Source organism: Nicotiana attenuata, chromosome 5 (assembly GCF_001879085.1).
Source record: "Nicotiana attenuata strain UT chromosome 5, NIATTr2, whole genome shotgun sequence".
Lineage (NCBI taxonomy): Eukaryota > Viridiplantae > Streptophyta > Magnoliopsida > Solanales > Solanaceae > Nicotiana > Nicotiana attenuata.
In genome coordinates, this window is record NC_031993.1 from 9,997,854 (window position 1) to 10,057,569 (window position 59,716).

Consider the following 59,716-nt stretch of genomic DNA (forward strand, 5'->3'; position numbering starts at 1 on the left):
GGGGGAGACTGGGGATAAGGGAGCTTCTATATTGTCTGTCTCGCATTTAAAGCCAATATCATGCACGTACTGTCACAATGTAATATTGTAACGTAATGTACTTCTGCACACACCTTATACCTGTTTTTAATATTTGTTTGGAGGGTCATTATTCTATTTGTCTTGAATCACTTGTCACTTTTTATATATGGAGTACCATTTTCAAGAATATTTTATTATTTGAACAAGATTTTTTAACACTACTAGAAATTCGGTCAAAATCGACCGTGGCCAACCGATCGACTTCTGTCGGTCAAAAAACCGACCGAAAAACCAACCGAAGTCGGTCGATTTTCCAAAATATTTTATTTTTTAATTTTTTTACAAAACCGACCTACTTCAGTCAGTTCTTTTTTTGACGCAAAATGCGGGAAACAATTTTAGAATCCAATGAAATTTATTTTTTAAGAAACCGACCGAAATCGGTCGGTTTTTTATATAAAATAAATTAAAACTAATATTCAAAAAACCGACCGATTCCAGTCAGTCATTTTTAGAAACCGCACCGACTTCGGGCAGTAATTTTATATTTTTAATAAAGTCGACCGAAAATCGGTCGGTTATTTCCGCGCGAAAATAAAATTAAGGAGTACAAATAAATTAAAAGAAAGTCTTAAACCAAAATGTACCAATAGTCTAGTGGTAAATAGTATCGTGTCACAGCATACAGACCTTGGTTCGAGTCCCAGACGGTATATTTTTTAATTGTATAATTAATGGATCGGATTTTTCGGCAAACTATTTCTGGACGGTTTTAGGCAATTTTTTAGTTGTGCAAGTACTATCTTTTTGTTGATTTGAAACAAAAAATTTAGATCGGTTTATTTCTCATTCAGCTTCTAGGTAACTAATGTTATATAAAAGTAGTAGTAATAAATTTGTCGATTCTTAATTTCAAATTGACACTCCGAAGAAAAGGTGGCCAAACAATGGAATGAAGACAGTATATTTAGTACTTTTTCCACGCCATGATGTTATATTTTTTATTTGCGAATCAATCTATTTGAAATTATAGTTACATTTTTTATAACTAGTCTTAGAATACGGGCGTTGAGCGTGTAACTCATCTCAATAAGTATAATTTTTTTAAAACTTACATAAATATTATATTGAGTTTATTATAAATACAAGTTAAAAGAAAAGGTATAAGTTCCTAAAAATAATGATTATTGATCATATTTAGCTAACTCAATAAAGGAAGAAAGTTTACCCATAAAAGTCCTCAATCATCTCTATTAATATAATCGACTTTAATTTTGTTCAAGTTTTATAATTTTGTTACTTCAATTTAAAAAGTTATCATACTTCCTTTTTTGTACTCTTTTTTTTTGGTGTTAGCAAAAACACATAACTCTTGAAAATTTAAGAGTTCTGATGTTGGAAAACTAATGTCCGTAAGTTCATCGATGAAAATGCAAACAAGCTAACTGACATAGGGTTTAGAGTTTGACAACAAAAACTCCTATGAAAATCATAAAGTGTTAGAGTTTCATGCTTTTATAATAGTGTAAATAGATAGATTTTTTAAAATATATTTTGCACATGTATCCTTTTTCACTCATTTTTTTAGCAAAGGATAATATATTAATAACTAGTCATCAAGTCTAGACATTGTCCCGACCCAGAATCCCTACCACCGGGATCGTAATGGCGCCTAACATCACACTTGCTAGGCAAGTCAACGTTAGAGATTTATTAGCCAATTCCTTTACGTTTCAGTGATTAACAATAAGCAAGCTAAAACAAGTCGAAATGAACACGAAAGTAAATAAATAACAACTTTGATTATATACTATTACTACCCAAAATTCGGAGTCACAATTCACAAACATTCTAAGATTTTACTACAAGTAATTGTCCGAAAGAAAATACAATTGTTTGCGAAATAAAGAAAACAGTAAAGTATGAGGTATAGAAGGAGATGCCAGGGCCTGCAGATGCCGACAGGTCTACCTTGGGTCTCCTAGCTGATAAATCCTATAGCCAACCTCTCGATCAGCTCGAACCAGCTCCAAAATCTGCACAGGAAGTGCAGAGTGCAGTATCGGTACAACCGACCCCATGTACCGGTAAGTGCTGAGCCTAACCTCCACGTAGGAGTGACGAGGCTATGACAGGGCAATCACAATATAACCTGCATACAGTGTATAATAAAAGCAGAAAGAAAGACAAGAAAAAATAGAGTAGTAACTTGCAAGAAGTGAATACAGTTCTTGAAACATATCATCAGTGTTCAGCTACTACCAATCCTTAAGTGCAATTTAAGAGTACCGTACAGCTAACACAGTCAAGGAAAAGTATAAACATATAGGTTGTTGCGGCGTGCAACCCGATCCCACCGTACATCTCATATTCCTCCCTTATTTCCTCTTATTAACATAAACAACAGAATATAAATAAAAATATTGCGGCGTGCAACCCGATCCCACCATATCACAATAATCACATCATAGTTCACCCTTAAACACCACAATTCACCCTTATTATACCTCAATTCACCCTTATTACACCTGTTGCGGCGCATAACTCGATCCCACCATATTAGTATAAGTTATTCAGTACATACAATAATTTCACAATTCAAAACACATAACGCTTCACAAGGCTTCACTTCCAACCAAGCAATTAGGAAGCTTGTACACTACGAAACTTTACATAACTAATACTACTCAGCGAGACCAATCCAGAATATATAATGAAAGTACCGATAACCAGCCTAAGCAAAGAATAGGAGATAAAGAAGCTACGAAATAACTAATACCTTCAACAAAGAGAAGCAATGTCTATATTGGCGGGAAAGAGACAATATGAGAAGAACGGGAAAGAAAAAGGCGAAAACAGATAAATTGGCGGTGTATAAGTACTCGTCACCTCACATATACGCCGCTCACATGGATTTCACCTAGCAAATAAGTCAAGAGTTCCTAATCCCTCGAGTCAAAGTTAGACTCGACACTTACCTGGCTCCACATGCCTCTCAATGCTCAATTACCGCTTTTCCTCTAGTATCCACCTCCAAACCACTCATATCTAGCTACAATTAACTCAATAACATTAATTATTGCTAAAGGAATCAACTACAATGCATAAATTTAGATTTCCCAAACTTTCCCCCCAAAAGTCAAAAACCGATCGAGTACCGCTTGGACAAAATTCGAGGTTCGGACCAAAATCCGTTTACACATTCACCCCGAGCCCGAATATGTAATTGGTTTTAGAATCCGACTTCAATTCGAGGTTTAAATCCCCAATTTTCTAAATCCCTAGTTTCTACCCAAAACCCCCCAATTCTACCATGAACACTCTAGATTTTAGGTTGAAAATTCATGAAATGCAATGGGTAATTGAGAGAAAGTGGTTTAGAATCACTTACCAATACTTTGGGGAAAAAAGTAGCTTTGGAGAATCGCCTCTAGGCCGTCTAGCTTTTGTAAATTTGAAAGAATGGCTTAAGTCCCATAACGAGGCTGTTTAATAGCTGGGCGACAGTGTTCATCGCGTTCGCGAGGACACTGTCGCGTTCGCGAAGAGCAGAGCTTGCCAAGCTTATGAGATTGCAAGTCCCACGTCGCGTTCACGAAGGCTACTCCCCCCTGGCCTTCGCGTTCGCGAGCCCTTGCTCGCGTTCGCGATGAAGGAGTGACTGACCTCTCCCCTAGGTCCCAAATGCTTCGCGTTCGCGTTGAGCTGGTCGCGTTCGTGAAGGGTAAGGCACCCATCACGCGTTCACGACCTAGCCTTCGCGTTCGCGAAGAAGAAAAACCCAACCATCCTAGTTTCTACTTCGCGTTCGCGAGAGTACCTTCGCGAACGCGAAGAAGGAAACCAGAAGGCACCTGAAACTGCAGAAAACCATATTTTCTAAGTCTAAAACATCCCGTAGCCTATCCAAAACTCACCCGAGTCCCCCGGGGCTCCAAACCAAACATGCACACAAGTCCTAAAATATCATACGAACTTGCTCGCACGATCAAATCGCCAAAATAACACCTAGAACTACGAATTGAACACCAAATCGAATGGAATTTTCAAGAAAGCTTTAAAACTTTTATTTTCTCAACCGGATGTCCGAATCACGTCAAACCAATTTCGTTTCTCACCAAATTTCACAGATAAGTTATAAATATTATATTGGACCTGTACCAGGCTCCATAACCAGAATACGGACCCAGTATCAATAAGGCCAAACATCAATCAATTCTTCAAAACCATTAGATTTTCAAATTTTTAATTTTCAACAAAAATTCATAACTCGAGCTAGGGACCTCGTAATTCGATTTCGGGAATAAACCTAGGTCCCATATTTCAATACGGACCCACCGGGACCGTCAAAAATACGGGTCCGGGTCTATTTACTCAAAACATTGACCGAAGTAAACTAAAATTAACTTTTAAGGCAAAAAAATGTTTTTTTTATCAACTTTCAACATAAAAACTTTCCGGAAACACGCCCAGAGTTTGCATGCAAATCGAGGAGGGTAAAAATATGATTTTTAAGGCTTAAGAGCGTAGAATCGAGTTTTAAAACATGAGATGACCTTTTGGGTCATCACATTCTCCACCTCTAAAACAGTCGTTCATCCTCGAACGAATATAGAAAAGTACTTAAGCTGGTGAAAAGGTAGGGATATCTACTCCACATATCGGACTCGGACTCCCAGGATGCTGCCTCAATAGGCTGACCCCTCCACTACACTCAAATTGAAGGATAACTCTTCTATCTCAACTGATGAACTTGCCGGTCTAGAATAGCTACCGGCTCCTCCTCGTAGGTCAAATCTTTGTTCAGCTGGACAGTGCTGAAGTATAATACGTGGGATGGGTCGCCGTGATACTTCCGAAGCATAAAACATGGAACACTGGATGAACCGCTGATAACCCAGGTGGCAACGCAAGTCTGTAAGCCGCCTCTCCCACTCGCTCAAGAATCTCAAAAGGCTCGATGTATCTAGGGCTCAAATTGCCCTTCATTCCAGACCTCATCACACTCTTCATGGGTGACACACGGAGAAACACTCTCTCCCCGACCATGAATGCAACATCACGGACCTTACGGTCGGCGTAACTCTTCTGCCTGGACTGAGCTGTGTGAAGTCTATCCTCAATGATCTTAACCTTATCCAAGGCATCCTGTACCAAATCTGTACCCAATAACCAAGCCTCTCCCGGCTCAAACCATCCAATCGGTGATTGCCACCGTCTACTATATAATGCCTCAAAGGGAGCCATCTAGATGCTCGACTGATAGCTGCTGTTGTAGGCAAACTCTGCTAGCATCAAGAACTGATCCCACGAACCTCTGAAGTCAATAACACATGCGCGGAGCATATCCTCCAATATCTGAATAGTACGCTCGGACTGCCCGTCTGTTTGAGGATGAAATGGTGTGCTCAGCTCAACCTGCGTGCCCAACTCACGCTGCATTGCCCTCCAGAAATGCGAGGTAAACTGCGTACCTCAATCAGAAATGATAGACACGGGCACACCGTGAAGGCGAACGATCTCACAGATATAAATCTCTGCCAACCGCTCTGAAGAATAGGTAACTGCCACATGCATGACATGCGCTAACTTGGTCAGTCTATCCACAATGACCCAAACTGCATCGAACTTCCTCTGAGTCCGTGGGAATCCAACAACGAAATCCATAGTGATACGCTCCCACTTCCACTCTGGAATCTCTATCTTCTGAAGGAAACCCCCAGGTCTCTGTTTCTCGTACTTTACTTGCTGACAATTTAGACACCGAGCGACATATGCAACTATATCCTTCTTCATCCTGCTCCACTAATAATGCTGCCCCAAGTCCTGATACATCTTGGCGGTGCCCGGATGAATAGAATACCGGGAACTGTGGTCTTCCTCTAGAATCAACTCACGAAGTCCATCCACATTAGGTACACAAACACGACCCTACATCCTCAAGACTCCATCATCTCCAACCGTAACCTGCTTGGCACCACTGTGCCGCACTGTGTCTCTGATGCGCTCAAACAAAAGCAAACACGAAGGCGAAGATGGAAACCAAAAGGCACCTAAAACTGCAAAAAACCAGATTTTCTAAGTCTAAAACATCCCGTAGCCTATTCGAAACTCACCCGAGCCCTCGGGGTTCCGAACCAAACATGCACACTAGTCCTAAAATATCATACGAACTTGCTCGCGCGATCAAATCTCCAAAATATCACCTGGATCTACGAATTGAATACCAAATCAAATGAAATTTTCAAGAAAGCTTTAAAACTTCTATTTTCTCAACCGGACGTCCGAATCACGTCAAACCAATTCCGTTTCTCACCAAATTTCACATATAAGTTATAAATATTATAGTGGACCTGTACTGGGCTCCGGAACCAAAATACGAACCCGATATCAACAAGGCCAAACATCAATCAATTCTTTAAAATCATTAGATTTTTCAGATTTTTAATTTTCAACAAAATTTTATAACTCGAGCTAGGGACCTCGAAATTTGATTCCCAGCATACAGCCAGGTCCCATATTTCATTACGGACTCTCAGGGACCTTCAAAACACGGGTCCGGGTCCTTTTAATCATAACGTTGACCGAAGTCAACTAAAATCAACTTTTAAGGCAAAAATTCTTATTATTATCAACTTTCAACATAAAAGTTTTCCGAAAATACGCCCGAACTGTGCATGTAAATTGAGGTGGGTAAAAATGAGATTTTTAAGGTTTAATAGCGCAGAATTGAGTTCTAAAATATAAAATAAACTTTTGGATCATCACAGACATATTACAAACGAAGCTGCCTTTGTTGGCACCCACATTCGGACTATTGCCTTCTATGGCATCATCATTACCCAGAGCAGCCAACCTAGTGCATAAATAAGGAGAAATATATTTACACAATAAAAACCCTCCAGATCCCTTTGATATTTGTCCATCGCCGGTTGTGGAGGTGTTGCAAACAAACATAGTTTATTTATGTTGGACTGCATTAGTGCTTCCCTAGACCAAATGCGTGCCACTTCATTCCCCTTCCTGAAGCTATGCTTGAGAGTTACTTGTCTCTTCTGTCTTGCTTGGTGCAGCAACCATCTGCAATCATGAACTAAGTTAGTGTAAGTAGGGTGATCATTCTCTAGTATATTTATCACCTCCGATGCATCTATTTCTATTTCCACTAGATTAGGTTGTATTCTAGTATTACATGTAGACCTTGCTGGAGGGCCTGGAACTCCACTTGAGTAGCCTATAGAGTGGGCACCATTTTGTTGAATGCCAATATCCAGGATCCTACATTGTTCCATACTACGCCACCAACCCCTCCTTGGCATCTATTTTTGTTGAAGGCTCCATCTATACAGCTTGACCGAGCCCTTTGGGGGCTTATGCCATGTTATTTTAATAGGTTTGTGGGTGGTGTTTGTCATAGCATTTTCAGTCATAAGCTTGTATTTTAATGCTTGGTTAATAATAGTAGTCCATGCTAGTAGCAAGCAGTATTATTATGATTATTGTGGTTCCTATTTTTCCATATTTTCCATAATACAAAAGGGAAGATATATCTCCACTGGAGGTATTTATCTGAGAACATAGCATTAGTCTTTCTAACATGATCAATCCAGTGGTTATTGGTATTTTGACGGTTATAAGTAATCCCATAAGTCCACCATAAATGGTTAATCGTGTTACACTCATAAAAAATATAGTGCATTGTTTCTTCTCCTTGTTTGCATGTTGGACAAAGTGGGTCAATATTGATACCTATTCTAGATAGGTATGATCTACTGGGAAGTCTATCATGGTAACATTTTCAAATAAATTTCTTTATTTTGTTGGGCATTGTAATTTCCAGATCCAAGTGAAATCCTTTTGATTATTCTCCTCGTTATCAATTATTTGGTAGCAAGAAGTGGTTGAGAATAGGCTATTTGAAGTGAGGCTCCATATATTATTATTGCCAGTATTACGAACATTAAGAATACTAATTGCGTTAATATTGTCGACAATGTGTGTTGGGAGTTCAAAGGATATTTTTGTTAATAACCATTGGTGCCCATTTCTAATGTTATCCACGGTAATCTTGTCTTCGTATTTTTTTAGGGACCTTCAATAGCCCTTCTAAGATTCATCACATTTGGTATCCGGTTAGATTCCCAAATATTTAGGGTGGATTTGTTATTAATATCCTATATGGTACCTATGTTGCAATAATACCATCTTTTTAGGAGGCTTTTCCAGATAAATGAGTTTATAGTATTTCTCCTAGAACTTGCATATTTACTGGATAAAACTTTAGCCCATAGAGAGTTTGTATTATTAAGCATTCTCCATGCTAGGCTTGTTAGTAACGCCATGTTTTTACTTCTGGATTTTCTGATCCCTAATCTCCTCATGCATTTATCTTTTGTGATAGTATTCTAATTAAGAAGATGTAATTTTCTTTTTCTCTGATGAGGAAATTCCATATGAAGTCTCTATAGACTTTATCAATGTCTTTGAGAGTTTGTCTTTGCAGTAGGGAGTATTGCATGATGTGATTTAGGATACTATTAAGTGTAGAGGAGGCTAGTGTGCTTCTCCCAGCAGTATTGAGCCATTTAGATTTCCAACCCCTAATTATGCCCTTGTTTTATCAACCACAAATTGATAGTCTTTTGGTTTGAGGTTGGATTTTACAATGGGAAATCCTATTTGTCACTAAGCTTAACAATGAAGTGGGAGGAGAGTTCAGTTTTTATTGCTTTTGCGCAATTTTGGGACACTAGCAATTTAGACTTGCTCTATTAATGACTTGTCCTGATAGTTGGCAAAAATTAGCAAGGCAGTTCAGGATAGTGAGAGAAATTTTGGTATTTGCTTTGCCCATTACAGTTAGGTCGTCGGCAAAGGATAAATGGGATAAGGGAGGTCTTGTTTGGTTTATATTTATAGTATCCCATTTTCTGATGTCGACTTTGTGATTTATCATTATTGAAAGCATTTTCATGCAAAGTATGAAGATATAGGGGGACATTAGGTCTCCTTGTCTAATTCCTCTCGTTGGTGTGGAGGACTCCGATTTTGAACCATTTACCAGAATAGTATAGCTGGGGGAACTGATGCAAGACATTCTTAATTTTATTATTTTTTTGGAGGAAATTGAAGTAATTGAGTGTCCTGTGGATGAAAGACCATTCTAGTTTGTCAAAGGCTTTTTCAAGATCTATTTTAAGGTTCATATGCCCTTTTTTGGATTTTGAATTACTAATGTATTTCATCACTTCCTGAACTATAATCGCATTGTCACAAACTCTTCTTCCTTTGATAAAGCTAGTTTGGTGTGGTCCAATTAGTTTGGTAAGGTACGGTTTCATCCTATTGGTGATAATTTTTGTAATGACTTTATAAATAGTATTACAAAGGCTAATGGGTCTAAAATTTCTTAAATTTTTAGCATTTTCAAATTTAGGGATTAGGCAAATGTAGGTGCTATTAATATCTCTAGGAATATGGCTTTCCCTAAACACTTTGTGACAAAAGTCATTGACCTTTCCTATAATATTTTTCCAATATTTTTTTAAGAAAAAAGGGTGCAAACCGTCTGGGCCTGGGGCTTTATATGGATTGAAAGAAAAGACTGCCTTAGAAATTTCAGAGTCCATTAATGGATAATCTAGACACGAAAGGTTAATTTTTTTTATCTTTAGGAGTTATACTCGTTTTGGTATGCCAATTTGAGAGAGTGTGTAAAGTTGTAAATATGTCTTGGAAGTATTTAACCGTATGGAGCATGATGGATTTGTGGTCATCTATCCAATTGCACATATCATCTTTGAAGAAATTGATTTTGTTATTTCTTCTTCTATTTGCGGAGGTGATGTGGAAAAACTTTGTGTTTGCGTCGCCATCATTCATCCACATAACCCTAGACCTTAGTTTCCAATAGTCTTCTTCCAACTTGAGTATGTCATTATACTTTTTTTGTAGATTTACCTCTAATTATTGTAGGAACAAACTAGTATTGTATTTAGGGTTGTTTTGTATTCCTACTAGTCTTGCAATGAGTTGTTTTTTTTGTTAGTGGATATTTCCGAAGCCCTCTCTACTCCACACCCTAATTTCTTCCTCAAAGGAGCTAGTGGCTGTTAGGAGGTCGTTATTGTCCCAATTTCTTTTTTACTACGTTAATGAAGTCAAGGTGTGTGCACCAAATTGACTCCAGACGGAAAGGTTTATCAATGTAAGTAGAATTTTTGTTTTTTTAGAAAAATCAGTATAGGATTATGGTCGGAGTGTGTTTTAGGTAAGTTTACTGTTAAAGCTTCCAGGTATTGATCTAACCATTCCATATTGGCATAAACTCTATCTAAACATTCCATAATCAAGTCTTTTCCTTTTCTTCTATGGTCTGACCATGTAAATTTGCAGCCCTTGTAACCTAGGTTTACAATAGTTTAGGCTAGCTAGAAATTTTTTTTTGCTCTATTTTGGTTTACTACCCTTCCCCCAAATTTTTCTTGTGCCATAATAACGTTATTAAAATCCCCTCCCATTAGCCAAGCGCCTTTGTAGTTATTATAGACGTTTTCAATATTATGCCAAAAAATATCTCTATTATTCTTGTCAATGCTAGCATATATCGAACTAAAAGGCCAGTTGTTGTGATTTGGTTTTACCTCGATCATGGCGTGGATTTCCTGGTTCCTTCCGGTGAAGTTGTTCACAACAACTCTTGCATGGTTCCATAGGATCACCATTCCTCCAGATTGACCCTTTGACGGAACCTTTATCATTTTTGTAAAGTTGAACTCCTCCAAGAATGAGATATAGTTTACCATTCTTGTTTCAAGCAGAGTTACCATGCTGGACCTAATGTGTGTCCATTATTTCTCTAAAGTTTCTTCTAAAATTTGCATTATTTGCACATCGGACATTCCAGATTACAAAATTAATTGGTTGATTCATCGTCAATGGGATGGGGTGGAATGGTTGTTCTCTCTCGTTGCTATTGCAGTGTTCCTCTTGTGAGATGGTACTAGAATTATTACATTCTTTCCTACTGTTGGATCGTGTGGAGGCCTTATGTCTATCGAGCACTTGAACAGTGTTAGTGGACAATTGATGTTGCACTTCTTGTCCAATCATTTCTTGAAGATTAGTATTTTTACCTTGCTTAAATTTGAGAATGTCACCCTGCGTTCTCCGTGATGTGGAAGGTGTTCTACCTCCTCCTCCTCATGGTTTTCCTCATGGTTTTGCATGTCCATCTGCTGTTGTGCATGGCCTTCCGTTTGCATTGGGCAGTGCTGTTGAGGAGCATGTTGTGTTGGGGTTTGTTGCACAGCCCATCAGGTGAATATGGGGTTCACTATGAACATTTCCTCTGCTACAAAGAAGGGTAAGTTGAGAGGAATGTTCTGGGGCATTATAGTGTTGGGGTTACGTAGCTTGTAGCTAATAAAGTTATTATTATAACCTGTTAATTAACTGCGTACAAATTTTAAAATGTATTGAGGTTAAAAACAGAACTCTTAGTGTACAGAATAAAATTTGTGATTATATTTTTACTATTATTTTATTAGATACATATTGGTTGAATCTCATGTAATTATCTTTATAAATATTATTATGAATTCATGTATTTAAAATATGAAATCTAATCGCATTTATAACTAAATGTTAAATTAATATTTGTTGCAATTGCAAGTATAAAATTATGGCCTTTCGTTTGTAAATGAACAAAAGGATTAGAAACAATAGAAAAGGTCTTAAACGTTAATGTTTATTTGTGGTTGAGATCTAAGTCACTTTTTTCTTATTAAAACCAGTCTATTATTGCTAAGAAGATTTTTCATCTTCTCGAATTAGCTATTTGTTCAAATATATAAAAGGCAAAATTTAATTAACTTTAAAGTCCTACATAACAGTTTAAATAATATAAGCATAATTTAGTTAATTTAAAAGTCCTAAATATTAGAAAAATAATTAAATTACTATTTTGTCTAGTATGAATTTTATTTTTGAAGAGTAAAAAAGACGGACGACATTTCGTTAAGGGCGTTCGTGCTTTTAGTACATTATAGGTATAGATTTGGAATGAGGATTTTCACCTTGGATCGTAACATTTTACATGCAACTTTTAATTTTTTTTCTCAAAATGAATTAATTTAAATCAAAAGGCCTGGTGATAATTATTACGGCTGTTTTATTGCTGTTCTTCAGACCAATTGCTCTGCTCCCTGGAAGAATTCTTGCTTAACCCTTTTTTATTTTGTTTTTGTTTTTGTTTTACTATTTTTATTCTTTTGATTTTGTTGTCCGTGAAGGGGAACTTTGGAGCAATAAAGTTAACTCGGTGTGATTTGTAGGTCACGGATTCGAATCACAAAATCAGACACTAATGCTTGCGCTATATCACACACCTTGGAGTACGAAGGATAAACAAATACAAGATGTTTTATGCATCGTACTGTCATTTGCCTTCTTGATTTTGCAGTCTGTGAGTATTTGAGAGTGGACCCAAATTTTCATAAATTGGGTATCTGTCACAGCCTTTATTTATGTCATTTTGTAAGTGGGAGAATTAAATATTTGTAAAAATCAGGAAAGGCTCTAATAAAGGCAAAGAAGATAGATAAAACTTGAGCTTTTTTGAGTATTACTATAGACTTTTGTGTAAATATAATTTTGACCTTTGTTTTATGCAAGTCCTTATTTCCTTCAGCAATTCCAGTTGTTTCTTTTTCTACTATGGTTTTTTAGTACAAAGACCACAGAGTAAGTTGCTAAGTAGGGAGTGTTTACAACATTCTTCTTGAGTCCAAATTGTTGGAATAAAAAAATAATATCCTGCCCGGGAATAATATCCATAATAAAAAATAATAACATAAGAGAGTAACAACGATATCAAATATTTTAACGGGATAAAATACAATACCCGAGCAGAGCAATATTATCACAATAATACTACAACTTAGTAGTGTCAAGAGACTACTACAACTTCGAAAGAAATAACACTCTTTATTTTAAACACCTCACAATAATATTACTCTTACTCACTATTTATCTCACAGTGGATTACTCTCTCTATGCTCTATTCGCTCTCTGATTTTGGTGTACTTGAAATGAAACCAAATGACTCTATTTATAAGCAAAGGAGCCGTCCAACTGAGCCAATCAAATTCTTTCGTTGAAATTTGCAGATTTGCAAATTGCCATCTTGTTATCGTCCATATCAACTTGTTGCATTGCAACTTGTTGCCAACTTTTGTTCTGCTTTTCCTTTTATTTATTTTTTGTTTGAATAGGTCCCACAATTCTCTCCCTTAATTTTGATTTTTTCTCTTCATTCCAAGATAGGATCTCAATCTCTCAAAATCTTCAAACTTGAAAGGCTTTGTGAAGATATCTGCAATTTGATCATGAGACTTCACATACTTGAGCTCGAGTTCCTTCTTGGCAATGCATTCTCTAATGAAGTGATACCTTGTGTCGATATGCTTGCTTCGATCATGATATACCGGATTCTTCGCGAGTGCCTGTGCGGATTTGTTGTCAATACAAATCTTTGTAGCTTCAATTTGTGGCAAATTGAGCTCCTTCAACAATCTTCTCAGCCAAATAGCATGACTGTACATGATGTTGCTACTATATATTTAGCTTCACAAGTCGTGAGAGTAACAATTGGTTGTTTCTTTGAACTCCAAGAAATAACAGAATCACCCAAGAAAAATACAAAACCAGTTGTACTTTTTCTATCATCAATATCTCCGGCATAATCACTATCACAAAATCCCATAAGACTAAAATCACTAGAAGAAGAATAAAATAGCCCAAAGTCAATCGTACCTTTTAGGTAGCGAAGAATTCTTCTAGTGACTTTCAAATGAGTGGAGGTAGGAGCTTCCATGAAGCGGCTTACTACTCCAACTGCAAAGAGTATATCTGGCCTGGTACAAGTCAAGTACCTCAAACATCCCACAAGACTTTTGAAAAATGTGGGATCCACTTTTTCTCCTTCATCAAACTTAGACGATTTTGTCCCACTCTCCATCGGTGTGTTCACATGGTTGCAATCGAGCATGTTGAACTTCTTCAATATCTCTTTTGTATAGCTTTCTTGAGAGATAAAAATTCCATCCTCCATCTGCTTCACTTCTAAGCCCAGGTAGTATGACATGAGCCCTACATTTGTCATCTCAAACTCACGGGACATATCTTTCTTAAAAGCTTCAAACAAACTTGAGTTATTGCCGGTGAAAATAAGATCATCAATATAAAGACAAACAAGTAAGATATCTCCATTGGTATGAACTTTAAGGTAAAGAGCATATTCATGGAGACAACGAGTAAACCCATTGTCTTGAAAATATTTGTCTATGCAACTATTCCATGCTCGTGGGGCTTGCTTTAATCCATATAAAGCTTTCTTCAAAAGCAACACTTTATCTTCATGGTTTTTGACCACGAAGCCCAATGTTTGTTCAACATAGACTTCTTCTTCAAGATAGCCATTCAAGAAGGCTGACTTGACATCTAGTTGATAGATCTTCCATTTCATTTGGCCGCCAAAGAGATCAGCAAATGAATCATCACCATGCGGGCAACAGGTGCATAGACTTCTTCATAGTCAATGCCTTGCCTTTGCTTGTAGCCTTTAGCCACAAGTCGTGCCTTGTATTTCTCCACATCTCCATCAGCATTCTTCTTTATTTTGTATACCCATTTCACTCCAATTGCTCGATGACCCTTGGGAAGAGTTGTTAACTCCCAAGTGTTGTTCTTCTCTATTGGCTCAATCTTTTCCTCCATGGCTTGTCTCCACTTTTTGTTTCTAACAGCTTCATCAAAGTTCATTGGTTCACTGTCAGCAAAAAGACAACATAAAAATCAAAATTAGTAAATTCTGTGTCCTCATAGAGCTCTTGAGTACGCCTTGTCCTTTGCGGTTGTTCATTTGAACTTTCTTGAGAAGAGGGAGATGCAACATTGGTTGGAGAAGGATGTGGAGTTGTATCCTGCACAGGTTCCACGGTCTCTGGTTCATCTTCATCCCCAAAATATTGAAGAAAATCATATGAAGTTTCTTCCTGAGCTTCCCAATCCCATGCCAATTCTTCATCAAATTCAACATCGCGACTTACCACCACCTTACCGTTGCTTGGGTTGTATAACTTGTATCCTTTTGAACTCGTATCATAGCCAACAAACACATGCTTCACTTTCGTCAAGCTTCGCTCTCCCTTGTTGTGGCACATGAGCATATGCTATGCTCCCAAAGATTCTCAAGTGTTTGACAATTGGTTTTTTTCCACTCCATGCTTCTTGAGGCGTTTGATCTCTAACATTCCTTGTTGGAGACCTCTTGTTCAAATAAACTGCACAAGAAACAGCTTCGGCCCAAAATTCCTTGGGCATACTTTTAGCTTTCAACATACATCGAGCCATATTAAGAATCGTTCGATTCTTTCTCTCTACAACTCCATTTTGTTGGGGTGAATAAGGTATCGTTAGAGGGCGACGAATTCCATGAGACTGACAAAAGTCATTAAATTCGTTTGAAGTGAGTTCGCCTCCTCTATCGGACCTTAGAGCTTTAATTTCATAGCCACTTTCTTTCTCCACAAGTACTTTGAAATTTTTAAAAGCAGCAAAAGCTTCAGATTTTTGGTTCAAGAAATAAACCCAAGTCTTTCTACTAAAGTCATCAATGAAAAACAGAAAGTGTGTACTTTTACCAAAAGAAGGTGGATTGATTGGTCCACACACATCAATGTGAACAAGCTGGAGCGGCTTGGTTGATCTTGACATGGCCTCCTTTGGAAAACTCCTCCTTGCATGTTTTCCAAGAAGACAAGCTTCACACAGTTGATTTGGATGGTTGATTGATGGTATCCCATGTACCATGTTCTTTTCTCCCATTGATTTGAGCGCTTCAATATTCAAGTGCCCAAATCGCATGTGCCAACACAGTGATTCATCTTGCACATTAGCCTTCAAACACTTTGCATCAATTGTTTTAAGATTCAGAGAAAATAATCTATTCTTTGCCATATGCACTTTAGTAATTAGAGTTCCACTTGAATCTCTAAGCCAAAGATGCATATTTTTCATGTGGATGTCATATTCCTTTTCAAGAGGTTGGCCCAAACTCAAAATATTACCTTTTAATTTTGGCACATAATAAACATCTTGAATTAGCTTGTGACTACCATCTTTACAGGAGATCAGAATCGTACCTATCCCTTCGATTTGAATCTTTGAGGTATCCAAAGGACACATTACCTCTCACCCTTTTATTGATCTCCACAAACTTTTCTTTGCATCCACACATATGATTGCTTGCTCCATTGTCCAAATACCACGAGCTGCAATCATCCCTGTCTTCTTCCTTGAGTGCCAGCAATAACATTGACTCATCTTCTTCTTTTTTGTCGTCAACAAGGTTAGCTTTCTCTTCAACATTGCTACAACATTCCCAAGAGTAATGGCCAAATTTATGACAATTATAACACTCAATGTTTGATTTGTCATACCTTTGTACATTATTTTCTTGGTAGTAACCACGTCCTCTTCCTCTTCTTTGTCCACGGCCACGACCTCTGAATGTTTGGTGGATTTAACTTCATTGTAGAAGTTGTTACTATTAGTTCTTCCTCTTCCATGACCGCCACGGCCTCGTCCTCGTCCATTCCCTCGATAGCTTTTTTCACCTCCATAATCCTTAAGGGATGCCTGAGTTTTAAGAAGTTACTCCAGTGGCACTTCTTGTCTCCTCTTGATCTTTTCTTCATGAGCCTGTAAAGAACCCTCCAATTGCTCCACCATCATAAAGTCTAAATCTTTAGACTCCTCAATAGCACACACCACAAAATTAAATTTAGGTGTTAAAGTGCGAAGGATCTTTTCTACCACACGGACATCTTCTATGTCCTCCCCATATCTTCTTAATTGATTCACAATAGCCTTCACTTTTGAACAATAATCCGAAATGCATTCGGATTCTTTCATTTTTAAAACTTCAAAATCAGCCCTTAGAGTTTGAAGTTTTACCTTCCTACCTTGTCAACTCTTTGGAGAGAATTTTGTAAAATCTCCCAAGCTTCCTTTGAGGTGGTAGCATCTGCCACCTTCTCAAACATGGCATCATCCAAATATTGGTGGATGAGCGTGAGGGCTTGTTGATCCTTCTTCCTTGTCTTTGCCAAGACATCTTTTTTATTTTGAGACAGAGCTTCCTCATTATCGGGTTTTGCATACCCTCTATCTACGATTTCCCACACATCCTGGGAGCCAAGAATGGCTTTCATAGGTAGACACCATTTCTCATAATTATCTTTAGTGAGACGGGGATACTGAAAAGACAGCGGACTATTATTCGACATGGCTCTGATACCACGTTGTTGGGATAAAAAAATAATATCCCGCCCAGGAATAATATCCACAATAAATAACAATAACACAAGAGAGTAACAACGACACCAAATATTTTAACGGGATAAAATACAATACCCGAGCAGAGCAATATTATCACAATAATGTTACAACTTAGTAGTGTCAAGAGACTACTACAACTTCGAAAGAAATAACACTCTTTATTTTAAACACCTCACAATAATATTACTCACACTCACTATTTATCTCACAGACTACAATCTGTGGATTACTCTCTCTATGCTCTATTCGCTCTCTGATTTTGGTGTACTTGAAATGAAACCGAATGACTCTATTTATAAGCAAAGGAGCCGTCCAACTGAGCCAATCAAATTCAGTCGTTGAAATTTGCAGATTTGCAAATTGCCATCTTGTTATCGTCCATATCAACTTGTTGCATTACAACTTGTTGCCAACTTTTGTTCTGCTTTTTCTTTTATTTATTTTTTATTTGAATAGGTCCCACACAAATTACTTTGTCCATCTTATATATGATTTTGTTTGATTATTCCAAAGCCAAAATTCAAGTAGTACTCAGGCTATGGACCTTTCATAAAGCCATTGGTTCAACAAGTTGAGCATTTATAGTAGTCTAGTTCCTTCCTACCTTTTTGGGAATTATCACTTTTATCCTGCGGCATAAATTATTTCGGTAACTGAAAAAGTGTATAAAATTTATATAATTTTTGTATAACATACAGAATATATACACTATTGAGGCAGTCATTTCCCTGCTTTTTTTCCACACACTACTGAGGCAGTCACATGCAACCAAAAGTTTGGAATGAGATGGTGGGATGGCTGGGACCAAGGGCAAACACTCATCGTTTACGGGATGGACTATCGGGATGTCTAATTCTATTCGCTCCCCATGCTTTCGCATATTTCAGGCTTCAACTCTGAAATATAAAATTTCTTGTTAGGGCACTTTTACTCTCCTTTGGTGAACTTATTTGACGAAAATCCAGATTAGTCGGATCAACAGATTTAAGATTAGTTCGGTCAATTGGTTTCTGATTAATCGAGTCAGTAAATTTCGGATGCCTAAAGCAAAAATTTTAAAAAAAAATGAAATATACAACAATATTGAGGTGGTCACATCGTATTAATTAATAATTATGTGACCTTTCCTTGTGTTATGGTCCAAGAAGCAGACAATAAGGGATTTGACAATTCAATGTCAAAGACAAAATGGGCTTGTTTCGTGCGACAAACCTTCTTGGCTTAGACTCATGTAATATAGCTGATTTTTGGGATTCAAGATTTCCAGTTGATGATTTTGATGAATATTATATCCTAAAAAAACCTATACACAAGATTGTGTCAAGTCTTTTCTGGGAAAAATTCTTTCAATTGACTGTATAAAACATGGATGCAGCACAATAAATTATGGCCATTGCACTATTCTAGCTAATAAAAGGTCTTTTACTACTTGTGAAAATAGCACGGACTAGCCAGTTTACGGACTGGTAATTGAAAAATAGCCAATGTTTGTAAAGCTGTTGAAAAATAATCACTATTTTGCTGAAACACGAAAAGTTCTAGCATAATATGCTGGATTATGGAGCTCATGCGTATAAACTTCTAGCATATTATGTTGGAACTCCAGAACACGAAAAGTTTCAGTATAATATGCTGAATTAAGGAGCTTCTGCGTATAAACTTTCACCATATTATGTTGTAACTCCAGTGCATTATGAAATTCTATCACATTATGTTGGAATCTCATATGTAAAAAATTCGAACTGTAACATATTATGCTGGAATTTCTCGGATTTTAAAAGGTATTTTTATTCAGATTTTACCTTTATGTGAACAAATAGCTAAATTTCAATTATTTTTAAAACTTTGACTATTTTTGAATTACCACTTGTAAATCTGGCTATTTCTAATTTTTTTCCCCTTTTACTTGCATTTTACTGTATGTACTGATGTACAGTAGATATAATTTAATAATTGTTGCTCCTAGTTTATTAAGTATGGAAATCAGGAACATAGGCTAGGGAAGAAATCAGAGACAGACGTTGAACTCAGAGTGTTACTTGAAAAATGGCAAACCATTGGAAATCACATCTGTTACTGCTAGCTGATGGGAAAGAGGTGTCTTCTGTTTATTTGGGGGAGTTACTGACTGATCTTGATCCGAGTGAAGTTGACCTTGAGATCATAGTATGAGAATGAATTCAAGCTGTATTCCATCACTTCAGAATTGTGATAAGAACTTTTTTTTATTAAAAAATAATCATGGTGTCTAAGTCAGCTTGCATGCACTCGACTATTCTATTGGACGCGTGTTGTCTCTCACCACAACATGTACTGAGTAATAGCTTGTTTGGCTAAGCTTCTCCAAGAAAGAAGTGTTTTTTTCAAAGTTAAAGTGTTTGGCCAAGCTTTTAGAAGGAAAAAAAATATTTTTGAGTAGAAACAGAAGCAGTTTTGGAGAGCAGAAAAAATAACTTTCCCCAAAAATAGTTTTTAAAGGCTTGGTCAAACACTAATTGTTACTCAGAAGTGCTTTTCCAATTAATTAGCTAAACCCAAACTGTTTCTCACCAAAAGTACTTTTGAAAAAAGCACATTTAAAAAAAAAAGTACTTCTCAAAAAAAGCTAATTTTAGAAGCTTGGCCAAACGGGCTATAACTCTGATTACCAAACTTAGACTAACATGATTAGAACCATGCCTTTTAATATTGGAGCTGGTCTTGATTAACATTGGCTTCACAAACTTCCAGTTCTAGTATAAGGAAGCAAGTTTGTTACCATTCTGATCATTAGTTCATTTACTACTTTGAATTTCCCTTATGATATAATTATATTCTCTTCTAAAGGAAGTTGAGAGTTTATTGGTAAACTATAGACCTGAAATCTGAGTTAATAAAGCAAATCGTTTCATTTGGAGGGTTTTCTTTTATTCAAAATTTATATGGGCTAATGTAAAGATTTGGAGGGGCATGTAGCTAAGATGTGCAATGTCGAGAGAGCAGCATAAACCGCAGATAACAATTGAAACGCAAATAGGCATTTAATACTAAAATACAGCAACTGATTACTTGATGCTTAAAGCTGAGAGAAGAAATTGTTGGAGTGGTTTCTGTAAACGTCCCCAGAGGTGTCAAAACAGTTCGAATTACAAAGGAATCATATCGCTGTTTCAATCTAGTGTGGCATTGAAGTAAAGTTGATTGATTACAACACATTTGATGCATTTCTTCACATTATTCTGCAACTGGAAAATCAATAGATGATTTGAAATGCAAATGAACTATGAACTATAGAAAGCGAAGGAACTATAGCATTAACTGAAGCCTCGTGGTCTGCGAGAAAACAGAAGCTTGAAATTATCATTCTATTCATTGCTACACTTGAAAGAAGTACAAACGCGCTACTACAGTTGCATTAATCCCAGATCTGTGGGGAAAGGCAACAAGAACTCCTAAACAGAGTCTCCTCTTTACATCAGAGTAGAAACACATGCTCTATGTAATAGTTTAACCAAGGCCAGGCGTTATCACCTACCGTTGAATGTTGAGCATGGCCTTAGCTTCCATTTGCTCTTCCATCAAATCCTCACTAGCATATTTGCTCAAGAGCTCCATCTTCTTCTGCTCCACTACCATCCTTTCAATCTCCTTCTCGTCCGGCAATGGGACATGTACCACAAATTCTTTTTCTTTCTCCTCCTCCCTCTCCTTTTGCCTCCTCTCCTCCTCGATTACATCCTCTTCCTCCTCGAACAATATCTTTGATCCTAAACCCACCTCCACTACCTCCCCACTTTTTACCGCCTTCATGGCTTCCCTCTTTATCTCTTCCATCTCCATCCATTCTTTCACAGCTGCAGCCTGCATCTTCTTCTCTGCTGGTCCCTCCAACTTCTCCAATATTCCATCCTCTTCATCTCTGTACCCGTAGTAGCTGGCATCAATCCTCTTGTATATATCATACCTACATAATTTCAGCAAACAAATCAACATAAGGATTGCTGAAATAATATAAAGCATAAGAAGATCTAAAATGTATCCCACAAAAATCATCAAATAACAAAGTAATATTTACAGCATGACAAAGAAGTATCCAACAAAGCTCTTTTATTCAAACTTAGATTGTCAAATACAACAAAATGTAAATGGCTACATTGCACTTAAAACAACAAATCTGATTTTTTTTCCAAGAATGTACTTTACTCTTCCAAGAATGAAGAATGAGCATGGGTGTTGAATATACTGACTTGCGGTCTATGAGATGCCATCATACATGCATAGACTTGCGGTCTATGAGATGCCATCATACATGCATAAACAGATTAAAACTACGCAAAATTTGTGATAAGCTAAAGTTCATAAGTCATAAATAAAACTTGCAACCTACTAAACTAACAATCTCTCCGTATTCCTATTATTTTTAAGGAAAAAATCTAAACAAGCTTTCTTTTACTAATATCATTTTCGTACTGACCATGCATAAGGATGTCAGTGCAAGAAGCAGGTCATTAAATTGGTGACAAGGCTAGTGGCTGTAAGAAATGCAATTTGATAAGTGTAGCAGGACTAAGATGCCAATCTTAAGTGAAATGAAGCAAATACCGCTGCTTATAGAGCTGCAGTTTTAAAACCTGCTTACTTGATAACTGTGAGCAGGCTGGAAGAAGTGCCAACAAATGGGTTGTCAACCTTCTTTCTCAACTTCACACACATTCACAAGATGTGTTTATTTGTGTTTTCTACATATTCATCTTCATCCAACAACAGCACTATGCATTTTGCAGGAGCAAAAACTTTCATCTGGTAGGGAAAAGCTCATGTAGAGGGAAGGGCAACTAATGCATCATTCTTCTTATTTTCATTCCTCGAAAAATGTTCTACCGTTTTGCAGAGGGAAGCCCATAATTGTGAGCGGACTGTGATTCATTAATGATGAACAAATAGACTTCTTGTCACTTCTCCACCTTCACAATCGAGAATAGGGCTGTTTAAGTTCTAATGACTCTAATTAATAAGGACCATCGAAGTTGTCAAAAGCGAAAGGTGCAGAAAAGCGCCAACCTTTGTTAAGGCTCTAAGCAAAACTATGTCCTACATTCGAAATTGTCAGAATGGTATTATAGACATTTCATACGTATAAAAAGTCTATCATGCCCTTTGTGAAGAAAAAAAAAGGGTAGAATTTTGCAATTTTAAATTTGAATTTGATTCTCTCATCAAATTAATTATGTCATATGTTCCCAATGCATTGAAGTACAAAATATTAGAGATTTATTTTTAAATTTTTGTAGCACGATACTTACGTAGAAGAAATTAAGTAGTTATAGCTCCTCTATTCTTCTTTTTCATTTAGGAATAAGGTGTAACATGCATCCATTAATTATAACTTCTCTTCTTTTTCATTTATGTTCATGCAAAACACCTTGTTATACACCTTCCATTAGTTATCACAAAGGCAACTACTTCCGTTCTTTTCATTTAGGTGCACGGCTGCACGCTATAGGACTTCCATCAAATATGGCTTCTCTGCTTAATTTTCGTTTAGGTGCATCGAAAACATCTTACTGTACACCTTCCATTAGTTATCTAATGTAAAAGAATAAAGGAGCTATAATTACTTACATTTTCAATGTATGTGGCATGCAACAAAAAGCATTTTTCCCGCCATTAGTATATTCTATTTCTGTTTGAAATGGAAATAAAACAATTATTTTATTTCCTTATGTCTATATTCCCACCCAATGCATTGAAGAAATAAAATAGCACTATCAACTAATGCATTGGAAACATAAGACATAATTAATTTGATGAGAGAAAACCAAATTCAAATTTCACTGCAAACCTTACTTTTTTAATGAATAGTATGATAAACATTTAACACATATGAACTGTCCATAATACCCCCGGTTCCAGCCATTTTTGTTTAATTCGCAAGCAGAATTAAGTCCGTATAAAAAGCGCCTTTTAAGCTATATATAAGGAAATATTTTTAACTTCAACATAGGTTTGAAACATCGCTACATTAGATATCAGATACGAATAACTTTTAACTTATTTTAATCATTGAATAAGAAGACAATGTTATGACTTCTTCCATATATAAGAGACATGATATTAAGGTCATTAAAAAAAAGATTATTTCTTCTATTTTTAAAAATAGTGCTTTTTTACACTGTTTTTTATCTCAAGATCTTGTATTTCTATTGATTGCAGTGGCAACAGAAAGATTTCTAACCTATTAAGCTAAGGTTCCCAACACACGAATTTCCCATCTTTTCTCTATTGCAAATGCAAAAGCCAAAAGAGGTCACTTTGCTGAGCTTTTAGCAAGCATAGAAGGCAAATTGCATGCGAGTACACCTTAGGAGAAATTTACAAGACCGGGAGATAGATGAGGTGAGACTCCTGCACAAACTTTACAGTTTCACAAGTCTGGAAAAGTTGATATTATAGTGGAAGGATCTTTCTCCCGGTGTTCTTATGTAAAGTCATATTATAATCTATTTGTTGACAAAGCTGTCTCGAGACGCATTAGGATGCCTCTACAGAAACTGAAGGCACCCATAAGTAGCACGTTTAATTGTTGTAGGTTCTCTACTTTTGGTATACAACTAGTATACGGGGTTTCCACATCATCAATAAAATCATTTACCTTATCAACAAAGTAGCATGTTTAAAATTTGTGGGCAATATGAGGACACAATATTGACAGAATGTTCTTTTGGGATGAAGTATTGCCAGTTGATAAACGAACACTTTAAAAGGAGGAGACGTTTAGCTGTTAGACGGTTTTATTGATTCAAGAATCATGGAAAGGACATGGATTATCTTTTGTTCCATTGTGGTTTGCTTTGGAATAATGGGCCATAGTACTCCGCATTTTCGATGTCTGATGGTACTACTAGAAATGGTGCCAGATACATGTCAATAATTCCCTTATTCCATTTAAGCTTTTCATCGTCCGATGGTAGAAACAACAGAGATGCTAGAAGAAGAAAATTGTAGAAGACCTGCTCCCTTTACATATTTTATATTTTGTTCATTATTTGTTTTTCTTTTTCTTTTTCTTTTTTTTTGGGGGGGGGGGGGGGGGGGGGAAGAAAAACTTTTGAAGGAATTGAGAACCCAATATTAAATGTCGAAAACTCTCTTATTTCATTTGTACTGTTTGGTGTGGAAGGAAGATATTATGTTGTATAAGTAGTTGGCTAAATTTTTGGAAGCCTATTGCATACTTGCATTGATTGCTTTTTACTGCTTGAGAAGCCAAGGCAATCTCACGTCAATTCATAATTTTCCAGCACGACCTTATTTATAGAAAATGAACTCTGTCAAAACATCGTTTTCGAATATATCACTGACATCTAATAAACTGATCAACCAAAAAAGTTAACATGCAATTTTTGGCCGCATCACCTCTATTTTAAATATGCTAAGCAAACATGTTATCTTATAAGGGAAGTAATTCTATTAATGATGGGAAACGCCATATACAAGTTGTATGCCAAACAGTAGAGAACCTACACCAAAACATGATTCTTCTATACAAATAGGTAGCTTATGAGTATACTAAAACATGTCTGTTAAGCAAACACATGTTTGTCATGGGAAACCAGAAAGCATCACAAACCAATCACAGGTAATGCTTAGACTTTCACAAATCTAATTTGTATGAACAAAAGAGCAATCTTCAAACTGTCATACTCATTTATCCGGCTTCAAGTGTGTGCTCAGATCACTGAAATGTCCACATTCACCACTGGTTGTTATTTTTGAGAAAGAAATCAAAATATAACAACCAATTGAAATGACAGTGTTTCGTCAATTTAGGAGAGCATGTCGCCCTTTCATTGTCTTCTGATCTCCTTTAATTGTTAGGAAGGCTATTTTCTTGGCAGCTAACCTCAATATTCAAAACCCTACTTCCTATGCAAAAGTTTCAGTAATTTGCATTTTGCCAAAGCAAAAATACAACTTTGTATATGCTTCAACTACTTTCAATGTAATCTCTAAACATCAGTACAGCGAGAATTCAAAACCCAGCTGTCTTAGGTTAGTTTTTTTTTTCTTCTTTTGTTTTTTGATGCCCAAGAAATCTGTCTGCAGCCAACCTTGGGTTCAACGGTAGCCTCCGAAATTCAAGGATAATGGCCCACCCCTCTACCCTTATCCACTTAAATACCGGGCTTAGTTTGCATCGCACAAGGCTCGAACATGTGGCCTAAGTCCCAAGTCCCCGAGCGTTTTCCACTTGAACTAAGCCCTGGGACTATCTTCGGGTAGTTTGTATCATATAAACAAATTAGTCATTTTTAATAAATTCCTATCAAATTTTTTACTAATTCTGAAAAGCTACTCGTGATATCTAACATAACGGTTGTACTAAAGAAGCACAAATAAAGCTACGTAAACCAGATAAAACAATGTAGCACGAATGAGGTCAAAATCAATCAATCAAACAACTACGAGTCAATATCAAGCTAGTCAAAAATCACCTATATAAATGCTCGTAAGCATATAAATACTTACCTCGTTCTTCTTTTTCGCAATTCAGGAGGTTTCTCAAACAACTCCCTAACACCAGGCAACTTCTTCGCAGCACCAAAATACCTATACCCAGGACCACGTCCACCCGGGTTTGGAACATCAACAATATTCCCTTCCAAATCCGTCATTTTAGCCGAATGCTTAGTATAATTAGGCCCACCGAGTTCGATAATCCTCCTTTCCCAATGCCCTTTCTCTCTAATCAACTTATTAATCTCATCATTTAGGTCTCTTAATCTGTGTTCTCCTAATCCTTCGTTTTGGATCTCGGCTACTTTTCGACCGATTTCTCGCATAATTTGCTGCCTCCATTTGTCTGCTTCAGCTAAATCTCGACACTCTGAGGCTAAATATGGGCGCCGTTCTTTGGGCTTTTTCTTTTCTTCTTCTTTCATTGTGATGAATCGATTTAACATCGACTGGGCTTTCTCTTCGTTACGCGCCATGGCTGGTTCTGTGAATTGCGAAGAACTGAAACCTTAGAGAGAATGGAAGTTGCTTCAGCTGGGGATTTGGGGAAAAATCTTAAACCCTAGGAGGAGAGCTATTTCAGAAGTTTATAATAGAAGCTTTTGGCTTTGTTCTGATTTTCGATGTTAGTGTTGCGGGTTCAAATATTTATGGTGTACCGAACGACGTCGTGTGGTTTCTCAAAAGTCAAAATTACTACAAGATGAAGGATAAAGTTGGAGTCATCAAACATTTATTTATTTAAAAAAGGAATTTTTACATTCCTATCCCACTTAGGAAACCTTTTTACCCTACATGTTTAAGGTTTGAGTAAATTACATTTAGTATACCAAATTATCATTTTTATACCATATCTAATTAAGGTTATAATTAATGAGATATTTTCTACTCCTTAATTAAAGCATTTTCGTTTTTTTCCAGTACTAATCCCTCACTTTCTCTCTCCTAACCCGTCATCCCCGTACCCCACGTTCTTTTTACCCTCCCACGTTCTTTCTACCATTGTCCTTCTTCTGAAACCACCCAATTTCCTTCAAACAAAATTCAACAAACCCTTTAAACAAATTCCTATCCACATTTTTATTTAGTTGAAGTTCATCAATGAAGAACAAAGAAGGTTCGAAAAGAGTCCAAAAAAATTTGAAGTTAAACCATGAAGAACATCAAATCTCCCTAAAAAATACCTAAAAAATCTGCAGTAGGTGATATCCCCTCTTTCGATTTGGGTGTTTTAACACCAAAATCACCACAAAAACAAGTAAAATCTACACATGCAATGGAACCTACTACTCACAGTTCATCTCCTAGACAAATCCGTGCCGAGATTAGAACAAAGCAAATGCACTATGCAGATGCTGGAGGAAGTGCTACACCAGGCGGCAAACAACTGTCTTAATTTTGTAGATTATTTGTAGTTGTGATTTTCTACAGTTTATAATTGTAGATAAATTGTAGACTGTTTTTTGCAGAAGATTTTGTAGAAGTTTAGTCGTTTTGGATTTGTGAAAACAGAAAACAATGCATCTACAATCAGAATACAAATAATCTACAATTTATCTACAAAATATTTACAAACTGGATACATTAATGTCCCAATTCCCATTTCAATTGTAGATAATTTGAAGATATAGTAAAAATTTTGTAGTCATCCATTGTAGGATGTCAGACATTGTAGTTAAATTGTACTATAACTGTTGCAATTTGTAGAAATTTGTGAAAATAATACTGCTTCGTACATAATTAAACTGATTTGTATTTTATTTGACTAGATTTTGTTCTAAACATAGATTGTAGTTTTATTTAAAGACAACATTTTGAAATCAACAATTTCTAATCATAGATTGTAGTTTATTTTGTCGTATAAATGTAGTAACTTTGTAGATAATTTTGAAAACAACATTGCTTTATTTTTTCATTAAACTGATTTGTAGTTTAATTGTAGGCAAATGTAGTAAATTTGTAGATAATATCATAAAACTATAATTCTAAGCAATTTCAAACTACACAAACTTGCACTTGTGTTATCGTTGGTGATTGCCAATTCCATATTGAAATCTCGTACACTTATACATAACGGATATGAACCTAAGTTTTTATTCTCCTTCTTGGTCTCCATATACACACGAAAAACAGATATATATGATCGACAATTTGAGAGAAGAAACAACGAAGAACGGAATTTATCAACTTTGCGTTGTTGAATCTCGAAAATTTGAATTCAGTTCGTCGAAGCTGTTAGTAGTTGAATCTGTTCGTATTTTTAGAAGTTGTTCGTTCTTTTTTTTTCGAGATTTGAATTGTAGTTCTAGAGGAAAATAAGCAGATTTGAAATTTCGTTTCCCTTTTAATAAATTTAATGTAGAATCAATTAATCCCAAGATTCTCTCCTTATTTTTAGCGCGATTTTTAAGAAATATTCTGCACTTTTAATACCTAATAAACGAATGGTATAAAATTTGTAGGAAAAATATGGACTGGGCGGGTAATTTACATACTATACACATTTTTGGTAATAAAGTTTCATATATGGTATAGATAGGAAAAAACCTCTTTAAAAAACTACAAGTGAAGTTTGATACTAACAGCCCATTTGGAAAAGCATTTATTCAAAATTATTTTTCTAAAAAGAGTTTGTGTTTGGTCAATTTATTTGAATAGTATTTTTTTTAATATTTTATAAATAAATTATGTTTGATTAATTTTTCAAAAAATATTTTTGAGTATTAAATTACAGAAAACTCAGTTAAAAAAATATTTTCTGCCTCCAAAAGCTTAGCCAAATAAGCTCCAACAATAGACGACACCTTAAAATTAGGGAAATTACCAGTTATGTCACTCTACAAACTTTCCTAACAAAATATCTACTAAAAAAGATCCAAATGTCATTTTTGGCCCAAATAGTTTCAATTAATGTCAATTTTTGTATCCGTTATTTTTCGTATACAACACCGAATTTTCTCTCTCTCTTTCTCTATGTCTCTCTCTCTCTCTCTCTATCTATCTATCTATCTCTCTCTCTCCCTCTTTCTGCGATTTTTTCCTAAATTCAACCAAAATTGCTGAAATTGACGACAAAACAAGATACATTTTCGGTTATTTTCGTCTGATTCCAGGTAATTTGGAGTAGAAAACCTCTTATTTTGTATATTTTTCTGATTGCATGTGTTTTTGTAGAATCGATGTTGCTTTTCTTTAGGTTTTTGCGACTGATTTTGTAAGTTTTGGTCGAGTTTTTGTATTAATTTCTTCACAAATTTCTATAACCTTTTGTTCGTATATTTTTTTTTAATTTTGTCATTGAACCTAGTTTCAATTGTGAAACAGAGCAATATGAGAAGACAAACTCGTTCGATGAGTTCATCACCTTATTCAAAGTCGGTTTCAATTGAGAAATCGAGCAACATGAGAAGAGAAACTAGGTCGATGAGTTTATCTCCTCATTTAACCCCGGTTTTAGTTGAGAAATTGATTGATGAACAAAATATGCGAAGACAAAATCATTCCGACAGTGTTAAAGTGTTAGAATCTCAAAATGATATTGTTGGACAATCTGAGAAAAAGAAAAGCAAGAGGGTTATAATGGATCGTGATCAAGGTAAGAGAAAACGTGTCGTGGAGGACGAAGTGAATTTGGGTGTCAAACCAAAAAAAAACAAGGTTCAGAAGGCAGAAAAAGTTAAAATTCCTGACAAAGTTTGTAAGGTATATACAATTTCAGTTATAATTTTTTGTATTGTTGACTCTTCTTTTAAATTTTGGATTTAGTTTGTATTTGTTTGTTTTTAATTCGTGTCATGTATTTGTAGCCTTGGAAGCTCTATATTCCAGTTGGTGAGTCGTTTCCTGTTACTCATTGGTCATCATACACTAATGTGGACGTTATATCGGTTTTACAGTCAAAGTTGACTGATGTCCAGCTTCGGATGTTTAGGGAAAGCTGTTTTGGCTATTTCCTTGATTTACCTCGAGTTGCTATCCAGGCACAACTTATTCGTTCTTTAATGTTTAGGGAGTTGGTTTAAGATAAGTGTGATAAATTTTATGTGAAATTGAACGACGAATGTGTTTTACGTTTTGGTCTTCGAGAATTTGGTATTGTAAGCAGTTTAAATTGTTGTGGTAATGAATATGTTGAGGGTAAATTCAGTGAACCCAATAGGTTGGTGGATACTTATTTTTCTGGTTTTGAAGTGGTGTTAAAGAAGTCACTTATTGATTGTTTTGAGAAGAAGAAATGGCAGTTTGATGAAGACGCAGTTAAGATTGAAATCATTTATTTCATAAACACATTTCTAATGTCCACTCAGGCTCAAAAGACATTTATAAGTAAACGTGATTTCCATCTTGTCGAGAGTGGTGAGTATGTGTCGTTTCCATGGGGTAAGATTGCGTTTCGAGCTTTAATGAAGTCGGTGAGGGACAGGTTGAGGGGAAAGTCTGAGTTTTATAGGATTGGTGGATTTCCTCTTGCACTATAGGTGTGGTTCTACGAATGTTGCACTGTAGTTGATCAAAAGTTTGCTATTCGCGTTGGAGATCATACACCACGCATATTGAATTGGGAAATGACAGACGGGCCAACGCGTGAGGACTTCTCTACTGGTTTCTTCAACAGCACAGGGAATAAGGTACCATCTTTTATGTCTTGATGGGATATACATTTATAATACACTGTAATTCATTGTGATACATCAAACATACAGCTTTTATATATCTTTGGTACATCTAGGACTGAAGCACTTTTGGTTACCTTTGTAGTTTAAAAATATTTCTCCGATAACTGAAGAGCTAAGGAGATTTACTTTGCCTGTTGAAGTTACCAATGAGTATCAGAAATATTTGACATCACGTAATAGGGGAAAACTTCCTATTGATGATAGCGATGATTTTGTCACGCCACCCCCGAAACAGATTAAGGAGCCTGTCCCACCAAAAAAGGCGCCAGGTGTCCAACCTGTTGATTATGACCGTGAGTTGCAGAAGTTGAAAGCTGATGTGAAGCAAGTTTATATTGGTCTTTTTTATATATTTTTTGAAGTATCGTTCAATTTGTATATTCAAAGTCTATTATCTTTCTTATTTGTTTCATCTTGTAGCTCCATAAGCAGTTAAATTCCTTCATGGAATATGTTTCTGATAAATTCAAGAAGGTCTTTGAGTTGATAAAATCCAAGGTATGTGTTTCTTTTCCATTGTGCATTTTTTTTTAATTTTTTAGTTAACTTACTGCATCCTTTTTTTAAAAATAGCTTGGTGCAAGCGAAGTCAAATATTGTGCACATCCAGAGGAAGACACCAGTGGTCGTCAAGACAATAATCATTTTGTAAGCAATATGGAGTTTGGTGGCAATGAAGATGTAGAAATGGATGGTTGTCAGGTGTGTTTAGTTGTGCATTCTGCACTTTTTCCTTTTCTTTTCTTTGTTGTTTTTGATAATTCGATTCTTTTTAAAAATATAGGTCGGTGGAAGAGAAGGCAAAGATGTTCCACATTCTCAAAGAGATGCTAGTGAGTATCATCGTGACAATATTATGCTTGGTGCAGCAGATCAGTTAGGTGTCAATACTATGGAAGGACCTTCTGGTGTGAAAGTTGACATATTTGTTGCTAAAGTAACTTTCACACTAGATGTAGCACATGCTGACAGTATTGGTGAGATTGTAGATGCGGCGGCAGGGGAGACGGAGGAAGAATCTGAGAAATAAAAGGTTCCTGAATCCCGGACTGGTGCTGTTTGTGCGACTGCAAGTGTTGATGCGGTGGCAGGAGAGACGGAGGAATAATCTGAGAAACAAAAGGTTCCTGAATCTCGGACTGGTGCTGTTTGTGCGACTGCAAGTGTTGATGAGGCGGCAGGGAAGATGGTTCTGTACAATCCTGAATTACTTCCTGAAGTATCGCTGCAAATGGAAAAAAGAAAGAGATGTCCTGCAAAGGCCATACAATCTCCATTCATTACTGTGTTTGATTCAGGTTTCAGTACTGGTGTTGTTGCAGCGAAAGGAAAAAAGCAAATTTATGCTATTAAGCATCCTTTTCAAAGCAAAATCAGAACTGACGTTAACAGCTCTTTGTTGAATGTATTTGTTGTTGTCAAAGAAGGGAAGTCCAGAAAGAAGTATGTTTCCAACTTCTGAGTTTTTTTTCAGTTTTATATTTTAATATATTGTCACTTATAGCATTATTTTATATCAAATCACTGTACTCTTTTGTGAATATATGTTACCAGGAATGAAATTTACCCGAAGCATGTTAGTGAACTCCATCCTGCTTATGATCTTGGTGTATTTAATGTTGAAGATAAAAAATAGTTTTACACTTTGGCATATAATGGTCAGCCCTTGGATGACTCGGTATGTAAGAATTTGCAGTATTTTTTTTAAATTTTAGCCAGTGTACACATGAACACTCAGTCCTCTTAAGTCAGAACAGATTATTAAATTGCTATTTCCTGGCACAAGAGATAGCAGTGAGCATTCATTTTCCTTTGTTTTCTGTGATTTTGGTTTGAAAAACCGTAGCTGCTTAAAGCTTACGAGCCTTTAGTGATTAGTTATTTGTTATGTTTTGTTTCAGCACATTGATGTTTTGTTCTATTATCTGAGGAAGAAGGTGAAGTATGATAAAGAGCTACCTGTAACATTCACCACCACAGATTGGTACTTCGACGAGAAACTTAATGAGTTGTGGCAGGCGTTTATTGATACAGGTGGAGACATGTGTGCAATCCGAAACATGTCATTGCAGAGTATATTCAGGGGTTTGTCTTGGATCCCAATGTTCCATGGCACACAGTCGAGCATGTCTTAACGCCAATTAATGTTGCAGAACAATGGCATTGGATAATGGTCGTGATGTCCTTCAAGGATAGGTGCATTTATGTGTATGACTCTATGCGCGGTGAAGCTGCTCATCAAGCCAAATTTCATAAGACCATGGCCAAGTATTCTGTATTGCTGCCTCATTTTTCCGTGCACACGCATTTTTATTTAAACAAAAATGCTATCAATTGGTGCACTAGTGTCTACAAATCAAAAGACTTGATTACCCCCTTTGATGTAAAACTGGTTGAAGGATTGCCTCAACAAGTCGAAGCGTATGACTTTCTTTCAACACAATCTGTCTTGTTTTTAGATTTTGTTGTTTGATAGTTGTTGTTCTTTTTATTTTTGCAGTGATTGCGGTGTATTTGCGGCAGCATTTGCCGAGTATTTCATTGAGGGCAAAACGCCTCCTAAAAAATTCAATGCCTATGCACATCGGCGAATATTTGGTGCTCTCTTCTGGGATAATGCTAGAAAAAAGATGGAACTGAACGCGCAAAGTGATGATGAGATTATTTGGTCGACAGAATAAGTCGTGGAAGCAGAAGAAGTAGTTACTTTTATCATTGTTGTAGGATGAACTCTATAATTTTGTTTTTGTATTGTGTTCTATTATGTTGTCATTGTTGTAAGATGGATCAGATTTGTTTGTGTTTGAATTTTATGATTACTTTTAAGAATTGTATGGCAAATTAGATGTTTGCTCTGTTATAAAGGTTTAATGAGTTTCAGTGCGATATTGGATTGTTGCAGTTAAGTTTATTTTGGAGTTTTCTCCCTTGATTTTGTATTGTGAATTATAGAGTATGAAAAATATACGGTAGTTTGTGATACATTGTCTCTTGCAGATACACGCATGATACATACATGATACAGATATGATACAGATATGATACCGATATGATAGACATATGATACACAGTTTTCAAATATGTATTGATGAAGCCACTCTTATTTGCAAATTTCTAAAAGTATTTGCATAGTTTTGTAGCTGCTACGACTGTTTTCCATTAGTTAGTTTTGTTACTACACAAATACAGGCATGAGTAAGAGCCTATACAAAGAGATACATAGGTGATACACAAGCGATACATAGATGATACAAATGTGATGCACAAGCGATACATATATGATAAAAATATAATACATCTGATACAACTTCTTTTTAATCAAACAGATGTATAATATACACTTGCAATACGATTTTAAATGATAGGTCAAATATTTATTTATATCTAAAATTCAAATGACATTCTACGATGATATAGTTCTTGATATATTGCATTCTTCTAAATCTCTATGATATTCAGTAAATTAAAATAACAAGTAATTCTAAATTTGACATATTTCATCCTCTCTTTGGATTATTTCTACAAGTTTTCCTGTTGCGACCTTCTTCTCCACACTGTCCACATGAAATCGACCTTTTTCTTTCCCTTTCAGATATTGGCTTGCACCTCCCCTTCCTTGGCCTTCCTATTGTTTTAGTCACGTCTGATGGCAAGACTTTTTTATTTAGAACTTCTGCAGGAATTTTCCATGTGCTTTCATCAGGAACCGGATAAATTGGAATTTCATAGGTCTTCAATAGGTACTTCGTGGTGTAGTACAGAGAGAAATACTCAATGTGATCAATGTATTTGTATTTTAATACTGCCCAAGCATGTGCACATGGCATCTCATCCATCTGAAACCTTCTACAGCTGCAAGTTCGATCTTTTAGGAACAACATTCTCTGTTTACCCTTGTCAAGTACTGAATATAAGTAACTCGTCGAAGGGGTTACCTATAAAATTTATCAACTATCATTAGTGGTGACAAAGCAGATGCCCTCAAAATACATATACTAGAGAGCCTACAAGATTCAAAATAGCTTAATATCATGTCAAACCAACCAATATTTCAGGAGTGGGGTAGGTATAAATGCTACATTAAATTGAAAGCCTTTGCTTCTGTGCAGGTGGACACTAGTTTAACAGAATCACACAAAGCGTTCAAGATATAACAGATTCATGAATTCGGCATGATTACATATTCTATGCACAAGTATCTACATATTCCAGTCATACCTTCATCTGATGTGACAATTCAAGATTGTCCATCAGCATTGTATCATATTTTTTTTCAAGATCAGTAAATGACTCTACTGCATTCTTTAGGTTTGTAACATTCCATCGTCCGATCAATTGCCTTATGTAGTCTAGCAAAGGCAGTACTGGGAGTTCCCTAGCAGCCTTGAGAGATGCATTGATCGACTCCGCAATGTTTGAAGTCATCGTCAATGTTTTGTTGACAGTGGAATGTGCTCTGGACCATCTTTCATACCCAACATTCATTAAGTAATCTTTGACCCTCTTATTAATTTTCTCTACCTCTGCCATGTGGTAATCAAACTTCTCAACTATGTATGCTTTGGCCATAGCAAAGAATATGTCTTTGAGCAGCAAATTGTTTTTTTTTTTTTTGTAATTTTTTTAAAATTATTCCATTGATGCCATATGCAGACACAATGAGGTACTTGTGGATACAATGTTGCCGCTACATTTTCAATGCCTTCATGCCTATCTGAAACTATGCACATTCCTTCCCTTTCCCCAAATGCATCCTTGAATCTCGCAAAAAACCACTCCCAGGAAGCATTATTCTCTGAATCTACTATGGCATATGCGAGTGGTAGGATATTACCTGCTGGATCTTGTGTTGATGCTATCAATCATGTTCCTCTATATACCGATTTAAGAAAGGTTCCATCTACAACAACAACCGGTGTGCAATACTGCCATCCTTTTATAGATGGAAATAGTGCAACGAAAGCATACATGAACAAGTCTTCCTCTGTGTTTTTCAAACTTACCACCGACATAGGATTTGTAAGAACCAGCATATAAAAGTAGCTTGGCAGCTTTTCATATGATTCGCTCGGGTTCCCTCTCAGTACTTGAACTGCATATTTTTTCGATCTCCATGCTTGCATATATGTCATCTGAATACCATACTGCTTGTTCATGTCTTCAATTATGTCATTAGGAGTGTATATTGTTTTTGGGTCTTTATACTTGTCTATCAGAAGACTGCCGATGAGTTTTGCAGTAGCTTGACGTTGTGCGTAAGATTTGTCTTTCAGGGGGCATGAGTGCACTTTGCTGAAATTTCTGACCTTGAAAACGTTTGCTTTTTTCAGGCTCGAAGACTTAAAATACCAATCACAGTTGTTGTTGATGCATACTAGGCAGTACCTACGACAAGGATATAAACTTTTCCATCAAGAAACAGAGCAACATGAAATACAATGATATATAGTGATACACACTGCCATCAACAATACTAGATGAAAAAATACAGCGACTATACAGTACTAGACGGTGACAACCACAACTTAAAAGTGTACAACCACATACTTACAAGCAACAACTTATTTTCTACATAATTATGCTTCTAACATCAACTACGATAATTATACAATAAATATTTTGATACCTACTTTCACTTGATCTATGCACCTTAAACTGAAATTTTTCCTTTACTGCCAAGTGCCTCATGACTTTGACTATCGTTGCCTTGTCTTTATAAATTTGACCTTCTTCTACATCTATGTGTTGAGGGTCAGTTATTATTGTATTTTCATCAGATTCTGTATCATTCCAGTCTTCTCCATCCCCAAACTCGACCATCTTAGTTGTATCACCATTGTATCTCTCCTCTACAACTGAGCTTTGTGCACATTATGAGGAAATCACAGCAGAATTGGAATTGTAGCAGATCATGTCCATATCCTTTTCACTCGATGTTATACAAAGGGGATACATTGTAAATTCTGAGCTTTTTTTCAGCTCAAGATATACACGTACACCCATACTATTGTGTATCACTATTGGTGGGGAACTGTTTTGGACAGTGTATTTGATTTCAATATCATTCAATGAAGTATCTATCATAAGTTATTTCGAAATCACGTCTACAAAATCTTCAAAACTTATATTTGGAGTAACTATTACAGCATCTGCATTATAATCTACAAAGCTGTTGTCAACATTCCATCGGCCACCATACTGAATAAAAATTGGTAAATTTGTCATTGAAGTAGCTGAAATTAGGTCAAAACTCACTAATTCCTTGATTGATTTTGATTGCAGTTCGTAATTCCTTCTACACAGAAATTGCAAAAGCTGTAGCTACACAGAAATTGCGAAGGTATATAGTGAAATTGATCGATTTTGAGTGAAATTTGGAGCTCCTTTTGAGAATTTTTTGAGAGAGAATGCCGTGATTTACAGCGATAGAGAATGTCGTGATCTGTTAAATTGATACGCTTGAAAAACAGGGAAGGAAGGAAGATCTTTAGCGTGATTCTCGGATAGAAGAATCATTCCTTACGTGTATCTCTAATTTTGGGCTACTTTTGGTAAGTGTCTAATTTTGGGCTAGAGGTTGGTAAGTTTGTATTTAAATTGGCTATTTATGTACTTTTCCCTTAAAATTAGTCATCAATTTTCATTTAGACATCTCAACAAAAATTGTTATCTATTAGATACCTAAGTGTATACAAAATGTACCTATTGAATACAACAAGCTCGGTCCAATAAAAAATAAATGAGAAAATGACCCTCTATAGCCCCTCAAAATTTTAATAGCCCATATTTTTATTATTGACCCGAAATATCCTTCCGGCCATAACATATTCCATCTAGAGAAATTTTCATAAAGCACTATCTTTTAGTAGTAATTAGCCATCTATAGATACCATTTGCTATATTACGGATTATAGATACCTTTTCTGTGGTTATAAGATGTATTTGATGTATTTAAGCTATTGTATTCATGAATACAATAGCAAAAATAGGCGTGAATCAGGGAAGTCCAGCTAATCAGTTGTTGTATTCGAATGTATTCGACTGTATTCATGGAGTGAAACCGTCACGCCCCGAACCTGGGCCTGGACGTAACACGGCACTCGGTGCCTGACTACATGTGACCAAGCGAACCAACTGGCTGGCTGAATCAACATGTGATATCATAAGATGCTGAATGCGGAAGATAAACTAACACATGCTGATATACTGAAAGTCTGGATGATATAAATCAAAGTGCGAAAATACTAATACAATTCTGAAACATCTTTATAGCCAACATAGCTTAATATGAAAAGCCTGAGACTCTGTCTAACTGTTACTCTAGTCTATGAAGCCTCTAATGAAATACTAAAAACACTGACTGTCTGTAAATACTGAAAGACCGTAAAGTAATGATAATGCCCCGAAAGAACTGGGGATCACCAAACAGCTGGTACGAGAATCCAAGCGCTCTGAATCATCAACCTGTAAATCATTGCCTGCATCGTGAGATGCAGGCCCCAGGCAAAAGGGACGTCAGTACATTTGAATTGCACTGGTATGTAAAGCAACTGAAAGAAAGAATTATAAATGCTGAAACTGAACCTAAGCTGATAACTGAGAATTGATAATTGATAACTGAAATGATAACTATTGAAACTGAAACTGAAATGATAACTAATAACTGATAACTGATAACTGATAACTAATATATATATATATATATATATATATATATATATATGCACAAGCTGCGGCCTCAGGCCCAAAGATGCATAAAGCATAAACTGCAGCCTCAGGCTCAAATACAAGTGTTCAACATTCAGGAACTGAGAATTTAACTGAAATACATGATGCTGAAATATTGAATCATACTGAGTTACATGATACTTGAATGCTGAATCACACTGAGTTACATAATACTGTATAGGACTGGACTGAGACATGTATTCTTGAACTGATTATGAACACTGAAACTTTAACTGTTTATGACATACTGAGTAAGCTATACTGAGACTCAGGGACATCAAACCCAAGTCTATATTGAATACGAACTGAGCTCACAACATTCAGAATGAAAGTCATGAACGAGTTATGAAGCTAGAGAATAAAAGTTCTACAACTATTCAAGGAATTAGGCTAAACTATATTTCTGAGACAATTAGTAACGTGGGAAAAGGAACATAATGTAGGGAGAATTATTAACATTCCCAAACATAGAGAGTTAGCCTCACATACCTTAACTTCCTGCTCTTGAGCGTAATACAACGTTTGTCAACCCTTTCAACTTTAATATATAGCAATACAAGTCAAAGGGATTCCATATTAGCTATGATGCTCATGTTTTGGTCGCTTAAGCATTTTATCAAACACTTGGTGAAAATAAAGTTTTATAGTCCTTATTAATGGTGTCTCTACACCCAACAACCCATTCTCTTGTTCCTAGATAAATTCTAAAGTCTCAAATGATTATAATCAACATTATTCTTCATCACCCATAAGGTAAACAACACCCTTAACCAATAATCAACAATCAACACCCCAACCCTATAATCGTTCATGCTTTTCTATCAAACCCATCAACTCATATCTCATGAACTAGGGTTTATAATCATTAAACAAATGCTAGAATCAATTAGAGGGTGAAGACATTACCTTTTTGAAGTTCAAACCCTTTGAATTCGAGTTCTTGGCTTCCTTCTCTCAACAATGATGTCCCAATCGAATATCCAATGATGTGGAGAGTTTACACATGCTAATAAGATATTGGGAAACTGAAATTAACTTAGAATCACCATTAGAACTTACCTTGGGTGGTGGAAGGACCCTTAAGGAGTTAGGTTTTTTAGAGTTCCCCTTTATAGAGCAAGTTTTAATGTTTTGGGGTTGTGGGGGACGAAATATAGCTTTAAAAGACCCCCCACGAGCGCGCCCGCGCACCTGAAGACCTGCTCGCGCTACTGACCGCGCAAAACGGCAGTAACACTGCCTCAAAATTAGCGCGGTCGCGCTAGGGGCGCGCTACAGGGCGCGCAGATCGCATACTATTCTGTAAAACGTGCATAATTTTTTGTACAGAGATCCGTTCGGGCTCCATAATATATCGTTGGAAAGATATTTCAAAGGCTTACAACTTTCGTGCTTTGAGGTTTCCCAAATTCCTTAAAATTTTTCACTAAACCCTGTTGGAAGACAGACCTTCTGCAAACTTAATCGATTTTGTCAAATCTTATGCACCTCACTTTCCATCTTGATTTTGAAACAACTATTTTACCCATAATCATCCCGATGGGATTTCACATGTCCAAAATATAACCTTACTACTCCTTTAACTTATTCATACCTAAGTCGAATTTACGGGGTGTTACAGAAACATGAGATTACAGCTGGACAGATTATTGTATTCAACTGTATTCGACTATATTCATGGCGTGAAATAGGATATTACACTTTTTTTTTAAAACGGAAAGTAAATCAATTAACATAATAGACTCCTAATATAACTCAACAAACTCAATTATAACACACAAATTGTGTATCTTCAGTTATAAAAAAAATTCTCAACCAAAAAATATCCCAAAAACATAGCAATCTTTAGAGAAATTATATAATACATCTGAATACATAAATTATATTAAGTAAAAAAATATATGAATACATTCATGGCATATAGCGAGACAGTGAATACAATGAAATACATAGAATACAACGGGATACATTGAAATACAATGGAAAAAAGAGAGTGAATACAATGAAATGCATGGAATACAACGAGATCATTGAATTACAATGAAAAAAAAGACAATGAATACAATGAAATACATGAAAATACATTGAAATATATTAACAGAAAATAAGTTGCTTAGCCCCAAACTCCGTCGTCTTTGTTCAAGAACAAACCCTAATTTCCGGCGAATCCGCCGTAGCAACGTTTGAAGGTACAACACGCGACGCCTTTGAGATTTGAAGGTACAACACGCGTCATCTTATTTTCATTACCTGCTTTTAGTGGTTTGGTTAGGGATTTGATTTGCTTTTAGTGACCTTAACAGAGAAATCTCCTTTCTTGATCTCGTGCCCTCTAACATTGGCAGCAACCAACAGATGAAGAATGAACAAAGGGATAAACAGATTAACCTTTGAATACATAGTAAACTCAAGTGGTTTTGAAACTTCAGAGAGAGTGTATTGATGACAGAGAAATCGCAATTCAAATATTCGGTGAGAGGAATTTTGAGATTGAGCATCGTATTTTCAGAGAATGGGGGAAGAGAATGGGATGTATCAAACTAGAGAGAGAAAGAAAATAGTATAACTGGATAGCGTATTTAGTGGCTTAGGGCTAGGAGGTAACCAAAATTAAATATTTTGCTATAAACCTTAAAAGGTATCTATAGAATATAATTTTTTAAATGGTATTTATTTAAAATAAATAAGGTGGTAACCTTTACTATAGGAGGTAAAAATTCCTTCCATCTAATAGCCCAAAATGCCTATTTTGTATATTTTGTATAGTTACAATCTATTTTGCATAGTAACAGCCTAATTAGTATATTTTTTATATAGTGACAGCCTTTTTTGTATATATTTTGTATAGTGACATCTATTTTGTATATCTTTTGTATAGTGATAGTTTTTTTTGTATATATTTTATATAGTGATATCTATTTTGTATATTTTTGTATAGTAACAGCCTATTATGTATAGTGACATCTATTTTGTATATTTTTGTGCAATGACAATCTTTTTTGTATAGTGACATTTATTTTGTATATTTTTTGTATAGTGACAGTCTTTTTTGTATATATTTTGTATCGTGACATCTATTATATATACATATTTTTTTTGTATAGTGACAGTCCTTTTGTATAATTTTTTGTATAGTGACAATGTATTTGTATATTTTTTTTTATAGTGACAGTCTTTTTTGTATATTGAATTACTATACGTTTGTAAAATCAGTCATTACATAATTGATGTGATGCATCTTACTGTGATTTTTAATTATTTATTGTCTGTTAGTGTATCTAGGAATTGTAACAAATGGAGTATACTCCACGAATCCTATGTTTTGGACTTACGTAGTATTATACAAATAAAATTTCAAGTTTCTGAAGAAAAAAACAAAAAAAAGGAGTATACTCCACAATTCTTAAAAGGAAAGATGCAAAACAAGCAAAAACAGAAAATTGATTTTTTTTTGGCAACTGAAAAATTTTCATTATCAATGGAGTAATGTATAGTAAAACGCCCTGCCATGTATAGCGAATTTTTTTTCTCTTCTCTGTAACCATATCTTGACTAAAAATAAAATCTATTAAGTGCATGTAATATCAATCTTACTACAAGAACTATCAAATTGAGAAAGTAAAAACTTATATTTATAATGGGTTATGATAATTGTTGGATGGTGTAGATCGACGCAACAAAGAGGCAGAATGAAAAAGATTAGGGTGGGTTAGCGAATGTTTTGTTGTAGCCAATGCAATAAGTTTTTATTTATAACTTGCAAGCAAATATAATGGGCTAGTGGTTGTCTTAAGTTAGTGCGGAAGAAATCCATGAGAGGAAAACTACTTTTTTTAAAAAACAGGCTTACTTAGTTCAACAAAAAGTCTACGACCAATTAATTTTGTCAGAACCTCAAAATAAATCAATGACATTTAAACGCGACTGTCAACAGCAATGCGACCAATTAAAGAAGTCCATATCTGTTAAAAAAAGCACCTCAGATTATAAGTGTAATAAGAACTTTTTAAAAACAAGATTTACTAATACCATCGAATTGTCCCAGCGAACTGATGCAGGAGTGTGCACGTAGATTTTTATCACTTAATTATAGTTAACTAATACATTATCACTCTGTCTAGATAAATTACTTAATTATTATATGTTGAGATGAGAGTATATATTAGCTATGTGATTAATTAGTCATAAATTTTATGTGCAAACAACCATCTATGATTTGCTATTAACACTAGATAGCTAAGTAAACCAAGTGCATTATGACGGGAGAAATTTAAAAATAACCAGATTTACAAGTGGTCGTTCAAAAATAGCCAGTTTCAAAAGTAATCGAAATCTAGCCACTTTTCATGTAAAGATAAATCTAAGCGAAAATACTATTCAAAACCCGGAAAATACGCCAGTATATTATGCTGGAGTTCCAGCATAAGTATACTTGAACTCCAGCATATTATACTGGAGTTCCAGGATAAGTATGCTGGAACTCCAGCATAATATGATGGAGTTCCAGCATAAGTACACTAGATCTCCCGCATAATATATTGGAGTTCCATCAAAGTATACCGGTCCAGTATAATATGCTGGAAGTTCATACACAAGTGCTCGAATCTCCAGTATATTATGCTGGAACTTTCCGTGTGTTGGAGTTCCAGCATAATATGCTGGAAGTTCATACACATGTGCACCGAACTCCAGTATATTATGCTGGACCGGTCTCTGTTGCAGCAAAATAGTGGTTATTTTTCATTGACTTGATAAACGCTGGCTATTTTTGAATGACCAGTCCAAAAACTAGCTAGACCGTGCTATTTTTACCATTACGACGTTACTCTTGTCAACTTTTTTTGGGGGGAGTTGTCAAGTCCTTATAAAGTACTTAAGGTGACGTTTGTCTCACATAAAGTTGAACAAAACTTTCAATATTTTTTTTAATCAAACATCATTAGAAATTATCTTTTTCAATTGTTGTAAAATTCAAAATTTCAAAATAAGCACACCTAATTAAGAGGATGTTTGGATTGCCTTTTAAGCTGGTCAAATCAGTTTTTAAGCTTTTTTTTAGTTTTTTTCAGTGTTTGGCAAGGTTAAAAAGTGCTTAAAATAAGTTAAAAACTGCTTGAAACAAATCAAAAATAATAAGCTGGGCAACCCCAACTTTACTGCTTTTCGACTTAAATTTCTGATGAGAAATCACTTTTTTAAGCCAATCCAAACGAACTCTAAACTTTGACATAGTATTATACTTTTATATATTTAATTGGGACATTTTAGAGAGGTATATATAGATACACTCCTCTTATCTTATTACTATTATTTTTTTCCTTGAGTCGTAGACAATTCCAGCACCATAGTTGAAAGAGAACCAACAACAACATAGCCACTATATATAATCTCATACGTGGGGTCTGGAAAAAGCAGTGTGTACACAAACTTTATTCTTACCTGGCAAGGTAGAGAGACTGTTTCTGATAGACCCTCGGCTCAAGAAAAGATAAAAAGAGAGAGAAGGGAAGAAGAAAGAAATAATTGGGAGACAAAGGACGATAAGGAAAAGGAAAAAAAGACGACACCAACAATAACAAAAAAAAAAAAAAAAACAAGTAAAAGAGAAAGTAGCATCAAATAGTAACAAAATGAAAAGTAGGATACAATAAGCAAATACTAGAGGTCAAAGAATACGAAAAAAAAACAAAAGAGCTACTAATACTACTAAAAAAAGAGACCAATAAACCCACCCTTTATAATTGCCGCTCCTTAAAGAAACAACATAAAGTTATGAAAATAGTGAACTGCTATCATTATTATTTACTACTAATATTTTGACTTTATAATAATACAATCATCTTACTCCCAAAGTTGTACTGCCGAATTACACTAGATAAACATAAAGTAAACTGCGTCATAAATATGAAAAACATTTATCTAAATTAGCTGAATAAACTAAATTCTGAAATTGAACTCTTGTTCTTACTGTCCATCTCGCAACAAAAATACGTTGATCTCAAGAAATTAAAAGGACCAAAAAAAGAAAAAAAAGAGCATAATGCTTCCATCTCTAATCGTTCTCATTGCATATACAAGGAATTACAGAATACAAGCTTTGGAATAAGAAATACTTTCAGGGTAATAAAATTTAAATATATATAGAATTTCGCATAAAGTGATAAAATATTTGAAAATCAATAATCACATAACCAATGCATTGTTTGCTTAACAATATTAAATAATATATACATGCATACATGCATTATGCAAAAATCTCTTTATTACTTTATGTAAGACACAGTATAAAATACTCCTAAATAAGAATATGAGTATTAGTTGTGCGAGGAAAAAAATAAGTACTCCCTACATAATATTTTCATATATTATCACATAATAATCCCTAAATTATATATTGTTCCTCACATAACAACCCATTCATTAGTATTCACTACATAAATAAGTTATGCATTATAATTTTAATTAGTATATTAACCAAACAACACCAAAAGAATTTGAAATTTACAATAAATAAAATAAAAGAACCTCTCCTGTCTTTATTCCACGTAGGCAGGTAAAGGCCGTTAATAACCGCCAAATGAGTAAACGGCTATAACTGAATATATTTAATTCCGCCAAAATCCCTTCTCTTTACACTTCACTCTCTTCTCTGTTTCTCTGCAACAATGGCTTCTCCTCCGAATTCCAAAATTGACAAACTCCTTCCTGTAAAATCAGATATTCTTCCAAAAAGAAACGACAAGCTCCGCCCTGTAATGGCTGATGACGATAACAAGCCCCGGAAGAAAGCCAGAGCTCCTCGAAATTTCAAAAAAGACGCTCTTCGAATCCAAGCCAGAGACATTCTTGGTTCTCCAAATCATGACGCAATAGAAACACTCATTGCTAAATTAACATCATCTACTGAAACAGGTTTATCAGAAGCCGAAAACTTGTACAATTTCTTAATTCGTGAATACCCAAATGCATTGTCTTTGAAAATTTCAAAGGTTTTACTTCACTCTCTGACTCGCCCTAAAATCAAATCCAAATCTGCATCTCTTCTTCAGAATCTGCTCGATTCGCCTAGTCATTATGAGAGTGTATGGAATTCCATCTCCCCCATGATCAAAACCGATCTTAAAATCGCGTTTCTTGAAATTCTTAGACATGAAAATTCCAGTAGAATTTGTAAGCCAATCTGGAAGACAGTATCTGCGGTACTCAACTGTATCATTACCAAGAAACAAGGCGAGTGGCCGGGTATGTTCAGTTGCTTTTACGAGCGTTTACATTCGGGTCCATCGTTCGTTCAAGATTTTGCCCTTATGTTCTTTTTGAAGTTGCCAATGAGTCTACGTACACAATTGGAACCTTATGTTAACTATCTCTATTTAGACTTCTTGGATAAGCTTAATTCTTGTAATGGAATGAGAAAAGTTTTAGCCTTGGCTGCTTCAATTCATCTTGTTGGACAAATGTCTAGTGATTATTATTTTCTGTTAAATGGTCTATTGATGCCAATGGTAAAAGGGTTATTGAGTTTTCTCATTAATGATAATGAGGAGGAGTATGCGCATGAAATTCTAAGGAAATTAGTCGAGTTAGTATGGGTTGAGCCAAGATTTTTCGAGTCAAATTTGGATGAAGTGTTTGATACTATGGTTACCATTGCTGAGAATAATCAATTCGGAGAAGATACAAGATATCCTGCTGTAGAAATGATGAGTGTTTTTGATGATAACGTGATAAAACGGGTACATAAAAAGATCCTAACAAAGCTGTTTTCTGTGTTGGTTGAGATGATTTCGCGTATTGAGGATGAACCAATGGGTGATGTAGACTATGTGAATGGTTTATGTTTGGGAACTTCGCGGAATTATCTTCTTGGAGTAACTTTTATGTATAGGATTTCAATGGCAACAGGTGATCAAATCCGTATGCCTGATTTACTCAAGGAATTACCAACTCTTATATCTGCACCAGAATGGCAGAAACGATATGCAGCAGTTACAATCATTGGTGTCATTGCAAAAGGATGTGCAAAGGTATATGCAAAGCATATACACATATACATTTCATATAAGTACGTGTGTGCGTGTGTGTGTTTGTGCGTATGCAGTATATGTATATGATAGGATAGTTGGTTTGGACAATGAATGTTTATTTATTTTTTTCCCCGAAAAATCCTGGTTATGTCAATGAAAATTACAGAAGTTTTTCATGCTTTATATTGTTAGAGTGATTGAACCTCTTGGTTAGAAGTTGCAAGACCTATTCTTTCTAAGTTGTGACTCCATTTTTACCTAAAGAACCGTTGGTATTCTTTTATTACTCTCAGGCGATGAGGGATCATCTTTCTGAAGTGATGAATATGGTCCTGAAATCAATACTAGATTCTTCTCCCCATGTTCGTCTTGCTGCTATTGGAACAGTAAAAGCTTTGAGTTTAGAACTGTCTCCGGATCTGCAAGATAAACACGGTCACATGCTTATTACTTCGCTATATTTGGCACTTGCAGATGACCACTATCCCCACAGACAGGTGAGGAAGACTAATCTATGCTAATAGCCAAATTCAAATATTGAATGGTTTTTCCTTGTCAGTATCATTTTGACATGGAAGCAACTACGACAGGGTTTTGTTCGTCTACTTTAAGTCGTAATTCTGATGAAATTTTGCTACAATCATCCTCCTTATTATGAACTCTCTTATTGTTTTATGACAATAAATCAATTTTTGTAGGCTGTTGCTGCTTCGGCAATGAATTATCTTTGTGAGGGTTGCAGTTCATGCATTTTAGAACCTTACTTGGACACAATTGTGAGCAAATTACTTGCCCTCGTCCAGGTAGACAGTTTATTGCAAAAAATATGCTCCTATATTTGACTTTAGACAGTTTATAGTGTATTGGACTATGATTTTAATGAATGAAAAGTACTGTTCCATTACACCGATAACTTTGAATTAGATCAGCATAAAGGTTTCTAGGAAAAAGATATACCATTTTGTGCTAATTTGAAGGTGTTTACCATTTTGTATTTGCTTTTGTTTAACATGATCAGTTCACTTATCTAGTCTTTGCTTCCCGTTAGAGCCCAACTCCTGTGCTGCAAGCCGAGGCCTTAAACACTCTAGCATCGGTTGCAAGATCATCAAAGGTCCATCTTGATAGAAACTCTGACTTAGTTTTTCCTTGGTGATTCCGATTTGATGGTGGTGTCTGACAAGCTTTTTTGACAGGATCTCTTCGCTAAATGCTATGATCTGGTCATCACTTACCTAAAGAAGTTTTTAGCTGATGATATGATTTGGCCATCGGTTGCAAGTAAATCGTTGCAAGACAGTGCTGTTGAGTGCATTTGGACAGTTGCAACGGTTGTTGGAAAGGATATATTTAAGAAAGATGCTAAAGAGGTGATTTTTCTCTGTTACTTCTTTTACAAGCACTCGAATCTGTAGTATTTAAGGTGTATTGACGTAATTACAGTTTGCCTCTATAACTAATTTTTTTGAGAACTTTCATGTATGTAAGGTCATGGCGCTTCTCTTGTCTGTGCGATGGTACTTAGCAGAGGATGATCATAGTTTGAAAGTCACCCTTCTACGAGTACGTATGATCCAAACCATTTGAAGAAAATGAAGTTTACTTAATTTGCTTGTACCAAAGTGCTCCAATATAATGTGTTCTTTATTTATGTGGAAGGCATGGGAGCAGCTTCTTACTTGTCTCGGATCTGGCTTTTATCCATATGTGAAAGATCTTATGCCTAATTTGCTCCAGTCTGCTAGACTTGGCTTTAGAGATGAAGAAATTGACAAAACAGTTGATTGGAGGTTTGTTTCTTCTCTATATACTTTTAGTTTTCTAATGATAGCCAATAGATTTTGCACAAACTTTACTGAGTAATGTTATATATACTTAAGTTGGCAACTAGAATAGGTAATCAGCTAGAATACATTTTGGCTTTCTACTAACACACTGCAGTTCTCTACAGTGCCAGAGAACATGTTATTCTGACGGAGAAACTTATGGCATGTAAAGTTTTATTTCGCTTAACTAGTAAGTTCAAAGAAAAGATCTTTCCATGGATCGATCAGGTTGGTTTTGAAGCTATGGTTTTTGTCATTCTGCATATGACTTTCTTATTCAAATGTGACATTATTTAAACGTTATTTGCGCAGATTTCTGACATATTGATACCACTTGTGATATTTCATGATGGTGATATTAGAAACATAGCTGTTTCAGGTATCTGCTTTACTTGAAAAAGCTGTTTCCTATTATTTCATTCTCCCTTTTCTTTGATTTTATCTGTTGTTTTTCCCTTCTAATATGATGACTTATTGTTGTCCAAGCCATGCCGAAGTTGTTGCTTTCAGCAAAACTTTCTATTAAGAAGAAAGAAGCAATTTGGAGGTTACCTAATTGTTGTCCAAGTCATTCCCAAGTTGTTGCTTTCAACCTTACAAATTCCTATCTGAATAAACTGGTGCGCCGCGTTGTACCATCCCTACTGGAAGCTTTGAATAAGGTAACCTACAATATTTATTCTATTCGAACATGATATCACAGTTTATACCATTTTTCTCTTTCTGTTTGTTGTTTTCAGTGACCATGAGTTACATTTTATATGCAGGAAACCGATGGTGAAATATCTGCAAACATATTGAAATCATTAAGTAAATGCATCAAGGTTGGTCATGTCCTCAACCGAGGCAATTTCATATACTATCATTTCTTTCTCTGGTGGTTAAATTCTTCTCTCGTCTCGTCTACAGATTGCTGGAGCATTTCTTAGCGAAAAGAAGATTGAGCGGATAGCTAATGCGATAATACAGGTGCTGAAAGCAACATCAAGAAAACATTTCTCAGAGGAGGAAAATGCGACTGAACTGGAAATAGAAATCATCAAACAGGTCTGTAGGAAGCATGACCTCCGAATACTAGTGATAGAATTTTCCTGTATTTCTGTAGCTTTGTTAAGACATTTTTTTGGTACAGGTTGTAAACTACTTCAGCATATTGATCAAGATATATAAGGAAAGATCCTGGACTTTCGTGGACGAACTCTTGGAATGGATAAACGATATGCTGGTAAGTTCTCTTCCACAAGAAAAACTTTGGGATCTTAAGTTTTTGTCATAACTTGATATGATCTTCATGCAGGGAAATGACGCGACAACAAAAGAGAAGCAAATCTCACTCTTAACCTCTAATGAAGTCTCTCAGAAATGTAAAGGAGCTGCTCTTAGGTAACTTGCTTGATCCTGATTAAATGGAAACAAACATTCTTCGCGTCTGTGTATTAACATATTTTTGAAATAGGTATTCTCGTAAACATCTTCCATTGATATGAATATATCAGAATGAATATTTCTTCAGTAGCTTAAATCAGGGCAGCATGAATTAGAAGAAACGCACAATTTTATATTTATTTCTCATCTTTATCTATTCGCCTTACGAATAAAATACAAATTCAACCATAGCTTATTAATAACTAAGTCACATACATTTGCATGTGACTTATTTTTATGGCTGTTACAGCCTTTACTTTCTTCATCTGTTGGTTACATATATTCTGGTTCAAATCTATTTTACCAATGTCTAAACTATTCATATTCCAAGTTCTCTAACATTTACAGAAGTATAAGCATGTACTCTTATTTGCTATAGATGTCTTATGTACTGCATTCAATTGATTTTCATTCAGGATTAGTAGTTCAGCAGTTTATGATTTTCTAACTGAATTATATTTAGCAGGTTCTAAGAGACACCGAGAATCTGGCACCGAATGATGGAATTCAAGAATCGTATATCCCCTAAACATCTCGCGGTGCAGCTCTTTTCTTCATTCTCCTTTCCTGAGGTTCAACTCTATCTGCTTTGGCGACACCAACATCAGCAGCTGTTGTGTAATATCATAAGTCTAGCATTTGTTGCTCTTCTATATGTTCAAACGAAAATGTAAAACTGTAGAAGCCTGGATTGCTGGTTTAAAAGTGTTAATCAATGACTTAATGTAATGCCATACATGCTCTAACTTCAAGTAACAAAGACATTTAGCAGTCACAAGCCTAGAGCTAGAAGCAGAAAAATGAACTTCTTCTCCTTTTTTGGAACTGGTTCCATTCTAATTCAATTCTTAGTTATTCGTCAGACATCAAAACATGCAATTTACAGAAGTTGCATCAGCAGAAACACACCTAACATTAACATGTTTGTACACTTAATTATTATATTTGTTCAAACATCATTAACGAGATCATCAATGATTTTCGAACAAATATTATGTTCAAACTTTTCTTGAATCAGCATGGAGTTCAAGAAAGAAAAAAGTCTTTTAAAACTTGTGATCTCAAAAGCTTAAGGAACAAAAGATTTGTAGGGCACGACGTTTGTATAGCTAGAAAAAGCTTCTAATGAAGGGTAAAATGGAAAGTTTAAAGTTGAATTGTTTCTAAATATTACTAATAAGAAAAGAGTGTCATATAAATTGAAACAGAGGGAATAATATTATTCATCAAACCATTGTTACAAGTGACATTCGAAATGTCCATAATTAGCCTTTTTTTCTGAAAGGCACACATAGTTATCCAAGAACAGATTGGACAGGAATGTAAAATTCAATTGTAGCAATAGCATAAAACTGGCAAGTTCCAACCTTATATTCTAGAAGCCTATGCTGATTTGAATTACCAAAAACAGTAAGAACTAAGGAGTAGTTGAGCATATTTTTTTGTTGATAGTTCGTACCGGGTGTGAGGCTAGTCTGATAAGGTTTTGTTTTTGACTGCTAGTGGTTTATGTTATGTTCACACTATTCTTCCGTTTTTCATAGTACCAGTTATTGTTATTGCTTTTCACCTACTTTCTGGTTCTTATGATGCTGCTATTATTTCTATGGTATCTGTTGATGTTACTGATATATTATCTCTTTTCGCTTTTCTGAGCCAAGGGTCTATCGGAAACAACCTCTCTACTCTCTCAGGATAGGGGTAAGGGTACACACTATCATTCCCAGACCCCACGTGTGAGATGTTATTGTTGTTGTTGTAGTAAGGACCCAGTCCGGTAATTAACCTTATAAATTAGAAGAAAGGCACAATGTTTACCTATATAAGATTGAAATACAATTCTTCTAAGGAAGCTTAATACTAAGTCACTAAGTTAGGCAGGGGTTAAGGCTGCAGGTCCTAATCCTTGATTTCTTAATCTTGAGAGAGCTTATTTCTTAATATTCTTGATCACTAGTTCAAGATAATAAACATCTTGATCTGGTGGATTTGATTCTAAACAAATGTTGATATGATTAAGGGCTTCATCAATGTGTTTGATGAGATCTTTGAACAAGCCGTCGCAGACTTCCTTAATCGCTAATTTAAGATTATCAGCAGCAGCTTTTATCTTATAGTTAAGATATTGGTAATCAGCCACAAAAAAACCTGCTTCTGTCATTCGTGCCAAATCATAGTCCGATTGAAGAGAGTCTTCAAGATCTTCATGATCAGCCAAGGATATTTGAGGAATGAATGTGAATTTTAGGAAACTGCATATAAGGAGGGAAGTGGCACTAAAGAGGCACCATTTTAATTTGGTTTCTTTCTCTTTAGGATGTTATATTTATTTTATACTATTCGCCTTAAGAATAAATGCATCGTATAATAATACCAATGCAACCATAGCTTATTAATAACTTTTTCAGTTACAAAATATGTCCATTGAACAATACATTTGCATGTAACTTATTTTTGTGGCTTTTAACGGCCTTTACTTTCTTCATCTGTTGGTTACAGATATGTTTTGTATTTGTCAGGTTCTAAGAGACACAGAGAATCTGGCAACAGAGGAAACCAAGCACCGAATGGTGGAATTCAAGAATGTTATATCCTCTATGCATCTCGTGTTAAGATGAAACCCCATAATAATTTGAAAGAAGAAGAAGCAGAAACGAAGAAGATGAAAGAGATTTCATCTTTTACAGAAATGAAGAAGAAGACGGGGTTCAGACATAGCAAAAGGACTTCGGAGTCTTCTAGATAAATATTTTTTTCTATCCATTTTATTTTGATCCATTTTATTTTGCTCATTTCAGTTTACACGTGTACAGATCTCAGCCCTTGAAGCCTTTTAATAAGAGCCATTGATATGGCAAATCTGGCTATACAGATAAGGGTGTGAGAGCACATGTTAGGGAATAATTTAGTTTTTCTGTTATAGCATTAGACAATAGGAATTGAACAAGTGTACAGTATTAATTTCATTTTACATTTTCTTTTAGCTAGATTCCTTGTATAAAGAGAAACAAGCTGCTGTGAATACATCATCAGAAAATTTCTACAATTTTATTCTCCAATTTTTACATGGTATCAGAGCTATACTAGCTCGATCCTTCAACTTTCCAGATTCAATCATCTTCTTCTTCTTCTTCTAATCTTCATCCATGACTGGAGCAGAAGCTACCCCAACCATCACTGCTACTGGTTCAACCAGTCAAATGAAAAACCTTGACTCTAATCATCCCTATTTCCTTCACTCTTCAGATTCACCTGGGATGAGTCTTGTCAATGTGCCCTTTGATGGGAGAGGTTCCCGGGTTGGAGGAGATCCATTCTCATTGCTCTTTCAGCCAAGAAAAAACTTGGCTTCATCGATGGGATTTGTGAAGAACCTAAGCCTGACTCAGGAGATCATCCTCTGTGGAGCAGAGCTAATGATATGGTGACTTCATGGTTGCTCAATTCTCTGTCAAAAGATATAGGAGACAGTGTCATCTATTCCAAAACAGCAAGAAATTTATGGAACAGTCTAGAACATAGATTTGGCCAATCAAATGGGGCCAAACTATACCAATTACAAAAGGAAATTTCAACATCAGTTCAAGGAAATAACAACATTTCAAGCTACTTCACTACACCCAAAAAACTATGGGATGAAATGGACTCTCTAAGCTCTCATCTAAATTGCTCCTGTGATTGTGCATGTGGTAGAAAGGCTAAAGTGGCTAAGTTTCTAGAGGATCAAAGGATCCTGCAATTTCTCATGGGGCTCAATGATGTATATGCTCAGGCTAGAGGAAACATTCTCATCATGAGTCCACTCCCTAGCATGGATTTTTCCTATTCATTGCTCTTACAAGATGAAAACCAGAGAGAGGTTTTTGTGAATATGGTCAGTCCTCAACTCAACTCAGATGCATCTTCATTTATGGTTGCTGGACAAGGAAAGGGTGGTCTAAGGTACAACAATCAAGGACAAAGGGGAGGGAATCCTTCTACAAAATCTGGAAACAATCAGCAGCAAAAGAGCAAAGCTAAGAAGGCAAAATACAATCCAAATGTCAGTTGCACTCATTGCATGAGAACAGGACATGTTAGGGCAGATTGCTACAGGCTAATTGGATTCCCAGATATAGGGGTGTTCATGATTCGGTTTGGATCGATTTTTTATTAAAAAGAAACCAAACCAAGTAAGTCGGTTTTTCAAATATTAGAACCAAACCAAACCAATTAAGTCGATTTTTTCTCGATTCGGTTTATGTCGGATTTTGTCGGTTTTTCGGTTTTTTCTGTTATTTGTCAGTTTTTTCTTAAATATAAGACATACACTACCAAATACATATTTCGGCGACCACATTTTCAACGTAGCACTATCAAATCAATTGCCCTTTGAGAAATCTATTATTTACCAAGATATATTGATGATAATTGAATCAAATAGTGATGAATAATTTAAGGACTCAACTAAAAATATATTATTTTTAACACAAAATGGATTCTTACACTTAACAAAAGAAAACTACCAATCAAACTAGAATGTAAAGATAAAGAACTATACTAAAAATGCAAACTATTAACATTTACCATAAAAATTTTGAAACTTTATATAAAAATATACATATATATATATGTGTGTAATAATAAATTTGAAATAGCTACTCCTATAGTCGGTTTGGTTTAGTTTTTTCAGTTTTTTCTGATTAAAACCAAAACCAAACCAAATTTGATTGGTTTTTAAAATTCAAAATCAAAACCAAACCAAACCAAAAAGTATTAGTTTTTTTGGTTGGTTTGGTTTGGTTTTCGGTTTGGTTTGGTTTTTCGGGTTTTTATGAACACCCCTACCCAGATAATTTTCAGTTTACCAAAAACAACAATTATCAGCCCACAACAAAAAAGAATGCAGCAATAGGAGGACAGGAGAATGAAACCAACTCAAATCCTAACAATGAAGGAGTAGTAGGAAGCCAGAATCAATCCTTTAGCAGAGAACATATTTCAGAACTAGTTAATATAATCAGACGGGTTCAAGTTGGTAATGCAGCAAAATACAGGATCTGAAATCAATGCAAATGCAGTTGCTGGTACTATTCTTAAGTATTCAGGAACATGTTTGGCAGTGTTTAACACTAAAACTTGGATCATTGATTCAGGGGCATCTGAACATATGTGTTTTGACTCAAGCTCTTTTTTAGAATTGTCTCCTCTTCCTATACCTGTTCATATTAGCTTGCCTAACTCTTTCCAGTTATATGTCACACACATAGGAAGAGTTCCATTCAAAATGACATGATTCTTGAGAGGGTTCTTTATGTTCCATCTTTTAAGTATACTTTCTGTTCATAAGTTGTGCATCCAGTTCAAATGTTCTCTTAATTTGACATCTAGTGGGTGTGTATTGCAGGTCCCTTTAGTGAGGAGGGGAAAGCTTTTGGTGAAATAAGAGGAGGATTGTACCTGCTGAATCCTATTTCCATTAGTGCAGAACCTACTGTTTCTAGTCAAAATGCATTTTCAATTCCAAAAGGAAATCATTCCAGTTCCATTCCTAGTACTGTTTCTAGTCTAAGGCCTGTGTCTATGAATGTAATTTCTGATGTAATCCAATGGCATGCTAGATTGGGCCATTTACCTTTTGAAGTAATGAAATCTTTCAAGTTCATTTCTTTTCCTTCCTCTTTTGATCATGTGTGTGATGTTTGTCATCAAGCTAAACAGACTAGACTACATTTTCCCACAAGCCAAATCAAGACAAATGGGATATTTGATCTTATACACATTGATACATGGGGTCCTTTCAAGTCTAACACTTATAATGGTTATAAATATTTTCTAACTGTTGTAGATGATTTTAGTAGAGGGACATGGACCTTTCTGCTAAGTTCAAAAGCAAATGCATTCACAGTCCTAAAATCATTCTTTGCCATGACAGAAAGACAGTTCAATGTGAAAGTGAAGAAGGTGAGATCTGATAATGCCTTAGAATTGGGAAGGGGAACACAACAATCTGATTTTCTGCTTTCACAAGAGATCCTACATGAAACTTCTTGTGTGGGGACACCCCAACAGAATGGAATAGTTGAGAGGAAGCATAAGCATTTACTAGAGGTGGCAAGGGGATTGTTCTTTCAATCTAGAGTTCCCATACAATACTGGGGAGAGTGCATCCTAACTGCAACCTACCTAATTAACAGGTTCCCCTCCAAAGTTCTTAAGGGTAAGACTCCCTATCACATTTTGTTTGGTAGACCACCTGTGTATGACAATCTAAAGGTCTTTGGATGCTTGTGCTATGCTTTTACTCTAGCCCACAACAGAAGCAAATTTGATCCTAGAGCACAGACATGTGTTTTCCTGGGATATTCACCACATCAAAAAGGTTACAAACTTCTAGGATTACAGACAAAAACTATATTTGTGTCTAGAGATGTGAAGTTCTATGAAAATCATTTTCCTTTTGTCAGCACACCTATAACACAACCTCATCAGGTGTTCCCTCAAACTTCACCTATCTCAGACAACACTTCTCCTGATTCCATGCCCTTATCACCTTCATCTACCTTACCATCTACTTCATCCTCCTCTAGTCCTAGCAACACTGGCTCTCCTAGTACCAACCATATCACACCTCTTCCTTCTAGTTCTTTTGATTTTTCTTTTCCTTCTCCCACTCATAACCTTCCTGGTTCCCCTTCACCTAATGATCTCAGTTCTAGACAAACCTCACATATGTCTCCAAATCTTTCTTCTCCCACACCTGCTCCTACTGATAGCCTTACTATCCCTCTACCTCCTCCACCTATCAGAAAATCTGAAAGGATTTCTCAACAGCCTAGATATCTGAAAGACTATGTATGCAATGGGATTTTTTTGTCTGACATTACTTCATCTTGTTTCAACCATGCATCTTCTCCCACTACTCTACCATTTGCAGCTTTGTCAATTCACAATCAAAATGTCATAAATTCAGTATGTTCTATTTCAGAACCTCAGAATTATTTCCAAGCTTCTCAGGATGCAGGTTGGAGAAAGGCTATGGAAGCAGAGCTAACAGCTCTTGATCTCAAAAAAACCTAGGAGATTGTGAATTTGCCACAAGGCAAGAAAGCTTTACCTTGTATGTGGGTATACAAGGTAAAGAACAAATCAGATGGTTCCATTGAAAGGTTAAAGGCACGATTGGTGGTAAGGGGGGATATCCAAAGAGAACGTATTGACTATTCTGAGACATTCTCACCTGTGGTCAAGATGACCACGATAAGATGTCTTTTGACTGTGGCAGTGAAGAAAGGTTGGAAGGTGTCGCAACTTGATGTCAATAATGCATTTTTACATGGGGATTTACAAGAGGAAGTCTACATGAGATTTCCTCCTGGGCTATCTCCACCTACTCCTAATCAAGTTTGTCTTTTGAAGAAGTCCCTATATGGCTTGAAGCAGGCCTCTAGATAGTGGTATGGTAGATTGGCAGGTGCACTTAGTTTCAAAGGATATTTAGCTTCTCTAAATGACTATTCTTTGTTCTTTAGACACAATGAAGGTCGCATCTCTATTTTAGCAGTTTACGTAGATGATATCTTACTTACGAGGAATGATTTTGCAGAAATCAGTCATATTACCCACTTTCTTGATTTAGAATTCAAAGTCAAAAACTTGGGGGATATTCACTATTTTTTGGGGATGGAAATCATTAGAGAGCCACAAGGTTTTATCATCAATCAGAGGAAGTTTACCTTAGAATTGTTGGAGGAATTTGGTTGTTCAGGAGCTGTCGCATCTTCACCCTTGGATCCTTCTTCCAAATTGCATCTTGGCTTGTCACCTCCCTTAGCTGACCCTGCTATCTATCGCCGCCTTGTTGGTAAGCTTAATTACCTCACAAACACCCGCCCGGACATCTGTTTTGTTGTGCTCACTCTAAGCCAATACATGCAAAAGCCCCAAATGTTGCATCTTTCTGCTGGGATGCGTGTTTTGAAGTATTTGAATACCGATCCAGCACAAGGCATCCTCCTATCTGCAAATCCTTCTCTTGATCTGCTTGCCTTTTGCGATGCTGATTGGGCTGCTTGCAAGACTTCTCGCCGCTCTGTCAGTGGTTTCTTCATCACCCTCGGGGGAGCTCCAATCTCATGGAAATCGAAAAAGCAAGTATTGATTTCACTATCCTCCCCCGAGGCAGAATATCGATCTATGAGGCGTGTCACTGCAGAGATAACTTGGCTAGTTCGTCTCCTCGCCGATCTATCTACTTCTCCTACTTTGTCGGTCACCGTCCACTCAGACAGTCAAGCAGCCATTTACATTGCTCGAAATCCAGTTTTCCACGAAAGAACGAAGCATGTAGAGCTGGATTGCCACTTCGTCCGGCAACAGTACCTCTCAGGTTTAATCACTCTCTCTTTTCTTCCTTCGAAGCTTCAGCTCGCGGATCTCTTTACCAAGCCCCTCACTGGGGTTTCTCACCATCAGATTTTGCCCAAGTTGGGGGTTTTCTCTTCACCCTCCAACTTGAGGGGGGATGTTAAGATGAAACCCCATAATAATTTGAAAGAAGAAGAAACAGAAACGAAGAAGATGAAAGAGATTTCATCTTGTACAGAAATGAAGAAGAAGACGGGGTTCAAACATAGCAAAAGGACTTCGGAGTCTTCTAGATAAATGTCTTTTTCTATCCATTTTATTTTGATCCGTTTTATTTTGCTCATTTCAGTTTACACGTGTACAGATCTCAACCCTTGAAGCATTTTAATAAGAGCCATTGATATGGCAAATCTGGCTATACAGATAAGGGTGTGAGAGCACATGTTAGGGAATAATTTAGTTTTTCTGTTATAGCATTAGACAATAGGAATTGAACAAGTGTACAGTATTAATTTCATTTTATATTTTCTTTTAGCTAGATTACTTGTATAAAGAGAAACAAGCTGCTGTGAATACATCATCAGAAAATTTCTACAATTTTATTCTCCAATTTTTACATCTCGTGGTGCAACTCTTCTCTTCGTTCTCCTTTCCTGAGGTTTAACTCTACATGCTATGGTAAAAACCTATATCAGCAGATGTTGTGAAAAATCATACGTCTATGGATTCTTGTACTTGGAAATATCTTGCAATTTCTGGCGGATAGTCTTGAAATATCATGAATAAATAGCTACATTTATCCTGTATAAAATGGGCCAAAGACCATTTCCAAGCAAATTATGAATCTGGTTGCTTCTTCAGAAGTGTTAATAATTGACTTAATATAATGTCTGTGAAGAATAGCTAGTTAATAGTGTCAATATTGTTAGTTAGTTAGTATGGGTCCCAGCTGACCATAGTTAGATTGCTAGAACTATAGTTAGTTGTTACAGTTATAGTTAAGTTAGATATATATATATATATATATATATATATATATATATATATATATATATATATATATATATATATATATATATATATATTCTAGATATAGCAGAAGCAACGAATGGTTTAAGCTAATGTTTCAACAAAAATAACTGGGTGAGTGTGTTAATTACAGGCAAGTCTATGCTGCATTATTGAATGGAAAGTCTCCATATGAAGCTCCTATAATGGACAAAACCAAGTTTGAGTCACTGAGGTGTTTTGGATGTCTCTGCTATGCTACTACCAGTATGATCAAAGAGGACAAGTTCTCACCTAGAGTCAAGAGAGAGCAGTATTTGTCCGGGGTATGCAGAAACACAAAAGGGATACAGGATGATGGATTTATCCACTAACTGTTTCTTTGTTTGCAGAGATGTAGTATTCAAGGAACAATATTTTCTTTTGCAAACCATTCTCTCAAGTTCCAATTGCAGGAGAAAACACAATAACAAATATGTTGCAGCTGAACCCGTCAGTAGTACAGACCTGTAACACCGAAGAGGACTGACATTAATGATTCAGGAGAGGCAATGAGCCAAGATATCATGATGACTTTCACAATAGCTGATGTCAGAAAGATGTGAGAATGAGCAGCACTCTACAGCAGTTGCAGGAGGCAACAATATAGACATGTCTGAAGCAGAAGCAACTGCATCTAGTTTCAGATGATGTAGGATGTTGTCATCAGAACAATAACAATCAACACTACAAGATAATCCCATTGTCTCACCAACGGAAT

General features: G+C 35.8%; 5 protein-coding genes across 5 annotated transcripts; 3 read left to right on the forward strand and 2 right to left on the reverse strand.

The window, feature by feature from the left end:
- On the reverse strand, positions 20,693–26,536 carry LOC109225278 (pre-mRNA-splicing factor ISY1 homolog). The gene is made up of 2 exons (XM_019389891.1): positions 25,933–26,536; positions 20,693–21,367 (listed from the first exon to the last, which is right to left on the reverse strand). Exons 1-2 carry the CDS (start codon positions 26,394–26,396, stop codon positions 20,935–20,937), a joined length of 897 nt encoding a protein of 298 aa, XP_019245436.1. The 5' UTR covers positions 26,397–26,536; the 3' UTR covers positions 20,693–20,934.
- On the reverse strand, positions 34,094–35,165 carry LOC109225953. The gene is made up of 2 exons (XM_019390760.1): positions 34,815–35,165; positions 34,094–34,531 (listed from the first exon to the last, which is right to left on the reverse strand). The coding sequence occupies exons 1-2, from the start codon at positions 35,163–35,165 to the stop codon at positions 34,094–34,096; spliced, it is 789 nt and encodes a 262-aa protein (XP_019246305.1).
- LOC109225954 (importin subunit beta-3-like) lies at positions 44,990–47,009 on the forward strand. The gene is made up of 3 exons (XM_019390761.1): positions 44,990–46,351; positions 46,645–46,848; positions 46,911–47,009. Exons 1-3 carry the CDS (start codon positions 44,990–44,992, stop codon positions 47,007–47,009), a joined length of 1,665 nt encoding a protein of 554 aa, XP_019246306.1.
- Positions 47,611–50,321, forward strand: LOC109225955. The gene is made up of 11 exons (XM_019390762.1): positions 47,611–47,721; positions 47,840–47,914; positions 48,011–48,141; positions 48,303–48,405; positions 48,490–48,556; positions 48,664–48,839; positions 48,945–49,001; positions 49,087–49,224; positions 49,310–49,402; positions 49,475–49,560; positions 50,069–50,321. Exons 1-11 carry the CDS (start codon positions 47,611–47,613, stop codon positions 50,073–50,075), a joined length of 1,044 nt encoding a protein of 347 aa, XP_019246307.1. The 3' UTR covers positions 50,076–50,321.
- On the forward strand, positions 52,749–53,758 carry LOC109225956. Its single transcript, XM_019390763.1, has 2 exons — positions 52,749–53,026; positions 53,113–53,758. Exons 1-2 carry the CDS (start codon positions 52,749–52,751, stop codon positions 53,756–53,758), a joined length of 924 nt encoding a protein of 307 aa, XP_019246308.1.

What these genes read in the sequence shown, in the direction of transcription:
- LOC109225278 (XM_019389891.1), bottom strand. Translation starts at nt 26,396, where the DNA reads ATGGCGCGTAACGAAGAGAAAGCCCAGTCGATGTTAAATCGATTCATC. An exon ending in TTGCGAAAAAGAAGAACGAG is followed by an intron (nt 21,368 to 25,932) that starts GTAAGTATTTAT and finishes GAAATTATGTAG; the next exon opens with GTATGATATATACAAGAGGA.
- LOC109225953 (XM_019390760.1), bottom strand. Translation starts at nt 35,165, where the DNA reads ATGGCCAAAGCATACATAGTTGAGAAGTTTGATTACCACATGGCAGAG. An exon ending in AATTGTCACATCAGATGAAG is followed by an intron (nt 34,532 to 34,814) that starts GTATGACTGGAA and finishes TAAATTTTATAG; the next exon opens with GTAACCCCTTCGACGAGTTA.
- LOC109225954 (XM_019390761.1), top strand. Translation starts at nt 44,990, where the DNA reads ATGGCTTCTCCTCCGAATTCCAAAATTGACAAACTCCTTCCTGTAAAA. An exon ending in TTGCAAAAGGATGTGCAAAG is followed by an intron (nt 46,352 to 46,644) that starts GTATATGCAAAG and finishes TATTACTCTCAG; the next exon opens with GCGATGAGGGATCATCTTTC. An exon ending in ACCACTATCCCCACAGACAG is followed by an intron (nt 46,849 to 46,910) that starts GTGAGGAAGACT and finishes TTTCCTTGTCAG; the next exon opens with TATCATTTTGACATGGAAGC.
- LOC109225955 (XM_019390762.1), top strand. Translation starts at nt 47,611, where the DNA reads ATGATTTGGCCATCGGTTGCAAGTAAATCGTTGCAAGACAGTGCTGTT. An exon ending in TGAAAGTCACCCTTCTACGA is followed by an intron (nt 47,915 to 48,010) that starts GTACGTATGATC and finishes TTTATGTGGAAG; the next exon opens with GCATGGGAGCAGCTTCTTAC. An exon ending in TCTTTCCATGGATCGATCAG is followed by an intron (nt 48,406 to 48,489) that starts GTTGGTTTTGAA and finishes TTATTTGCGCAG; the next exon opens with ATTTCTGACATATTGATACC.
- LOC109225956 (XM_019390763.1), top strand. Translation starts at nt 52,749, where the DNA reads ATGACTGGAGCAGAAGCTACCCCAACCATCACTGCTACTGGTTCAACC. An exon ending in GGAGCAGAGCTAATGATATG is followed by an intron (nt 53,027 to 53,112) that starts GTGACTTCATGG and finishes TTTATGGAACAG; the next exon opens with TCTAGAACATAGATTTGGCC.